We start from the raw sequence: 70,162 nt of genomic DNA, 5'->3' as shown, positions 1-70,162 counted from the left end.
ATTCCGGAACAGGATGCAGGGCTGCGTCAGAGGTCTGCCCCACTTTCTGATAAAGTGCTGAGTGTTGACTAACCTCTCAGTATAAAAATAAGGACCCGTGATGCAAAACAAGATAGTAGAAAAGCTTTCATCTCTCTAGAGATCCTTGTAGGTTTGTTTGCAACTCCTTTGCTGCCATTTCAGGTGTATGAGAATGTTGCAAGTCTAATCTGAGAACTCGCATAGACGCTTCCGCCAACTTTATCAATGTCTTTATATTTTGCCTCATTGTGACCCCTATCTGCTTAATCCACGTCTCTGTATTTGACTCATATGCCTATTAGCTTGCTTATCAATTACATGAAAACAATTCAGAGACTATGCTTTCTAGTCCTAGATTCCTGGATGTAAACTTCCTAAGGTCAAAGGCATTTTCTTTCATAACCACAGCAAGATATTTATTGTTTGTTTGTTTTTGAAAGGCAGAGTTACAGAAAAAACGTGTGAAAGAGAGATCATCAACCCATTGGTTCACTCCTTAAATGGTTGCAGTGGCTGAAGTTGAGCTGATCCGAAGTCGGGGGCTTCTTCTGGGTCTTCCACTTGAGCACAGGTTCTCGAGACCTTGGGTCAACCTCCCCTGCTTTTCAAGTCCATAAGCAGGGAGCTGGATTGGAAGTAGAGCAGCCGGACGGGACCAGCATCTATATGGGATAGTGCCACTGCAGTCAGAGGATTAGCCTGTTGAGCGGCCATGCCAGATCCTTATTTATTTGAAAGGTAGACAGAGATTTTGCATTCTCTCATTCACTCCCCAACTGCCCACAATAAGTAGGCTGGGCTAACTCAATGCCAGGACCCCAGAACTCAGTCAAATGCCCACAATAACCAGGCTGGGCCAGCTCAATGCCAGAACCCCAGAACTCAGTCTGGGTTTACAACATGGGTAGCAGGGGCCCAAGAACTGGAGCCACTGCCTGCTGCCTCCCAGCATGTATCTTAGCAGGACGTTAGCTTTAGAAGTAGAACTGGGGCTTGGAACCCAGGCATTCCAATATGGGATGCAGGTCCCAAGCAGTAGCTTAGCCTGCTGCACTAAATGCCCATCTATTCCAGAGTCAGTGAATATAACCTTAAAATTGTACCATGAGCCCGATGCCATAGCCTTAGAGGCTAAATTCCTTGCCTTACATGAGCCAGGAACCCATACGGCTGCCGGTTCTAATCCCGGCGGCCCCACTTCCCATCCAGCTCCCTGCTTGTGGCCTGGGAAAGCAGTCGAGGACGGCCCAAGACCTTGGGACCTGCACCTGCTTGGGAGACCCAAATCGGCTCAGCTCTGCTCATTGCAGGCACTTGGGGAGTGAACCTGTGGATGGATGATCTTTCTGTCTCTCCTCTGTGTAAATCTGACTTCTCAATAAAAATAAATATTAAAAATAATAATAGTACTATAGCTGAGTCCAAGTTCATAGCTACATCCTGACACTCGCCCAGCAATGTCCTCTGATGTCTCAGAATCTCCTCTAGGCTCACAGTGCAGTTGGCTGTTATGTATCCGGAAGAGGACAGCCCGCTCCTTTAATCCATGTCTTTTCTGAGCTTAATGCATTTTGAAGGTCACGGGCAAATTACTTTGTAGCCTGCCCTTCCACAGGGATTTGCCCTGGGTTCCACAGAAGTGCAGGAGGCACGGGATGCCAGCGTCCAGGGCAGGCAGGGGCTAACCTGGGTCCCTCAGTTATGGCATTTGAATTCACAGTACTCCAGCATGGCTCACCCCAGTGTTGCCCAGCTTTGCCTTGGTGGTCTAAAGGAAAACAGGAAAAGACAGGGTTTCCCACACACCCTGGGACTAAAAGGATCCCCACCCCACCCCCAACTCCTAGAAAGTGTTTTATCATAAGATTTGGGAGGGATGAGGGTGTGGGTGTTTTTGCAACAGGGAGAAGGGTTATTGCGAAGGGCAAGTCTCCTCCCAGCAGTTTGAGAAGAAAGCTTAGAAATGCAGAGGATTTAAAGAAGTGGCTCCCTCGAAGCCATGCTCACTGGAAGCTGTGTGCAACTTCCCCGCTGGCCTGCATCTCCTCCAGGCGGCACTAGGACTCTGCCTCACTGCAGCGGTTACAAACAGGTGTGTCCCTGGCTCTGGTGTCGCGCCACCCTCCTTCGTGAGCCCCCAAAACACGGGGCTCAGCATGGTGGCAGAGTTAGTGAGTGCACCAGCCTCTGGCGCCGCTCCATCAGCATTCATGGGAAGAACACTGTGGCTTTCCCGGCTCTGCCAGGAGGCCCTGCCCTTAGAGGAACCCCAGTGCATGCTGAGCTCCGGAGACTGAGTCAACAGCATGTAACAGGCAGCTAGCATGCCTGGGCAGAGGCAGAACAAAGAGAGGTTGGCTGGGTTTCTGGAGCTGCTGGAGGAGTAGACCTCTGAGCCCCTCCTAGCACCTGTACACAGGCCACTGGCTGATACAGCTCTGCCTGGACCTGCAGTCCCGCTCGGATGGCACCAGCCACGGGTGGGGTGGCAGGTCTGGCACTCTCAGTCTCACAGCCTTTGTGGAGGCGCTGTGCTAGTACTTCCAGCGTCTCTACAACAGCATACCCAAGTTGGAGTGATGCATCAGGAGGTTCTGCTGGCTGGGCAGTCCAAGGCAGAGGGAGGCATCTGGTGACAGGTGCTTGTCGTGTGAAGGACAGAGGGCAAACCTCTACAGGAGCTATGGTTGGTGTTGTGGGTCTGCATCCTTGCAAGCTTCTCTGACACTAAATACTCACCCAAGATCCCATCACCAAATACCATCAACATGGGAGTCTGGGGAGTAAGTTACCCATGTGGGAACTTGTTGGATACACAAGGTGGGCCTCACTCCCTTTCTCCAACACAAAGCTTTTTCTTTTTTTTTTCTTTCACTATCCTGTCTCCCCTTCTCCCATCCTTGCTTCCATTCCTAATGCCTTAAAAAAAAAAAAAAAAAAAAAAAGATAACTTATTTCCCTAGTTATTTGGAAGGGAGAGAGAGTTCTTCCATCAGTTGGTTCACTTCCAGGATGTCCACAACAATTGGGGCTGAATCTCCCACGAGGGCAGGGGCCTCAACACTTGAAATCAACTCTGCTGATTTCCCTGGCAAACATTAGCATGGAGCTGGGTCCGAGGCAGGGCAGTCAAGACTCAAACCGGCACCCCAATATTGGATGCCAGCATCACAAGTGGTACCCCAACTGCCTGTGCAGCAATACTGGCCCCCTTTCTCTCCGGATAAATAAGAAATTTGCATATTCATTTGGTACTGTGTGGTAGCTACTTGGTATATTATAAATGAGTATGCATTTATACTCAGCATATTTAACGTTCACTTTTCTGCAGGGATGAGAACATTCAAAATCCTCTCCCTTGACCATTTCTGAATTATTTGATAGAGTGTGGCTTGTGTGAATCACCTCTCTGTGTAACAGGATACCCAGAACTTACTCCTCCTACCTGCCTGGGGCTTTGCACCTGTGAAGGATTCTCTCCCATCCCTGGGCTCTTCTCCTCCCTGTCCCCAGGAACCGTTATTCTGCCTGTAGCAGGTATTGATAAGGGAGCAGAGGGACCAGTTTTTCAGCCGGCGTTGTGGCACTGCGAGTTAAGCCGCGGCTTGCAACGTTAGCATCTTATGTAAGAGCTCTTGTCGCAGGGCCAATGCGTTCTGCTTCTGATGCAGCTCCCTGCTGATACACCTGGAAAAGCAGCGCAGGATGGCACTGGGACCCCTGCCATTCATGTGGGAAACCGGGGGAAAGGGGGAGGCAGGCTTCTGGCTTCAGCCTGGTCCAGCTCTGGCTATTGGGGCCATTTGGGGAGTGTGATGATACACCCCCTTTCTCTTCTACTCTGTTTTTCAAAATAAATAGTTTTTCAATCATTATTTTTAAGGAAAAAGCATGTACTAGCTTCAGGGCTACTGGCAGGCAGGAAAACAAAAAACGCCAAGTAGGAATTCCACTGGACACACTTGACCTTGTCCACACTCGCATTGGGTCAGCAGGACCTTGCATGACTTTGCTGGGTTTGGCTCGGTGGTCACCTCTGGTTGGCCTCTGTGTGACGGTGCGACAGGTGAAGAACTGCTGGACCTCCATTCAACTGGGTCCTGGGTGGCTAAGGGGGGGTCTTGTCCTGAGACAGGGGTCAGGTGCAGCTCCGGGGTTCTCACTCCTTTGCTCAATGTGTCAGCTTCCCAGGAAGCCACCAGCCCTGGGTGGCCCTGGACTGTGCTCTCGGTCACTGTAGGAAAGCTTGGGCCCCTCTGGCCCTGTGTACAGGGCAGATGCCACTCACTCCAGGCGAACCAAAGGGTGCCAACCTCCTTTCCTAAGCCCCAGATGTGACAGGGACTCCACAAAAACAACTCCCTCACACCACAGCCATTTTTTTTCTGCAACAGTAGGTTGCTTATTTTTCTAGGATCCTTCCAGAACCCAGCCCACAGATGCAATGGGCTGAACTCTCTCGCCAGCTTGAATTCAAGGTCTCTGGGACACAGATCATTTTCATGCATTGGGAGCAAAGTCTGGTTGCTTGTTTTTAGATAAATGTGTGTGACTGCACAGGCCTTGGAAAGAGGCAACACCCACAAGGGTTGGGAGAGCCCTGGCTGTGAAGGCTGTGCCCTGAGTGTGGAAAACAGCACCCGTGGGTGCCTGGCACTCCCAGTCGGTGTGGGAAGCTGCAGGAAGCAGAGGCCCACTGCCTTCTGGAGGGGAGCTGACCCTGGCCTTGTTCACACTCGGTCCCCAGGTGTCCTGGCCAACATCACATGGGAGGCGACCCCATGTGCTCAAGGCTGCACCCTCACCCCTCCTTCCATCAATTGCTGCCCACGCTCAGGGTGATCTCAGCTAACCACAGCCGCCACCGGCCTCGTGCTCCCCGACCCAGGAGTCCCTCGGCAGGAAGAGCCCAGCCCCGCTCCTTCCCATGGGAGCAATCAAAGCAGAATATTCTGCATCTTCTTGCTGTTTAGGAATGTTTTTGGTTGAGGTCCCAGGTCTGCCTCAACCACAGCCCAGGAATCAAAATTCAAATATCAGATTTTGTCAGCATCTGCCAAGAGGAGAGCTTGGCCGTAAGAGGAAAACAGGAAAAAGGCGTAAACATGCCGAAGGCTGGAAGAAGCCAGCCGGCAGCCCCAAGATGGGAGGTGTTGGAGGCCACAGGCCGCTTTCATTAGCAGGGCAGGGGCGCCGGACCAGGCTTGTTCCTGGTGTTCCTGGTGGAGAGTAAACGCACAGAGTGGTGACAGTTTCTTTCACTCAGTGACTGTCTGAGGACGAGACAGAGGAGAAATGCAGGAATGAAAAAGGTTAGATGTGCAGGGGGCTCCGGCAAAGCCATAAGGAAGCAGTGGGTGAGCGCACAGCGCCCGCTCTGCTGGGAAGGTCCTCGGGCGCACACAGAGGCAGGGCGCTCAGAGGGAATCCCTAGAAGATGCTCAGCAAACACGCCTATGGATTCACCCCTTCCGGCTTGTCTTTGTCCTGGCTGCAGAGAGCAAACCCCTCAGCCATCCGCAGCTTAGGATGAGACATTGTGTGTGTGTGTTAGGGAGGCCGGAAAGGAGGGCACATAGTGCATGCGTGGCCTCCCTTCACTAGGCACCACGGGCGGTGGGCGGGCTTCTGGTCTCTCCCTGAAAGAGGGGACAGCTGTGCAATCTGCCTGCAGACTTGGGGCATGTGGACCCAGAGGATGAGTCCTCATTCCAACAGCAAGAGAGAGAGAGAGAGCAATTTTGATTTTCTTACTTGGCCTCTTCTACAGCTTGATGTCTTTTCTACAAAATTTTTACTTCTTTCTTTTCTTTTCTTTTCTTTTTTTTTTTTTTAATTTAAAAGGAGGAGAGAGAGAGATGGGGATGAGCCAAGAACTTCCCATTCACTGGCTTACTCACTTGCAACTGCTCAGCCTGGGCCAGGCCAAAGCTAGCAGCTTGGAACTCAGCCCAGATCTTCACGTGGGGAGTTCCCAGGCTGCACACTAGCGAGACGCTAGGGACCAAGGCAGAGCCAGAGCTCACACCCAGGCACCGTGATGTGGTTACAGGCATCCCAAGTTGTTTGTTTATTTTGTTGTTTTAAGGCAGATTTACAGAGAGACAAAGATCTTCCATCTGCTGGTTCACTCTCTAAAGGATTATAATAGCCAGAGCTGAGTTGATCCGAGACTAAGATCCAGAAGTTTTTTCTGGATCCCAAGGACCTGAGCCATCCTTCATGACTTTCTCAGGCCATAAACAGGGAGCTGGATGGGAAGTGGAACATCGGGACATGAACTGGCACCTGTGTGGGATGCCGGCACTTGTCACTCAAAGAAGATGCCAGAGCATTGCAGGTGGAGGATTAGACAAGCAAGCCATTGCTCTGCCCACCAAGTGAGGTTTTAGTTACTGCATCAAATGGTCTTCCCCAGCTCTTGACTCTGATGTGTTGCTTCGGAAGGGGAATCTGCGGAGATCCAAGTGAGGAAAAGTCTTTCTACTTATTTCAACCAGGAGACAAACCACAGGCCTCAGGGCCCGGCCTGATCCATCCCTCAGTGATAGCATTCTTAAGCTGTGTCACAGCATGTTATTTTGAATTGGACATAAAGTTGGACTCTTAGCAGAAAGAAAGTTTCATCCGGTTGATTTGATAAAGAAGACTGGTTTGGAAAATTAGGCATCAGGGGAGAGATTTCCCATTAATTTAATGAGCTGGATTTGCAGCTCTGAATTTTTGTGAAAATAAATACAAAGCAGGTGATGAAAGAAAATCAATTTATTCAAATGCATCAGCAAAAGACTCTTAAAATGAGGAGTGTGTGTATTTGTCTAATCACTTATTTTTTGAGAATATGTAATTAGACAAAGTCCTTTAAGTGAAAAAAATAAAAAGCACATTAACAGTCATTTAATCATCTTTCTTAATCCCTTTTGGTGTGCTTTCCTGAAACTGAAAATGGCTCCCATGACACAGGGATCTATCTTTTGCAAGCCAGAGAGTCTCATTTCGTTTCACTTCGCTTTTTTTTCTTCCTTTCTTTTCTCCCCACTTTCTTTCAAAACCTTTTCATTTGAAAAGTAGATCAGCAGAAAGAGGGAAATATTCCATCTGCTGTTTTACTCTTTAAGTGGCAGCAACAACTTGATCTGGACCAGGCTGAAGCCAGGATCCAGGAGCTAGCACCCAGCAACCAGCAGCCAGGCTGGAACCAGGAGCCAGGAGCAAACAGCCAGGCTGAAGCCAGGAGCCGGGGGCCAGGAGCCGGGAGCCAGGAGCCAGCAGCCAGGAGCCAGCAGCCGGGAACCAGGAGCCAGGAACCAGGAGCCAGGAAACCAGTCTTGATCCCCTGTATGAATGGAAGGGACCCAAATGCTTGCGATTTCTTCTGCTGCTTACCCAGGCATGTTAGCAGTCAACTGGAGCATCCAACAGCAGGATCTGGGACCAAGCTGAAGCTAGGAAAGCAGGAACTCAATTTCAGTCTTGTGCATGAGTGGCGGACACCTGAGCCATCACTTCTGCTTCCCAAGGAGGCACCTGAAGAAAGCTGGACTTGGAAGCAATGCAGGGACTCCAACCCAGTGCTCTGATTGGGGTTGTGGGCATCCACATGGGATTTTACTCACAGTTCCAAACACTTGTCCTGGATAGTTTCTTATCTGCTTCTTGACCTCTTGCTTCTTTGTCTTAATGTCTCAAGGAGCATCTCCCAGGCAATGTTAAAGAAGAAACAGCTACCTGGCTTCTGGTTCCAGAGGAAATGCTTCTACCATTTCTTCACTGACGCTTGCTACAGGTCATCCCCCGCCATTTCAAGTCAGCTCACAGTTTTTCAAAATGAGTAGCTAGTAGCTTTTCAAACAATGTTTGCCTCTCTTAGGATGAGCAGGGGATTCATCAAGATAGAGCTAGGAGTCAGGCTGCAGCCAGGAGCCAAGAGCCAGCAACCAGGACCTGGGAGCCAGGAGCCAGTAGGCAGGAACCAGGAGCCAAGTTGGAGCCAGGAACAAAGAGCCAGCAGCCAGCAGCCAGGAGTCAGGAGCCAGGCTGGAGCCAGGAGTCAGGAGCCAGGCTGGAGCCAGGAGTCAGGAGCCAGGCTGGAGCCAGGAGCCAGGAGCTCCACCCATGTCTCCCAAGTTGGAGGCAGAGATTGAAACCCTGAGGCCATCACCTGCTTGCCGCCAGGGTGCACACGAGCAGGAAGCAGAGCTGGAACAGGCAGTGCCTCAACTTCTGTTCCAAACGCTCCCTCCAGTGTGTGGCTTTCTCTGTGCTAGTTGCCACGTAGCACTCTCAGTTCTTCAATCATGTTAACTGATTTAGTTTGGTGAATACTTTCTCATTGAAAAAGTATCACACGCTTTCTAACTCATCTCTGCTTTATGTCCTACAAACTTGAGTTTTCTCAGTTCACCCATTCTCTCTCCAATCTGCTATTTAACATAACGATACTTCAAATTTCCTGTGGAAAAACAGGACTCAAAGACATATTTATTCTGGTGGAAAACACTTTGTAACCCATGCATGGTTTTCTCATAACATTTTTTAAGCGCTTTGGGTGGACTTCCTGTGTACATGGATTTCTAACCTATTTTAAACCAAAATAAGCCTATCCTTTAATTCCATTTCCAGTGTTGTTTTTCAAGTATGCTTGTATATATATATATTTTAATCTCTGGAAGTGCACTGACTTTTTTTCCAGTCTAGCTGGTTCATTTTCATTGCTTCATTGTTCAATTTTGTTAGCTACATAGTTTGTTTTTTTCTGTAGACATTTCATGCTTCATATTTTACGGTTCACAGCTCTGACACCAGAAACAGATGGTTCTGAATCTGTACTTTGCTACCGTGTCGATTTCACTGGGCAAAGCTGCCCCTATCCAGGATTTGGTTGCTTTGTGTTGTGAGCTCATCCACCTTAATCCACCAGGATCCTGGGAGCCCACGCAGGGGTGCTGTCTTCCGGGCAGGCTTTGCGTGTGCTTTCCTTGAGCCCCCGGGGCTGTCGGCATTGCGGGCACACTAGAGCTCCCGTGCTGAGACAGAGCTGCAGGGGTAACTCTGAGGCTTACGGAGAGCGCCCAGCTTCGGCTCCCAGCCAGGGCTGCTGCCCGGGGCCCACTGTCGTCCATTCAATGTCCTCCCTCACCCCCCAGCAGCCTCGGAGAAGGCTCTTGTTTTCCTGCAAGCCTAGCCGTGCAAAGGAATGTTTTTATTGCATTTTTTTTTTGAAGCTCTAGCTCTGTTAGAGTACTTGTGTGGGGTGTGTGTGGCAGGGGTGGGGAGAGGGAGAGGGGGGAGTTAAGACAAATTGATTTTGCTACAATTCTAGAAGGAGATTTGAGTCTGCTTTTTCATCTTTAGATTATATGCTGAAGTGAGCATTCTCGTGTCTTTGATATCTGTGATATCAAAGTCAGAGTGTTCACCAGCAATAGTGGCTAGATAGAGTTCAATGCCATTGTCTGCTGTTCATTATGCTTTAAGACATATTTATCTGAAACATAGAGCAACAGACAAGAAAGAGGGAGGGAAGGAGGAAGGGAAGAAGAGAGAGTCTTTCACAAATACTTACAGCCATTAGGGCTAGCCCAGCAGCCAGCCTGTTACCTGGGCAGGTCAGCAGCCAGCTCGTCACCTGGCTCGGCCAGCAGCCAGCCCGTCACCTGGCTAGGCCAGCAGCCAGTTCGTCACCTGTGCAGGTCAGCAGCCAGTCTGTCACCTGGCTAGCCCAGCAGCCAGCCTGTCACCTGGGTGGCCCCCACCACCTGCTGCCTCCCTGGGTGCATTTTAGCTGGAAGCTGGGTGGGAAGTGGAGCCAGGATTAGATCCCAGGTTCTGGTAGTCCATTCAGTGTCCAGGACCCACACTGCAGCACCTTTACTGCAACTAACGCAGTATGCATGGTCACATCCTTTTTTTTCTTTTCTTTGTTTTAAGGACTTATTTTGTTCATCTGAAAGGCAGAGTCAGAGAGAAAAAAAGATTGTCCACACGGCTCACCCCCCAGATGGCCACAACAGTAGTGGCTGTCCTGGCTGAAGCCAGTGTCTGGGCCTCCATCCAGGTCTCCCACGTGGGCGCCAGGGGCTCAAGCACTTGGGCCATCCTCCGCTACTTTCCCAAGTACGTCAGCACCAGCCCAGATGGTCACATTCTTTTTTTTTTTTTTTTTAAGATTTATTTATTTTTACTAGAAATTCAGAGAAGAGATACAGAGACAAAGATCTTCCAGCCATTGGTTCATTGCCAAATGGCCGCAACAGCCAAAGCTGAGCCTATCCAAAGCCAGGAGCCTAGAACTTCCTCTGGGTCTCTCTCGTGGGTGCAGGATCCCAGGACTTTGGAACATCCTCTGCTCTCTTCCCAGATCATAAGAAGAGATCTGAGTGGGAAGTGGGGCAGCTGGGACATGAACCAGTACCCATATGGGATCCTGGCGCATACAAGGTGAAGATTTAGCCACTGAGCCATCGTGCCGGGCCCAGTCACATTCTTACACAGCTTATGATATGATTTTCCATTTACCAACATCATGTGATGTTTCCTTGAAAGAGGACTCAATTCCTAAGTGGAAAAAATGACTCTGTGTAAGGAAATTGCTAAATGGACCAAAGCACGGGTTGCAAAAGCTGTCCCTAAGGCCAAGCCGTGTGCCCTCTCCTCTGAGCGACTCCAGAAGCTTGTGGCTGGGGCCCCTCCCCTTCGCTCTGCTAACTGTCTCCAAGGTGTGCCCTGCACCCCAACTCACCCAGACACCAAAGGCGTCCCCTGCAGACAAACGAGCACCCCTCAGGAGGTGTGCCTCTCTGTCTCCCTGTGTCACCCGCATCTCCCCAGGGCCTCCATGACGCCTTGTCTTCCCGAAGAATCTTGGTGGTGAGCCTGCCACATTCCTGGGCCCCCAGGTGGTTGGCGGTTGCCTCAGGTTAGGTTTGGATGTGCAAAGGGGTTGACGAGAGCAGACGCACGCAGCTGGCATGACACATGGGAAGGCACCACGGCAGACGCCAGGCCAGGCTGGTGTGAGAGCGAATGGCAACAATGAGAAAGCATGAGCCGAAAAGGAAGTGTCTTCCTGTCCCTTGCTTCTTCTGCCTTGGGAAGCTGTTTATTTGCAAGATGTTGTTTCCTTTGTCAACTTCCAGTTTATTCCTGAGCTGGAAAAGCACAGCGAGGGTTAGCATTTCTCCAGGACTCGCCACGGTCCAGCAGTTTTACTTATTTAGTCTTCCTCCCTCTTTCAAAAGTCAACAGTTCCTGCTGGATGTATCTGTTTCAACAAATATTTACCAAGCAGCCTCACCAGCACGGGGTTGTGAGCAAGGCTGTGAGTCACCCCAGCTGTCTCCAGATCCCCCTGCTGCCACCTGCTGGCTGTGAGGTCACGATGCGACAGCTACAGCCCTGACCTGGGGGTGGACGTCCCACCAGCCACTGAGGGCTAGGGCCACCGAGCAAGACCTCGCCTGGAAGGCCAGGCTGGGCACCCAGGCATGCAGGAGGAAGAGGGAGGTGATGTTGAGGGCAATGACACGTCACCCACTATGACAGGTTCTATCAGCTTCAGTGTGCGGCAGCTCTTGCCCACAGATGTCCACCAGTGGACTGTCTGACGTGGCAGACTGGTAGAACAGAGTTGACGGGGCTGGGACTGGGGTCGTGAGAAGTTCTGGCCAGAAGTTCAGAGACCACAAGAGGCACATCCCGGGCCTCAGCCGAAGGGACCGGTTGCGGCTGGACCATTGGGGCTCATTGCTCGGAGCATCCAGCTTGCCTGGGCTCTTTGCAGAATGCCTTGTCCACATTAGCATACGGCAAAGGATAGGATGTCACCTCTCTCTGTCTCTATTTCTCTCTCTCTCACTTGCCCTCTCACTCTCTCCTCTGCTGTGGGGAAGCCAGCACCCAAACCCTGGGCAGCGCCAGGCAGAAGCTGGACAGAGGCCTTCTGCCAGCTGCCAAGCAGGTGCACTTTGAAGTGAGCCCCACAACCTCCCTCATCCTTGAGCCCACCCGGCTCCCGCTGGCATCTGGTCTGTCCTCTGAGAAGGCATCCTGCCTCAGTCACCCCCTTCCCCTGCCCAGCCCCAGCCCTGTGATAGGCTTCTGTGCCCCACGGGGGAGTCCAGGCTGTTATCGCTCAGCTCCCTACAACCCCAGCAGCTGGCAGGGTCAGATGCCACTGTGTTCAGGAAGAAAACAGCACTTAGTACTTGAGACCTGGTTGGCACACCTGAGCTCAGTGCTGGCCCTGCCAACCCTTTCCCTGCACGGACACAGCAGCCCTGCCTCTGCCTCCAGCAGGTGCACATGGTAGCTTCCACCTTGGAATGTCACCCTGGAGGAGTCAGGTCTGAGCAGTGGTCAAAGGATGCCTTGGGTGCTGGCTGCTGACATGCTGTGTCCTCCAGGGCTCCTGAAGACCCCCCACCCCACCAACCACCCACCCTACCAAGGGCTGGGGAGTGCGGCTTTGAAAGCTCAACAAACTTGGTTTTGTAGGAGCAAATGCACATTTGATTTCCACAGTCACCTCTGCTCTCACTCTTTTGTGCAAGCCAAAACATAACCCCAAGTGTACAAGAACCCTCTGACTTGATTAGGACGCTGGAGATGACTGGTCCCCCTTGGGAGCGGGTTCTCTTTTTCATTCCTGCGAAAGAATAGAGTCTGATGACTTCCTCAAACAGCGTAGACATTCAGGCGCTGCAAAGCAAGGCTTAATGCCGGCCTTGGCGTTTCCATGGCTAATTTTAAGTCTCAGGGTAGGCAGCATGTACTTAGCTCCAAATGACATGTTGGCGCTGCACTTTCTTCCACCGGGTCTGCGCAGCAGGCAAATCAAACAGCGCACTGAGGCATCATCAGAAGTTCACTGTTTTGTCTGGGGCAGCTGCAGGGCCGGCCACTGAGCATTATGCCAATCCTGGATTTATAAATAACTGCCCAGAGGAACGGAGGCCACCAGCCCAAGAGTCCCTCAGCTCTCCCAAGTCACACGGGGCTAGATCACCTGCAGGGTTCTTTCTTCCTTCCATCTTAGGCTTTAATCAAGGCTTATGCAATGCCCATATTGACCACAAGGAGGCAGCCGGGGACCGCTCGGTCAGGGGCATTTTCCCCTGTTGTCCCAGGGCAGCCATTGCCTGGAGATAGTGGTCGCAGGGACGGTTGGGGTACGGTGACCTTGGACGCCAGCTTCTGATTTTTCTGGCTTTTTTTAGTCTGGTCTCCCACGTGGGTGGCAGGGAACCGAGAACTTGGGTCATCTGTTGTTACCTTCCCAGGTGCATTAGCAGGGAGCTGGATTGGAAGCAGAGCAGCCGGGACAGGAACTGGCACACCTATGGGATGCTGGCATCAGGCAGCACCTATAGCCCAATGACGGTCCCAAGGAGACCTGTCTTTGAATGACATTTGCTCTGAGCTTCCCACCATACCTGCTCCATGCCTCCTGCACACTCAGCTTTCTTAAAGCCTCTAATGCCCTCAGCCTTCCAGGCACCCTGAATTTCTGATTCCAGAATGTTCCAAGCCCCTCTGAGTTTCAGGGCTCTTGAACTCTCTGCCCCCCCCCCCCCCCACACACACACACAGCTGATGTCCTTAGTATACAGCTCCAGAGCTCTCCCATGCTGGCCTTCACACTCAGGGCTCAAGTCTTGGCACCCGTGGCATCTCTGAGCTAGGCCCTGCATTTGAATTGTGTGCTGTGTCTCCCCCTCCCCCCGCCCCCCACATACAGTGGGAAATCATGAGGCCAGACCGGCCTCCTTTTGGAACACTGCCCTTTGCAAGTCTGCCTCCCTCTCTCCTTCAGTCATTCAAAAGCCACCTCCTCCGATAGGACTCCCCTGATGCCCACCAACCAGTTCCCCTCAGCTGTGCTGACCTGCGCCCCCACATACAGCCCAGCGCAGGTCACGCTGCACGGACCAGGTCCTCAAGGCCCACGTGGGCTTTTAGTGCCTCCCCTCTAAGCTCAATGGGCAGCAGCTTCATTGGCCCATAGTACAGCCCTGTCCCCAGGCAGCCACAGCCTGCACCCATTGCATGCCCACCTGGAAGCCAGAGGCAGCACTGTTCCAGGCAGTTGGTGAAGCCGTGCTGGCTGCTCCACCTCGGGTCACGGGGAAGTGGTGCTGCCTGCTGCCATTGCCATCACGTGCCTTTGCAAACAGAGCTGGGTGTTTCCTTCTTCGTTTTTAACATTCTGTTTATTTGAGGTAAAGAGAGACCACTGCCATCTGCTGGCTCACTCCACGAACACCTGAAATGTCTGGGGCTGTTCCAGAGGCAAGCCGGGAGCCAGGATCTCCACCCAGACCTCCCTGTGGGTGCCATCAAGTCGAGCACTGAGCTAGCACCTGCTGCTTCCCAGGGTGTGCGTGAGCAGGAAGCTGGAATTGGGAGCAGAGCCAGGATCCCTCCGCTGCGGGATCCCTCCAGCCTGACATTTTTTTCATTTTAGTTGCTTGCCCAGGCAGGACAGTCCCCATCCCCTCTTCCCAGCATCATTCTGCTTACACCTGTCCCGTGGCACAGATGGAGCTGAGAAATGCTGGATCAGAACCAGAGGGAGTCAGAGCCTCTCCGGCATTGGCAGAGGATTGACTGGAGTCCTGGGCTGCAGGGGCTGGAGAGGATAGGTGGGTGGGAATGGTGCGTTCTCGCCCTCTGAGCTTCTGAGCCTCAGAGCGGAGCAGAGGGAGGCTGAGCCAGGAGGGCAGGGCTGTAGCTCGAGGCACACAGCAGGGTTACCCACACCCAGCGCAGTTAGGACCACTCAGGTGAGAACTGCACCCAGCAGAACCCCAAAGGGCGCTGGGACCTTAGGTTGTGCTTTGCTAGTGGCTGGGGGTTCCTCTGAACCTTCTCTAGTGTGGGGAAACAAAACAGACAAAAAGGCATGGCTGTGAGATAGTGTGCAAATTGCATTGCTTTGCTCTGTTTAGACTGTGTCGTTGTCGTCTGCCTGCGGTGGAGGCTGCTGGCTCGCCTGGAACCACAGGGCAGGCCTCTCTGTTGGGGAGGTGAAGCTGTTCTCGAGATGTTCAAAAACCCCTTCTCCATCAGCCTGTCATAACAGCAGCAGCCTCACTCGGGGCGGAAACCTAAAGAGGATGCTGGAAGTTTGTGGGTAAATGGACCAAAGAGTTCAGTTGACCTTGGCACACAAGCTTGCTGAAATTTGTGCACAGATACTTGTTTCATGCCTTTCATAGGAGCCTGTGGCTCAAGCCACTGCCAGTCCAGTGAAAACTTGCCCTCACCCTGGCCTCCCTGTCTGTCATCACAGGAGGAGCTGCGCCTGGCATTCTGACCTGGGGCACCTTTCCCGGTGTGCGACTGGGTAGGCAGCTCCACAGGGCAGTGCGGGATGAACACTTGCAGTTTTCCATTTTGGGCCATTTTTTTGTTGCTGGAACAACAGAAACCCTTGAGACTGGGTAACTTCTTAAAAAAAAGAAGAAAAGAAGAAGAAGAATTTGGCTCATTGTGCGGGGGGTTGGGAGCCGGCACCTGTGAGGAAGGACCCCTCCTGACCCATAGATCTCCTGTTTTAGGCCCCACCTCCCAGCTCTGTCCTGGTGGGAGCTAAGGTTCCCACATGGGGATGTTTAGGAACCCAAACTCTCCATGATGTAGGGACCCCACAGCCGAGATCCACCATCTTAACAAAATTCTTCAGAGTAAAGCAAGCGAGAAGGTAAATGGAGCAGGAGCAAGGAGGAGACAGATGATGGCTTGGTGCAGGATCTCCAGAAACGATTCAAAGCCAACAATTCAGAAGCAAGCTCTTTGGATTTGTTGGCTAAAGCTGCATAACAAACAAGCCCAACATTAGCAGCTCAGGCACACAAACCTGCATCAGGCCCTGTGGATCGGAATCCTGGGGCAGACCACTGTTTGAGGCTCCAGAGCTCCCTGGAGGCTGTAGCTAAGGCATGGAGTTCAAGGGCCGACAGTGGGATAAGCTGCTCCCTGTTGCGTCTCATCAGCATGCTGATTCTAGTCCTGGCTGCTCCGCACCTAATCGAGCTTCCTGCTAAGGCACCTAGGAAAGGCAGCAGAAGCTGGCCCAAATACTGCACCCATGTGAGAGACCCGGCTGCAGCTGCAGGCTCCTGGCTTCAGTATGGCCCGGATCTGGCATTATACCCATTTGGAGAGTGAAGTGGCAAACTGCATTGCATGTGGGTTTCTCTGCCAACTGTGTATCTTCACCATAAGGCACTTGGCATCTCCCAGGGAGTCATGGTGTTGCAGGGTGCAAGCAAGATCATGCCAGACACGTCTAGGGTTTATTAAGGAATCTTCATTAACCAAGCTTGGTGATAACAGGGCCCACTAGAAACAGCAAATCACAAGTCCATATGGCAAGCCAAACAATCGTAACCCCAAGAGGAACAAATGGTCATTACCCTGAAGTCCAGCCAATAAGCTGAAGACCTGTGTCCCAGCTTCCCCAACAATATAACTTATCCTAAGAGACATTCAACGAATAACCTGGACACACTTACAAAGCTGCAGACATTCACCTTTCCCTGGCTTCTCTGCCCACATTGCATCACTGCTAGGCCTTACCCCTCCTGGAACTCCTGACAGTACACACATTAGAAATACAAAGCATCTTAGCATTACTATCTCCAATGTCCCACCCAAGCAGTAAACAGAGGATGAGGAATACAGACACACAGGTGCCATGCTCAGGGGACACCTGTCCTCAGAGGTACTGGCGGGGGGGGGGGGCGCCAAGAGTTGGAGTGCCAGAGCAACGGAAGCACACGACCAAGAGAGCGAGCCCCTCCTTATCATGAGACTTTATAGGGACATGTGAGGGGAGTGTTACACAATGATGCAGTACCACTCGTTCTCAGATGATGGGTGAGAGTCCCAGGTGGGCAGGAGGTGGTAGGAGGGGAGTGGCTTCCAAGTGACCCTGAACTAGCTGCCTAACTCACCACAGTGGGAAGGAGGGCATGGGGAGGGAGAGACAGCCCCTGACAGAGTCTGTGTTGCCTGATGTCAGCACGAACACACCACACACTCCGGGTCCCTGAGACCACCCCGACACAGTGAGGGAGGGTACCACACAAGGATGTGAACCCCAGGATCAGGGACTCTGGGGCCTGGCTAGAAGTCTGACTGGCACCCAGCTTCCCAGCAAGAATGTATGTGTAGAAATGATATACTGAAGCCAGTGGGACACCCACCCTAGGGGGGCTTCACGGGCCGTTCTGGACTTCAGCGGAGCCAGCATTTGAGAGGTCTTCCCCACCTGAGGGGATGTGTGCCTTTCCTCGGTCTTTCTAGGTGGGTGTCAGGGATTGGGTCTTTGTTCATCCAATCAGCCTCACCCAAATTCAGGGAAAGCAGTGGGTCTCATAGAGGGACGGCCCTCGGTGGTCTCAACACCAGCAAGTGGGAATGGCCTCCCACCTGGGGGAAGGAACCTGCTGAAAGCTGGGGCGATGAGGTGGTCGTTGTTTGTTAAGTTCTAATTTTAGACACTTGGGTTCGAAAGCTATAGTTGGACAGGCAAGGGACCAAGCCCAACTAGATCTGGATTTGAGTACTAGCTTGGCAACTTGTAAGGGTTTGCATAGCTGTCCCCAGAAAGCTCATGTGTTTGGTCCCCACGGTCTTCTGCTGATGGCTTTTGGGTTCATGTCAGCAGCTAACAGATTAGGACAGAAGTGTCCAGGAGGTGGGTCTCGTGGCAGGTCCTTAGATCTTTGGGGAGGTAGCCTCAGGAGGTAGTGTGAAGAGAAGGCCAGTTCCAGACGCCTTCATGGAGCATGGTTGGTTGATGTCGTCCCTGCTCCACTCCCCATCATGACCACCCACGTCAAACGCTGAGCCAACAAGCCACCCTGCCTCGCCCTGTGAGGCTCAGGCCTTCGGTCCCACGCAGCTGTTAGACTCACCAAAACTGGCACCTGTGCTACCCCAGGTCATGAACACGGGAAAATGTCTTGGTCACCCTAAACTTGAGTATTGCAGTGCTAAACATGGAGTCAGACCCAGACTCCGGACTCAGAAGCCACCAGGACATGGTTGTTAACAGCGAAACAGGTGCACCCTATGGGAAAATAACATGTCTATTTGCTTTTTCATGGTTTTCAGCTTCATTTTTTTTTTCAGGATTTGGTTTTTTAATATAGGAAAATGGTCCATTCCAGTTATAAAAATGGTAATGTCTATAGGTTGGCTCCCGACCCTCTGGAGATTTTATAACATGCTAGAGCCCGAGAATACTCAGAGTACCCATTTTTGCGAGGTAAGTACTGGAGAAGATAATTTGGCTGTAAAAATTCCAACTTGCCATAAACTACTCCTCTGTAAGGGGCAGGCCCGTGTGCTCCCGTCTCTCCACCTCTGTCCATCCATTCCTTTGTAATTGGGCTGTGATGTCCATTGGCAAAATAGCTGCCTGTCTCCAGGTCTGATTTCTCGAGCACCTCCAAGCACCTTTCCGGCAAGTCCCAAAGGCACAACGCTCTGTTGTGACAGATTTCTGTTTCCAAGGCAGTGATTTTGCTTCTTCCCCGCCCCCAGCATGCTTTGTCAATCTGTGCGGAGGATTCCTCGCTGTGTTCTGTTCTTGAGGATACTGAAAGTCACAACTCCGAGACAAGTGTCACCTCTCTAGGGCTTCCGGATAGCTCATCAGCGGTGGGAAATGGAGCATTGCAAGGCAGAACTGATTTTCTGCTCTAACAGGGCTTGGGATTCAGCTAAGAGAAAAGCCCTGTTTCTCAGCCTGTGTGTGGACTTCTTGTGCTTGGGAGTGGAGGGTAGACCAGATGCTTAGAGGAATTCTGCCTGAGAGACCTTGCAAGCAGGATGGGAAACTGGTTAAGTGGGGATCACACCCAATGAGGCATCCCTACACTCCTTTCTCTTTCTTCAGGTGATGAATTCACCCTCTGCTGGGGTAATTTGTTGGCTGAAGAACTGCGTAGCTGGTGACCTGTCCAAGTTCAGATCCCAGGTGGGTGGGAGTGGCACTGTGTGAATGTTTCCCCGGGTGTTTTGTGATGAGCTGGCCCTGCTGAGAAGGGCATCTAAGGTTCAGGAGGACCGAGGACACAGCAATGGCTCAGAATCCGACCGCCCGCTGCCTTCCTCTCCTCCCAGACATCTCAAGCCCAGTGTGCTTCCTGACCAACGGGATTCTCTACATAGCTACAACCAGCTCCTTTGGATGAATGTGTTTCTGTCCTTGGTCTATTCCTTGGTCTATTCTGGAAGCTTCTAGAGCTGCCATGCAAGGGAGCTTCAGAAAGTTTGTGGAGTAGGGAATGAAAAGAGGTGTCCTTGAGACAAACAACTTTGGAGATCCCAGTGGAGTTATGACACCACACACCTCTCTATGAAGCTCTTGAAGGCCCCCTTCCCTCTGCATCGGGAGCCCATATGTGCCTCCCTGGTAACCTGCGAGGGTGACAACCCATCTGATGACCACAGAAGCAGCCAAAAGCGCCTGTCACCTTCCTTCCAACATTGAGTCGAGTTTTCCTCTCTGCATGGACTAGTTCAAACGATGGGAGCCTGGGGAGTGCACACAGTGTCATTGACACACAAGCTTGGCTTGGCTGCGCTAAGTCCTACTACAGTTTGGAAACCGTTTGTCCTGAAGAGGCTCACTACTTCATGAGGGAGGCTGAAGGTGGAAGCTTTAAGAGATGGGGCCCCATAGGAGGCCATTAGGTCATGCCCAGCTATGGGGGTGGGCTGGGACTCTCATGTGCCTGTTGTGTGCAGGTGGTTGCTGTTCCACATCTCTGCGATGCTGTGTCAAAGCTGGGACCTTCTCCAAGGTGCTGGACTCTGCAGGTGCCAGAATCATGAGCCAAAGGGACTCCTTCACTTCCTGAGTTACCCAGCCTTGAGTGTCACCTGCTATAGCAACACCAATACAGCACTCCACAGCTATCTTGGAGGACTGCCTTGCACCCTTTGTGTGAGGTCAGACTGTATGATTCCCCATGCCACACAATCAACACAAGACAGAGGCAGGAAGGAGAACCAGATCCACCTGACTCTCCCTGATCTGAGAGCTCAGCTACATCAGAGGTCCTGGATTTGGTTGCTTTGGAGGCCCCTGGAGAAGAGAAGCCAGAGGTGGGTGTGCCTCCTGGGATGACCTTGAATTAACTTGCTGACATTATGAGCAGATTGTAAATTCTTAGCTATTAATTCCAGGTCTTCATGTAATTCACTTCAATGTGAATTACAACTCAGTATAACGACTCCTCTTTGGTGTCTACGTGTTTTTTCTGATATACCTTGGTCTCCAGCAATCCAGCAGCTTCAGGTCCCTGGTTTAGACACCAGTCAAAAATTGCAGACTGTTTGGATGCAAGCAGAGGTTTCTCCCCCCCATTCATCAAGATGGGCAGTTGCTAGAATGAACTCAGAAAGGCTCTGAACTTTTGTTTGCCAATTTAGTATGGACGACATAACTCGGGTACAGCCAAATGCAGCAATGCCTGGGCAAGGTGTGCATGGGGAGGGGTAGGCAGAGCACTGTGACCTGTCCTGGCACTTCATTCACCTGCCTGCTAGTCCATGTCATCACTTTTCCATTGTCCAACCAACCAGTGAAGTTTTGACGCCGTCAAAGTGAAAGATCGTTATTTAGGGTCTTGGGGACACAGATTCAGACAGCACCAGATAAGTGCTCTGCAGAAGTAGGGACAGGAAGAGTTTAAACAGGCAAGTGGCACTGATTTATTGCAAAGCAGTGCAGGCTCCTTGGCAGAAGACTTCCATTGAATGGGGAGGGAGGACATAAAACGTGATTAAAGGCGGGAAGAGATTGTATTAATGTAGTAAAAACTGTCCCAAGAGTCAGATAACTTTGGGCACACAGCCGGGGCCTCTGGACTCTTCCAGATGCCCACAGTTCGAGGCTGTTGGTGACCAGAAATTCATGATCGAGGCAGTACCACCAGACATTTTCTGAAGGACCACCTGACTCCATCTGAAAAACTTTCCATGTCACTTTCATCCCAATTTTCCTTTCATGTTCACACATCAACCTGGCAGCTCTCTGAATCTCGTTATTCAAGAGTTTTCTTTTGTAGAGATCAACCTGTGGTTCTCCCTAAAGCTGTCAGAATCTCTTGATTGAAGTTGATGTCAAGATCAGCCTCCCTCCTGCCTTCCCTCTCTTCCCCATGGATAGATCAGCTGATAAGGCTGAGAGTCCTCCCTTACTGGGGCCACCCCCAACTGCAAGGCTGCCCAGGGACCCCTCTCTTTGTCACCTTGTTGGTATATCCTCAGGAGTAACCTAACAGGGCTTGTAGTGAGCAACAAGAGACACTCCTATTCCTCAGCCAGCTCTGAGTTTCAAGAGCTCTGAGCCGGGGACCAGGGACAGAGACCAGCCCAGCATCCCCCTTCAGTCTCTACCAGAGCACCTGAACTAACGGGCTTTCCAAATTTCCTGTTGTTCCCCTATTTCCAGGACCTCTGCTCCCCAAAACCCCTCAGCTGTGGGAGGGAGCCCTGGGCACAGGGGATTGAATTATGACATTAACAACAGCTGCTGCTCGGCTGCTAGGCTGCTGGCTGCCTTGCTGCTGCAAGTGACAGAAAATCACAAGGCCCTGCTGACAAAGAGCTCAGATTTGACCAAGGAAAGAGCCCTTCTCGTGCCAGCACCCAGACAACAGGGCTGAGAATGGGGAAGGGATGAATCTATCAACACGAAAACTGTTGGGTCTGCCTTTGCAGGAACCCAGGGTCATGAGCCAAACGTGACACGATGGGACACAGGTGTCTTTGTAAAAATCATCTGTTTGTTTATTTGAAAGTTAGAGTTACAGAGATTGAGGGACAGAGATTTTTCATCTGCTGGTTCACTCTCAAGGTGGCTTCAATGGCAGAAGTGAGAACAAAGCCAGGAGTTAGAAACTTCTTCCAGGTCTCCCCGCTGCGTGCAGTGTCCCAAACGCTGGGACCATTCTCTGCTGCCTTTCCCAGGCACATTAACTGGATCAGAAGTGAAACAGCCAGACACAAACTGGTGCCCATTTGGGATGCTGGGGTCGTAAGCGGTGGTTTTTCTCACTACATCACGATGCTGGCACGTACAGGTATCTTGATTAGCATCTTATCTGCTAGGCTAACCCCCCACCTTTCCCCCATGGGTGTGCCACCTCCCACCCCCCGCCCCGTAAATGGATTAAAGCTCATATTAGTCAGCTCTTGTTACTAGAACAACATGTGCAAGTCAGGTTAACTTCATGAAGAAAGGTTGATTTTGGTTCATGGTTCTGGAGGTGTAGAGATAATGTCATCGGATCCCACTGTTCTGACCTCAACAGCATCCTGGCTGGCAGAGTCCTGAAGTGCCACAGGGTGTCACACAGCAGGAGACACACAGCACACATGCTGGTCTTGGTGTGTATGAATCTACGCCACCACCAGGATCCAGCCTGATGCCTCAGGCCCATCTAATCAGTTTGTTACAGGCCCTGCCCCTAAACACTGCAGCTGATTCACCCATCCTCTTAGCTCTTTAATCTAAGTGTCTGGGGACCAACCTCCCGACAAATATTGGAACCACAGCAACTCGAATAGCCTGGGCCATTGTCCTGCAATGAGTTCCCGATAAAACAATGACAGTGACCCCTTGCCCCATCCTTCTCTCTGTCCACTGCTACTCCCCTGTCCCTGTGCCCCACACACCCCCTGCAGTGTTCGCTCCCTCTCCCACCTCCTAGCCTGGCTTGCATAAGAAGACCCTCACCAGAAATGAACCCCTCAAGCTTGGATTTGCAGCCCCCAAACCTGTAAGAAATAAATCTCTTACCCAGGCTAAGTCATTCTGGGAAAGCAACATAAAACTAGCCGGGACAGTGAGCTCAGCCCTCCAGGTGCTGGGTTAGGGTCCCTGTGGACTCGTCCCACCCACAGACCCCGCATGGCCTCTTACAAGGAGATTGCCCCGGAAGGGACCTTAGGTATCATTTAACCCAAGAGCCTGACTGTTTCGAGATGGAATCAAAGACAAGTGAGGCCAGTGATCTGCTCCGAATGACGAAGCACCTTCGAGGTCACACTGGCCCTAGAAACGCACATTTGCTGAATCAACAGTTCTGGGCTCCCTTCCGCTTCGCACGGTAGGAGCAGTGACACCCAGGGACACTCGGGGGCCCACACCAGCCTGCTCCTGAGAGCCAGTCACTGGACATTCAGGAATTTTGCACGCTGATTGGTAAATACAGCCATTTTAAAAAATCAGAGTACAGAAGCTCACGATTAAACGGATGATATTAAACATGAGGGCAATCTTGAACATTCAGGGCTGTCCTGTTATTTACCAGAACTTAGAAAGTAGAAGCAACTCAGATATTCACGAATCAAGAGGGACAAAATGTGGCCTGTCCAGCCAACGGAACGGTCTTCAGCTCTAGAAAGGAATGGGATTCTTACAGACACTGTAGAATACATGCACGTGGAGGCCAGCGTGCTCGGGGAAGGATCCCACACAGGGGCCAGCGACTGAATGATCCTGTGTGACATATCTCCAGCAAGCCAATCCCGACGGACAGAAATAGATTGGCACCTGCTGAAGGGAAAGAGAACAGGTGTTTCTGCTTAACAAGTAGGGGATTTCTATTTGGGGTTACAAAGAAGTTTTGGAAACAGATCACGGTATCAATGATACTGAATTGTGCACTTTAAAATGGTAAAAACGGGAAAAAAAAAAAGGAAATATGGTAGATATTTGGAGTTCCTCAGTGCCTCATTGTTCTACTTTCATCCTTGTCTACGCATTTGAGGCTGTGTCTGTTACATCTGCACGGTTAGACATTCTACCAAAGGGGGCCCTGCTGCAGGTCTTCCCAACTCCGCACCCAGTGGTGTCATGTTGGAAACTTGGCATCTACCATGGTGGGAGGGCTTAGATCATGGCAGTTGGAAAACACTAGAAACCAGGGAGACCCACATCCATGTGAACTTTCCCTCCTATTTTATAGAAGAAAGTGATGGGGAAGTAACACAAGTTGAAACATGCGTTACGTCTGAAAATGAAGGGATCATTGCTCGGGTTCAGCCAAGACGCCCCTTACTCATGAAGTTCCGGCGTGCCTCCTCGTGGTGTTCCTTGACTCAACACTCATGCTGGCACGCGGTTCGATGGTCAGTGACCTAGGCAACGCCGTCCCTGAATTGGCTATGATCATGCAGGCGTCAGTGGTCCATTTTCTCTAAAATGTGATTTTTTAAAAAGATTATTTCAAAGGCAGAGTGACTGTGAAGAGAGAAAGAAGGAGAGACTGAGGGAGATGGATGTTTCAGCTACTGCTTCATAGCTGGGGTCGTGGCAGCTGAAGCCAGGAGCCCAGACATTCCTCTGGGTCTCCCACGTGGTTACAGGGGCCCAAGCACTTGGACCATCTCCATTGTTTTCCCAGGCACTTTAGCAGAGAACTGGATTGGAAGTGGAACAGCTGGGACATGAACTGGTACCTTTACGGGATGCTGGCCCTACAGACAGTGGCTTAACTAACTGTTCCACAGAGCCTGACTCTCCAAAGGTGATTTGAGGGTATGGCGTGGTAGCCTAGTGGCTTAAGTCCTTGCCTTGCACATGCTGAGATCCCATATGTGTGCCAGTTCTAATCCCTGCTTCCCATCCAACTCTCTGATTGCGGCCTGAGAAAGCAGTCGAGGATGGCCCAAAGCCTGGGACCTTGCACTCACGTGGGAGACCCAAAAGGTGCTCCAGGCTCCAGGCTCCTGGCTTCAGATTGGCTCAGCTCCAGTCATTGTGGCCACTTGTGGGCAGCCTTGCGAGGAAGGGGCATTGGGACTTTAGGAAAAAGTAGATCCAATTTCTTTTTTTTTTTTTTAAGATTTATTTATTTTTATTACAAAGTTAGATATACAGAGAGGAATATCTTCCATACGAGCACAACGGCCAGTACTGCGCCGATCTGAAGCTGGGAACCAGGAATCTCTTCCGGGTCTCCCACATGGGTGCAGGGTCCCAAAGCATTGGGCCATCCTCGACTGCTTTCGCAGGCTACAAGCAGGGAGCTGGATGGGAAGTGGAGCTGCCGGGATCAGAACCGGTGCCCATATGGGATCCTGGGCGCGCTCAAGGTGAGGACCTTAGCCACTAGACCACGCCACCAAGCCCGATTCAATTTCTTTTTCTCTCCCAGTGGAAATGAATTTATTTTTTCACGCTGAGGGTCAGTCCGCTGTAGATGCTTCTTGTCTCCTCACTTCCTGGAGATCAAGCAAGAATCCATGTTGTTTGATATTTAAATGACTGAGCCTAAGAACTTGCTTGCGTATTGGTTGGCTTACATTGCACATCCCAGCTGTGACCATTTTGGGAGTGAACCAGTGGTTGGAAGATGGTTCTCGTTTTGTCTCTTGCTCCCTCTTACTGTCATTCTGCCATTAAAAGAAAGAAATGGATTTTCTGGTGATTACGATGCCCAGGGATTTTATTAAAAACATCGATGTTTCAACAGAGGATGGCTACAAGGAACGCCTGTATCAGTGCTGTCCCCTCTTACACAGGGAGAGCCCCCCAGGCTCCTGGCACACAGATGACGCTGGGGTACGAGACCCTATCTATGTTATGCCTTCTACTACACACAGGCACCTAGCAAAAAGGTTTTACTGTGCAAATTAGGCACTAGTAATAATGAATAATAAAGTACAGTCCTCATAACCACTCTTGTTGCTTCCTGCACCAAACACTCCCCCTGGATTCTGCTCAGCCTTCTTGCACTGGTGCCAGGTGGCCAGTGCCCTCTGCTCAGCCTTCTTGTACTGGTGCCAGCTGGTCAGTGCCCACATGATGAGGACAGAGCAGGCACAGTGAGGTAGAATGAGGCTGCCCCGATGCCCTGTAAGAATCAGTCGAACACAAGCACCAGGACACCCTGCCAGGTCATCTGATGGCAGAGACCAATGAACGACTCATGAGTGGGTAGTGACAGAGGGATGCCTCCCAGCCCCCTTGCGTGGACCAGAGGATGACGGCCGTTGGTCCTGCTCACAGGAAAGGGGAGACTCGGGGAGAGGCAAGTGTGTGCTGACTTATCTCCCCGACGAGCACAAACCCTTGGTGATCACAGGACACCTGCTTGGCCTTCCTGTGCTTAGCTGGGCATGACTGTGTGGAGCAGGTGTTGGGGAGGCTCTTGTCCAGCAGGCGGGTGGTGGGCGCTCCTTCGTACCGCCGTGTTTTGCACACCTTTGCCTCACTGTGCACCACAGAGCCTAAGTGCTTCTGTGGCTACATACCACACCATGCTGCTTGCTGGGGTCTCGTGGTGGAACCACAGCCAAGTGCCTTTGTAACCCAGTTGTCCTGAGCACCCAGGAGCTCACCACAGGTTTTAACTGAGCACTCCCAAGCCTCAAGTCGCCCAGCCATCAAAGCCAGGCAACAATACCTGCCCCCTAGTACTCTGAACAAGTCTTGTGATAATAAAATGATTAATAGATAAAAGTTCCTTGACAAAATGCATTGGAGACTCCACAAAGCTCAAAGCCAGCAGACTCTGGCTCAGCCAAGGTACCTAGCTACTCCGCTGAACCTCGGCTGGACCCGAGCTGGACCTGAGCTGGACCTGAGCTGGACCTGAGCTGGAACTGGGCTGGACTTCAGCTGGACCTGGGCTGGACCTGGGCTGGACCTGAGCTGGACCTGAGCTGGACCCGAGCTGGACCTGAGCTGGACCTGGGCTGAACTTTAGCTGGACCTGGGCTGGACCTGGGCTGGACCTGAGCTGAACTTTAGCTGGACCTGAGCTGGACCCGAGCTGGACCCGAGCTGGACCTGGGCTGGACCTGGGCTGGACCTGAGCTGGACCCGAGCTGGATCTGGGCTGGACATGGGCTGGACCTGGGCTGGACCTGAGCTGGACCTGGGCTGGACCTGAGCTGGACCTGAGCTGGACCTGAGCTGGACCTGGGCTGCCTCTCACATGTACAGCTCCCAGGACCACGGCAGTGCATGTGGGAGTGATGGGGTCAGTCAAGGACAGTGACCGGGAACTGATGGCTCAGAATCCCCGCATTTCTACAGACCTTCCCACTCTGCTCTTCGTTTCTACCCTCCCCTCCTCTCTGGGCTTTGGCCAGACCCAAGACCCTACCTCCGCTTGAAGCATGGCCAAGAGCAGGGTTTACACTCATGGGAAGGAATGAGACATGGCAGCTGACCTGGGCATCAGTCCCCTGGGTGTGGCCCCCTATCCTCCCGTTCTGCGACCTGCTTCCAAGTGAGGATATGACAGCTGCCAGGCAGGTGCAGGACCCCAGTGATGGGGCAGTACTGCCCCAGCTAGGACACACTGCTCCAATGACTCCATTCCACTCCTGTAGTTCTTCAGCCTAGAAAGTTCCAGGTTCCATTATTCTGGCAACTCAAGCCTACCCCAGCCAGTGCCCCTGACTAATGCTTTGCAATAACAAACATTGTCCTTTTCTCTTTCACTGCTGGGTTCCTGATGCTTAAAATCCCATCAGGCTCTTAGGAGGTGCTCAGACGAACACTTAGGTGGAAACAAATGGAGCCAGAATGCTGTGTTTGAATCTCTGCGGAGACATGTTGGCTTAAACCCTGTGGGCCTCACTTTATCACCTGTAAAATGGACGTGGTGATGGAACCTGTCTTGTGGATGATACAGAAGGTTAAGGTCATAGATGGAGGCTAGCAGAACAGTTCCTGGCATCACTATATGAGTTCATTATTCCTACGATTCCAACTGCAGCAACACCACAACTCCTGAACCTGTGAGGGCTTCAGGGATTCTGCGGGGATCCCATGTTCCACTGCAACCTACAGGGAAGAGGTCATGGCTGCCAGAGTCATCCCTGAGCGTGCTGCTGCCTTTGGCTGGTACAGACCAAGTGGCAACACCAAGGAATTATTTGTTCAAGAACTCAGGGTGACGGTTTACGGAAAGTCATGCAAATTTATGCAAATCACACATGAATTCGTATAAAAATAGCCTCTTGTGTACCTCCACATTTACTAGAAAGAATTCTGGTGGCTTTATACTGTTCTGCCTTCAGTATTGTCGGGTTTCCAACCTGCGCTCTGAGAGACTTGCACCTGCAGGCACAGAGGTGTGTGCATCCTCAGGGGGAGGGGCAGAGGTGGCTGGGTGACGGCCTCAGTATAACTCAGTGATGACAGTGGTGTCTGATATAAAAGGAGCATTACAGAGGCCACCACAGGGGTACAGTTGCTTAAGTCACAGCTTGCTATGCCAGCATCCCACATGGGTACTAGTTCAAGCCCTGGCTGTTCCACTTCTTGTTTTTATTTTTTTTTTAAGATTTATTTTTATGGCAAAGTCAGATATACAGAGAGGAGGAGGAAAGACAGAGAGGAAGATATTCCGTCCAATGATTCACTCCCCAAGTGACTGCAACAGCCAGAGTTATGCCACATCACAGGAGCCAGGAACTTCCTCCAGGTCTCCCACATGAGTGCAGGGTCCCAAGGCTTTGGGCCATCCTTGACTGCTTTCCCAGGCCACAAGCAGGGAGCTGGATGGGAAGTGGGGTGGCTGGGATTAGAACTGGCACCCCATGGGATCCCAGCATGTCTAAGGTGAGGACTTTAGCCACTAGGCCACTGCGCTGGGCCCTGGCTGTTCCACTTCTGATCCAGTTTCCCCAATAATATACCTGGGAAAGCAGTGGAAGATGGTTTAAGCGCTCTGCTTCTCTGTAGCTCTGCTTTTTGAGTAAATAAATCTTAAAACAAAAAACAAAACAAAACAAAACAAAAAAACAAAACAAAACCCCAGGCTTGGGTCCAGTGCCTAAATCCTAGCCTTGCCTGTTACAGGTGCCAGTTCATGTCCTGGCAGTCCCATTTCCCATCCAGCTCCTTGCCTGTTGCCTGGAAAAGCAGTCGAGAACAACCCAAAGCCTTAAAACCCTGCACCCGCCTGAGTAGGTGGAAGACCTTTCTCTTTACATATCTGCCTTTTCAATAAAAATAAATAAATCTGAAACAAACAAACAGAAAGCTCAGGCTCTGAGACCCTTCCTCAAGCATTCTAATCAATGGCGACTCAAGGCCCTCCCCAGGCCACACGAGCAGTAAACGAAGGGTGAACTTTCAAGTGTTTGGGACGAGGTGACCCAGAGCACCAAGGCTGGGCTTGGTGACAGCGATGGCACAGGGAGTCTTGTAAGGGGTCAGCGAGTGTGGCCGGGCTCACCACTCTCAGGACCATGAGTGACCAGGGGAAGCCACGAGGCTCCTGATCCATGGTCCTTGCGCGGCTGCCCACAGAGGCCAGCAGCAGCAGCACCAGTGGCCTTTCCCAAACAACTCGGCCCTCAGCATCACTTGTTCGTACATGCACACACTGTCAAGGTTACAGGAAGCACCTGCTCCAGGCTGGGCTCCACTTCAAGGACCCTTTCTCATCTGCCCGGAGAACACGGTCATGTAAGCCATTAGCACCATGCCAGCCAGGAGGAGCAGGCACCAAAGCCTGGACAGCAAGAAATGCAGAGGAGACAGGCAGAGGCTGTGCGGATGACACAGGGTGAGCAGTGCCTGGCAGGAGTCCCCAGCCGCAACGCTGTGTGTTCCCCCACAAGTGTGGCATTGTCTGGCCTCCTTCTCCAAGTCCCACTCAGGAAAGAGTTGATGGGGTCGACACGTCCCCTTCCCCAGACCCTCCAGCTTAGGTGGCCCTCCTGCCTCCACTTACCTTTGACACGAAGCAGGTGTGTATGTGGTGGCTACTGTCCACGCCCAGTCCTCGAGCTGCCAGCTGCCAGCCACCGGAACCCTGTCACCCGAGGAGGCTGTGAGGCACCCGAGGAACCCAGACTGTCAGCTCTGTCCTAGGTACCCAGAGATCGAGTCCAGTGCCTGCCTTAGGAATAGTTTTAAAATTTGAGGGGGTGGTTCTGGGAGGGTGCAGGGGAATCGAACTGTGAGGGCAAGAGTGGGCACACATGCTCTCACCCACTAACTCACTCCCAGATGTCCAAAAGAGCTGCAGCTGAGCCAGGACCGAAGCTGAGTCTGGGGCTCACCGCAGGTCTCCCATGAGGGTGACAGGAACCCAGTGACTTGAGCCACACCCTGGGGGTGCGTTAGCATGAAGCTGGAGCAGGAATGAACTCCAGGCACCAGGGTGGGATACACTGCCAGTCCCACGCCCACTCCCTTCTGGGCAGAGGACGTCCACATGACAAAAACATCCCCACCCTCGATATGGCGCCTCTCCAATGTCATACCCCATTTGAGACGATCTCCTTCTACCCTCCCAGTAGACCCCGAGTGGGTGTGTTCCCTGCCTGACAGGCGAGGCAACTGGGATACAGGGAGAGTGTTCAACACACAGAAGAGAAACAACCAGGAGGTGGCAGGACCAGGGCTTGGGCGCAGGCTGGCTGGCGCCAAGGCCAAGGCTGTTAGCTCTCAGTCTTGCTTTTCCCAGACCTACTGCTTGTGTTTTGGGACACTTCAGAATATGAGGCTGCGGCCGGTGCGATGGCTCAGTGACTAAATCCTCACCTTGCATGCGTCAGGATCCCATACAGGCACCTGTTTGTGTCCTGGCCTGGGAAAGCAGTGGAGGACAGCCCAAAGCCTTGGGACTCTGGCCCATGTGAGAGACCCAGAAGATGCTCCTGGCTCCTGGCTTTGGATCGGCACAGCACCAGCCACTGTGGTCATTTGGAGAGTGAACTAGTGGACAGAAGATCTTTCTTCCTGTCTCTCCTTCTTTCTTTAAATCCTTCTTTCCAATAAAACGAATTCTTTTTAAAAATGTGTAAGTTTAGGGCTGGCGTTGTGGTGTGCCATGTTAAAGCAATGCCTGCAGTTCTGTCATCCTCTATTGCTGGTTCAAATCCTGGCTGCTCCACTTCCAATCCAGCTCCCTGCTAAGGAGCCTGAGAAAGCAGCAGATGCAAGTGCTTGGGCCCCTGCACTCATTTGGGAGAGCTGAATGAGGCTCCTGGCTCCTGGCTGGCTAGCCTCGATCCTGCAGCTGGCATTTGGGAAGTGAAGCAGCAGGTGGAAAATTGTGCATGCGTGTTGTCCCTCTGTGCAAATCTTTCAAATAATAATTTTTCAAAAAGAGAATTTTTGAGTTTTCTCCCAGCCTAGCTGTCCTGAGCACTAAACACCCTAACCTAGCAGTGATGATCCTTTGCCCAAGAAGGAGAATAAATGGGATTGGGACTCGTCCAGGCTAATCCTGGAGGGCCCCCGGAGGAGGCCAAACTTACTGAAACAAACTTGGCAAGCCGGGGGGAGGGCTGGAGGGAGTGTGAAGGTCCTTGTTTATAGGGTTCTGCATGGCGTTGATGGAGCGGACGCAGTATGTCTGAGCAATCTCGGGCCAGAGCCATAATGCTCCGTTTGGGCTGGTGGAAGTTTCACTTTCCAGGGAGGAAGTGAGAGGATCAATTGTTTCGTTTTCATCTGTTTCTGAGTGAAGTGGGCCAAGGCGGGCCAGAAGAGTTAAAACAGAGTTAAAACAATGTGTGAGCCGAACAGGTGGCACCCCCGGTCGTGTTCCACCTGCTGATAGTGGGGGACAGAGACCCAGCAGCATGCAGCATAGTTCCATAGAGTTAAGCTGTTCCGGACACAGGGCTAGAGTGTGCTTCCTGTCTTGAGCTGCAGAGACGGCCTCCTGCCTGCTGCCCAGGCGGTGAGGAACTGACCGAGTGAGACACCTGGTAACTCAATGTCACTGCCATATAGCCAAAGCTGCGTGGAGATTCCCACTCCGGCACACAACATTGTGGCATCCCTCGGGGCCTAGGAGTCTGTGGTTTCTTTTATTAAAGATAATACTCATGTACTTGTTTGAAAGGCAGAGGGAGAGCTAGAGACAACGGGAGAGACAGAGACCTTCTGTCTGCTGATTCACTCCCCAAGTGGCCACAACACCCACGGGCTGGGCCAGGCCAACGGCAGGAACCCTGCCCAGGTCCCCCGTGTGGGTAACATGGGCCATCTTCCACTGCCTTTCTAGGTGCATCAGCAGGAAGCTAGACTGGAAGCGGAGTAACCAGGACTTGAACGGTGATAAAGGATGCTTGCGTCAGAAGCTGCAGCTCCACAGCACTGGCCCGCTTGGTTCATTTCACTGTCTAGTCTGGTAACCCAGCAGGAAGAGCTCTGTCCAGCACTGCTCTTACAGGGATCGGGCTCCACAAGGGGGACTTCTAGGGGTTCCTCAAGGTCGCAGCATGGGCAACCAAGCCAGGAAGTACTCTACAGACTGAGGAGTATTGAAGATGGGGGAACTGGGACAACCTCAACCCCCAGGTTTGTCAAATCCCACCATCCAGCAGGCCTCACAGGACAGGTGGCCTCTGAAGCTGGCCATCTGGGGTTCTTGCCCTCAGGTTTCCCCTGCAGTATGGCTCCTCCAGTCTGGAAGGGATCCCTCCCCGGGGAGGGCGCAGGTGCAGGTGGGAGCTCCAAACCCTGCGTTCTATTTCCGGTGCCTGCCACTGACTCATAGCATGCCCTTGCCACTCTTCCGAGGTCACCGCTGGTGGCAAAGCTTGCATTTTCCCAAGTGACTGGGATACAGGCTCCCCAGGCACTCCCACCACGGCTAAGGCCACAGGGACGAATCTGGCTTAGGTGAAGCTTCATCAGGGCTCGGGGGACACCGGGATCAAGACCCACACAGGTGATGCCTGAGAGAGCTGAGCTCACAGCCACTTCCCCAAGAGGTCTTTCTCCAAGCATCTGTCCAATCACATTCTCCCACAGGTCACTTCTCCTGTGGCCCCCACACTGTCTGTGGGAGGGGACAGAGAGGGTGTTGGGGGTGAGGTCTCTACCAATTTCAGGATGAAAACATCAAGGCCAGGGACAGCATTTCTCTACCCCTGCCGTGCCAGGAGTGTCCTCTTCTGGTTTTCCTGCCACGTGTCTCCATTTTAAGTTCTCTGCTTTGACCAAGGAGAAATTCACCTCTCCCATCACCCAAGCACAGACTCATGCTCACCAGAAAAACACTGGTGCCAACGCCGGGTTCACAGCCGACACCTGTGGCATCCGCTGCAGGATCCTGCCTCTATGCCTTCACCAGGCTCTGAGAACAGCTCATCCTCCAGGGACCCAGGCTGGGAAGTCCCCGGAGAGCCTAAGCAGCAGCCCTGGGCAGGGGGGTGGGGGATCCTGTGGCCAGGGGTGAGGTTAGGCCTCCATGGGTGCAGTGCACCTGCCTGCTCAGCTGTAGGGAGGGCCATGTGCACACACACACACACACACACACACACACACACACACACACACACACAACTCCTGAGTGAGGGCTAAAGCCAGGCTGGAGGGAGCAGCCAGAACCAAGCCAAAGGCTGGAACACAGGAGAAGTCATTTCACACAAAGGGAGGTGGCGGGGTCCGGGGGGGTGCTGGGGGGTGGCTCGCCTGCTGCCACTTGCCTGTGCTCTGTGAGGCTCTAAAGGAGGCGTCACATTTGTAGGGGGAGGCAAGACCCTCACTTCTGGACCATCATTCAGCCCAGCCCCAGCACCTGCCCCTGGCAAAGCAGGCAGTGGCTGGGGGGTTGGGAGGGAGGCAGAGCTCCCAGGGACTCTGGGAGAGTGCCAGGGGTCAGCTTTCCCTGGTCCCCATCCCAAAGCCTTGCCTGGTGGCCTCCTCTCTGCAGGCCTTGGCTCTACTTGGGGATCTCAGCTGTTGGAGTCCTGGGCTCTGCAGGTGTCTTTGGAAACAGCCCCCACCCCCAGAGGGGCTCTTAGCTGGTGGCTTCCGAATCCAGGCTGCACCATCCCCCACCTGCAGGGCTGGGGCCCCAGGCAGGGTCTTCATGGCCCCTCCCCCCAGCTGTTCCCAGGGTTATTTTGGTCCAAGGGAAACTTTGTCCATTCCAAGATATTGGACCAAAATAGCCAACAGCAAGACCATCTGCTGGTGGCTCCGGGACGACCTCTCCATAAAGAAGCTTCTAGAACAGGGCTGGGGCAGAGGGAAAGGAGGCTGGCTTCACTTGCCAGGATGCTCCCTGCCCACACCTTCCAAGCCCCACAGCGGCTGATGGGCCAGAAAGGGACACCACGCTCCCAGATGGCTTCTGCCTTCCCCGACCTCCAGACGCAATCGTAACCTTTTCCCTTTTCACACTCGGGTCTTTCCTGGTGCAAGAGAGACGGAGGCGCAGGTCCCTGGCCACAGGGCTTGGAACCGCGGCCACCCGTGGTGACCTCTCCATTGGCGTGCTAGGGTAAACGGCAGGTCCACCCGGGAGCTCCCGATAGCATGGAAAGTGCTGACTGGCTCTGGCCCTGGCTGTCCTTCCGCTGCTGGAGGCGGGAGGGGGGTGGTTAGCCCCTGCCTGCCTCGCTCACTGATTTGGCCCAATCCATGGCAGGAGCGGGAGAAGAAAGACTGGCCACAGTCCCCTCCCCCAAGCCCGGTAACAACCCCTAGGAAGACGGAGGGTTTCATCCAGGGCAGAGCCAAAGAGGCTAGCTCCTTTGGCGACGCGGGGAGTCGGCTCCGCACCTTAGGGGGAGCGCAGCAGGGGTGCGGGGTGTGAGCCAGGACAAGATCACAGCAAACCGCTCCGGGGCTCCAGAACTGAACTTAGTCGTCCGGTGCGGCCGTGCCAAGTCCGCGCCGCCTCGGAAACAAGCGGCGCGGGTGGGGTCGCCAGGACGTCCGCCCCGCGGTCATTGCCACCCATTCCAGTGTCTCCGCCGGGATTTGGCAGCGAGTTCATTTTAAGTGCCGGACAAATCCTCTCTCCAGGCCCCCGTCCCTCCCTCCCTGCTTCTTCGCCGCTCCATCCCCGCGGCTCGCCGCCCCGCCCCAGTCCGGCCGAGCCGCGAGCTCGGTCGCCCCCGCGCGCCCGGGCGCAAGCTCTCTCCGCCCCGGCCGCCCTCCGGCTGGCTCCCTGCGCGCCCGGCAGCCGGAGCCCCGCCGAGCTGCCTGCCGGGCGCCGGGGCTCGCGCCCCTCGGCCATGGGCTCCCGCGCCGCCCCCTGCACCCCCGTCGCCGGCGCGGCGCCCGGCCGCTTCAGCCTCCTCCTCCTGCTACCGCTGCTGCTGTTGCTGCTGCTCCGACCCGGGCACGCGTGCCCCGCGGGCTGCGCCTGCACCGACCCGCACACGGTGGACTGCCGCGACCGCGGGCTGCCCAGCGTACCCGATCCCTTCCCGCTGGACGTACGCAAGCTGCTGGTGGCCGGCAACCGCATCCAGCGGATTCCCGAGGACTTCTTTATCTTCTACGGAGACCTGGTCTACCTAGACTTCAGAAACAACTCGCTGCGCTCGCTGGAGGAGGGCACGTTCAGCGGCTCGGCCAAGCTCGCCTTCCTGGACCTCAGCTACAACAACCTGACCCAGCTGGACGCGGGGACCTTCCGCTCGGCTGGGCGACTCGTTAAGCTGAGCCTGGGCAACAATCACCTGGTAGGCGTGCACGAGGCCGCCTTCGACACCCTGGAGTCGCTGCAGGTGCTCGAGCTTAACGATAACCACCTGCGCAGCCTTAGCGTGGCCGCCCTGGACGCGCTGCCCGCGCTGCGCTCCCTGCGCCTGGACGGGAACCCCTGGCTGTGCGACTGCGACTTCGCCCACCTCTTTACCTGGATCCAGGAGAACGCTTCCAAACTGCCCAAAGGTGACCGAGAGGTGGCGGCTGCTCCGGGGCGGGGACGGGGGGGCAGGTCCTTGTCCCCTGGGAGGCCGGGGACCCGCCTGCTGGCTGCTCCGAATAAGAGCGGCTCCAGCTGCCGCCCTGTCAGGTTCCTAGTGCTGCCAGTACTCTGGGTGAGCGCCGCTCCAGGACTTGATGGGCAGGGACTCTTCCAGAGTTCCCTGGAATTGCTGGTCCCTGAGGCCTGCTACTTCCCCATGTCCTCATCATCCCCTTTGCCGAGTTGGAGACCCGTCGATGCTGTCTTTCTGCCTTCCTGGTGTACAGGACGCCTCGGACTCTGGTGCTGGTGGGTGCAGGCCCCTTCTAAGTGAAAGCAGCAGGCACTGCCCCCAGCGCCCAGGTCAAGGCAAGCGAGGGCTGGGGTTCTGAACTGACCATGGCCTTGCAGCCCCAGTCTGCTCCCGGGACAGCTGCAGGGGAGACAGAGTTCTTGGGCTCTTCCACCCAGTTGTGCAGAAGCAGAGTTGGACTGCTGTGAGCTGGTACACCCTTCCTGCCATGGCTTCGGTGGGCACCCCTGCTGGCAGGGGCCCAGGGAGAGCTGAGCAGGAAGGAAGTCGAGGCCCCAGTGGAGACTGGTGGGGGCCCTGGGAGGACTCCAAGCCCCAATTCCTGAGCCTGTGGATGCCAGCACCAGCAGAAACTCGCCAGCCAGCCCCTGCCCTGCCCTGCCCCCAGGGCTCTGGCAGAATGGAAAGCAGAGCTGTGAAGCAGGCATTCCCATTACTAATGCTGACTGCTGGCCGAAATGCAGGCGACACCCCCTTTTTTCTTGGCTGAGAATTCAAGGCAACCGCTTGCCTGTGTGCTGACACCCCAGGCTCCTGAATCCCCTGCCCGCGGTCACAGGTGCACATCCAGGCATCTGGATGGGATGGCCACTCCTCAGCCCAGGTAGCCCAGGCCAGCCGTATCCTGTGAGCAGTCCCCAACGCGACCCCGCCTGGCAGGAGCAGAGTGCCCTAGCTTCAAACTTTATCTTCATCTGCCTGCCCACACTCCAGGCCTCTCTCCATCCGAACGCACTGTCCCAGAGAGAGGAACAGAATAAGGCATTTCCGTAGTGGGGGAGCGCCCCGCTTCTGCTTGCTCCTGCCCTTGCTTTTTGATGGGGTTGGCATCGTTCATGGTTGGTTGGGTTGGTGCAATTGGCTCCCTTTGTCTTCCAGACGAGGACGAAGTGTGACAGAGTCAGCAGTGGTGGGTGTTAGTCTCAGCTCTGCCGGGGGTGGCTGTGACCTTGGACAGGACGCTTGGTCTGTCTGGGTCTCAGTTTCTTCGTTTGCAGAGCTGACCTCTGCTGTGTGACAGCTCGAGCGTGAGGTCGGGCTGAAGAACTGGTGACTCCACACATGTCGCCGAGGTCCTTGGTGGTTGTGTGTGACATCGGGAGGTGGGGGGTGCTGCAGAGACCATGCACAGCTGGCTGTTGGGTTGGAAGCAGGGTCCCTCGTCCCCATCTGAGGTGCAGGGTGGACAAGAGGCACCAGGTGGGGGAATGTGAGGCTGGGAGTGTGAGCACAAGCAGGTGCACACCCAGGAAGGGTCCTGAGGGGTGGAAGGCACCCCCGCGGGGGGGGGGGGCACAGCCGCCAGCAGCTGTGGTCTCACTGTGTGGCCAGAGCAGTGCCCTCCCTGAAGTCCCACCAGTGACCCAGCGGCCAGGGTGACTGCTGCAGGCCAGCACAGGCCTCGCACTGAGGCCCGGCTTCAGAGTTGCCCTCAGATGGCTGCTCCTGGGGGAGGCTCCACCCTCTCTGCGCCTTGATTTCCTTGCCTGTCCATTCAGAAGGTGCCAGGTGTGTCCCCCCACTGTGTGTATGGTGAGGGATGTGGCCATGCTCCACCCTCCTGCTACTTGTCTTCTCAGAGGCTGTGGGGGACTGGAGGCCTGGGGGCTGGTACCCCTGTGCCGTGTGCCTTCAGATGCTGCCTCTGTTTTTCTTGGGTTGGGTGCCCTGACTTCCTCATCTGGGCAATGGGATGATGGTGCTGCCCGCTAGGGATGTGGGGAGGGCTTGCAGGAGAGCCCACCCCATCTCCTAGGAACCCCTTCCTCAGGGCTCGCTGGGGAGTCCACCCCATGTCCTAGGAACACCCTTCCTCAGGGCTCGCTGGGTTGCCCACCCCATCTCCTAGGAACCCCCTTCCTTTCTTTGCTCTCACACCTGAGGAGGGGTCTGGGCTGGTGCAGATGTTTGGAGACCTCCTGTCACACTAAGAAAATCGATGGTTTTCCAGCCAAGGGGACAAACGCGGACGCTTACCTGAGGGTGACATTGGTGCTTTGTCCCAGGTGACCCTGTTGCTTTTTCTTTCCTTTAGAAAATAAAAGCAGCTTGGTTCTCCCGGTGACAAGAATAACAGGCTCCTGTTATGGGAGAAATGGAAAGGTGTCTCAGGGAGAAACTGAGAGGCCAGCCAGCCTCTGTCGCTGCCAGCTCTGCCGTCACGTGCCTGTTCTCTGTGCGCACAGATGTTTAACGACACGGGTAGGGTATAGTGCATCTTTTACGTGATTTTTGTGTTTTAATGAATAAGTGCATTTTTTAAAGGTTGGTTTATTTGAAAGGCAGAATTCTATAGAGAGAAGGAGAGACAGAGAGAGCATCTTCCATCTGTTGACTCACTCTCCAAATTGCTGCAACTGAAAGGGCTGATCAAGGCCAAAGTTAGGAGTCAGGAGCTACCTCCGGGGTGCCCACTTGGGTGGCAGAGGCCTAAGCTCTCTGGCCATCTTCTGCTGGTTTCCCGGGCACATTACCTGAAGCTGAGCTGGAAGTGGAGCAGCTGGGACTTGAAGTGGCATCTCTATGGGATGCCAGCATTGCAGGAGATGGCTTGACCCTTTGCACCAGCAGAGTGCGGCTCCTGGTTTATCTTTCTTGCGTGTCACTGTGACAGTCTTGTCGTTGCACTTCTCTGGAGCTTCTCCTGGCCTTGGGAGGAGTCAGCTTGCAGGTGTACCGCCAGCCTGTCTCATGTTATTGTTATATGTGACTCTGTCCTTTAGTTCCCTGCTGTGAACACTGCTGAGCTCAACGCTGCCCTACCAGGAGCTTTAGGGAGGGATGAACATTTGGCTTAGGGGTTGAGTTCTTGCAGGTTTTACGGAGAGAGAAGGAGACAGAGGTAATCTCCCATCCACCGGTTTACTCCCCACCGGTGGCTGCAAGAGCCAGAGCCAAACCAATCCAAAGCTGGAGTCTGGAACTTCTTCTGGGTCTCTGTCAAGAGTTCAGGGGCCTGGGCCCAGTGCAGTAGCTCAGCAGCAAAAGTCCTTGCCTTGCATGCACTGGGATCCCATAGAGGCGCCGGTTCTAATCCTGGCGGCCCTGTTTCCCATCCAGCTCCCTGCCATTTAGGGAGTGAATCACTGGATGGAAGATCTTCCTCTCTGTCACTCCTCCTCTCTGTATATCTGACTTCACAATAAAAATAAATAATTCTTTAAAAATAAAAAAGAGAGTTCAGGGGCCCAAGGACTGGAGTCATCTTCCACTGCTCTCCCAGGTCATAAGCAGGGAACTGGAGCGGAAGTGAGGCAGCCAGGACTTGAACTTATGTCCGTGTGGATGGCTGTGCTGCAGGCAGGCAGTGTGCTTTGTTGCTGCACCAATGTTGCCCTCCACCTGCTCCCCACCACGCACACATTTTAACTGGAAAGCTGGTTCTGTTAGCCGAGTCTGGGTCTTGCTCTGTGTGTTAAGATTTTAAACAAAGAAAGAAAAGGAGATTTCCTGTGTGGTGGGCCAAACGATGCTGCTGGCTCCTGGCTCCTGGCTCCGGGGCGGTGCGCGTTCTGTGTGTATTTCAATTCCTAAGCTGGGGGTTGACTAAGGTCTTACCTGCTCTCACACATGGTTCTTTCTCCTGTCTCCAGCATTGTCTCTTAGTATCAAGTTTCACTTTTCACTCCATGACCTGTCCCAGAGTTTGGGGGCTGAGGGAGCAGGCAGGCAAAGCCGGCAGCTGACATGGCTTCAGGGGGCCTCCTTGATCCTTTGAGCGCCCCCATGAGGAGTTCCATAAGCTCCACCCCGTCTCCTTACCCCAGCAGCCATGTGGCTCTGTCGGTTAGCTCTGGGCAGGAAATCACTGCCAGACGAGGGACAGGGGACGCACAGCCCCGGGGGACCAGAGCCGGAGTTGATTTAGAGGCCACAGGAGCACCATTAGCTGTCCCTGTCCGGTCTCTTCCTCATTCTTGTTTCCTGCCTGACCTCTTTGCATTCTGGTTCCTCCTCTGTGCTCCTGGTTCCCGTGGGACCTCTGTGGCTTGTCCTCCAGGCACCCGGCTGGACCTTGCCAGTCACACCGATGCCCCCTTGCATAGGATGCACATTGCGCCCTGTTCCTCCTGGACCCCCCAGGAGCCGACACTACACATGGTATACTTGGTATATTTGGAAACCTTCCATTATACTTCAGGATGAGTTCAGCTCCCCTTCCCTGTATCCATTTCTCTTTTCTTGTCCTTCACTCTGGCCACACCAAGCCCTGGCCTGGTCAAGCACTTGCAAGTGCCAGGGTCCAACCAGGGCCTCTGCCTGGCAAAATGCTGTTCCCAGTGGCTGTGGCTCCCTCATCAGCAGGTGTTACCTCCTCCAGCAGGCCTTCCTTTATCATCCCACCCCATCACTCTTCATCCGTGTTGTGGTCACAGTGTTAACACTCCTGTGCTGCTGGGGTTAAAGCTCCAGGAGGGCTCCAGGGGCAGGAACCGTGAGAATGAGTGAGCCTGAGAATGTATATACTCAGGAGGCCACCGGCCTTCGCGCCTGTGCTCACCCAGCCTCCCCTCCCTGGTCCCGGTCTGCGGAGTGGATGATGATGGGCCGAGCATCAGCCAGGCTGGGAGCAGGCTCAGCCAAGAGCCTCACCGCTGTGTGTGTGACATCCCTGGGGGAGACAGCAGCACTCCTATCCTGCGGAACCTCAGCTCCCAGTGGTGAAGATGTGAGGGCCCAGCGTGACCATGACCATAGCTGTTTGGGGTGGATACATTCCCCATTGTTCCAGGGCCCCAGGGTGCTGGGGCAGGTGCAGGTGATGGGAGCTGTACTCTGATGTGTAGTGACAGTCCTTGGAGCAGCTCAAAGTGCAGCTTCCCCACCTCGGCCCCAGGGAGCTGCTCCTGTCTGTCCCCTGTCTAGAAGATAGAACGTGGCTGGATGCTGGACATCCCTGTCCCACTGAGTGAGAGGGGACAGGGACGGCAGGCCCAGTGTTCCAGAGAGTCCCATGGGTGAGGGGTGAAGCTGCATCGATGGCCCCGCTGTGCAGCTTGCTAGTCACAGAGTCCCCCAAATCCCATCTGGCTTGTCTTCCTCACTGGCCATGTGCCAACGACCAGGATCAGGGAGTTGGAACCCGAAGGGAGCCACGAGCTGTTCAGGTGAAGGGACCACTTCTCAGAGCCCCCAGACCCGAGAGGTGGGAGTTAAGAGTCAACTCTGACTCCTGGTGAAACCTCGGAGTCTTTTCCGTCTCCTGGCCTCAGCCTTCACGGCCCCTAGAGGGTGGATTTGCCTCAGACCAGGAGCTGTGACCCCAGATGACCCCAGGACCAACTGGGTAAGGCTAATGAGAAACAGCCGACAGAGAGAGAATGTGGCACACACGCTTGATGGCAGTGGGCTGGCTGAAGTCCCCCAAATCTGTCCCTGCTACTTATCACAGCATTAGAGCCGCAGACCAGGGGACCACAGAGGCCCCTTTCAGCTCTGACTTCAAGCTTGGGCCATGATGCCGGCTCCAGCTCCCTCCAGGACATAGCCTGAGTGGCTCAGGGAGCCCCTCGCCTCGGCTGCCCCCAAAGGTCTGCCTGGTGGGGCTCTGCACTCAAGGTGCAATAGTGTCGGGCCAGCTTTGCCCCTCCCCCAGTTAGTGGGGGCCCAGCACTGCTTCTTCTGAGACATCCAGGAGAGGCCATGACACTGCACGCAGAAGCATCACGCATGGCTCTGTGTGTCAGATGTGAAAATGCGGGCTGCACGGAGGGGCAAAACCCTTGGGGTTGAAGGTCAGGACCCCCTACTGCTCTCTGCAGCTACCTGCTGGACCCAGGCAGGTTGCCAGTTTCTCTGGGGTTTAGCCAGCCTATCCCTGCACCTCCTACCTCCCCTCCATGCCTTTGAACTCTGAAACCTACTCCCCCAGCTTTCCCTCCTGTCCCTGTGGTTTCTCGCGGGCCTGAGGCACCTGCTACCGATGACACTTTCCTGGTATCCTCTTAGTCTGTCTTGTGGCTGAGAGTGGTCTGATGTTTCTCCAGTGTTGAAACTGGAACCAGGTTTGTTGAGTGATTCAATGGCTCAATACACAGTAGATGCTAAGGCAGAGCCAAAGGAGGAGACCTGCTGAACACACCCTTGGCTTAGAGAAACAGATATGGCCGAGTAGCTCTCATCCAAGCACTGGTGACTGGAAGGTTAGCCAGGAATGGAAGCGACAATGGCAGAAGGAAGGCAGAGCTGTGGCCTCAGGAGCATGAGCCTGCGTGGACTCTCTGGCTTGGTGTTGCTCAGATGGGGCCTGGGGGTCTGGGAGTGAGGTTGTGTCTCCTGGGCTCCGTGTTAGATCCCTGGGCTCACTATTGGGACATGCCAGATAGTCTCATTATTTGCTGAATGAGAGTGTTGAGGCTGGCGTTTCTGAGGCCTGACATTGGAGTGGTGATGTCACAGGAGCTATCACTGAACCCCAGAGGCTCATTCTGACCTCAGAAGGTGGACCCGCGGTTGGGGACCAACGGGAATCTGATTTGGGCGTACCAGGAGGAAGAACATTTTGCAGCAGGCAGGAGGAAGTGAGGCTCCCATCATGAGTGGTGTTCAAGGATTGGTGATCACTTTTCAGTGATGCTGGCTAGAGCATTGGGTACTGGATGGGATTTCTGCCCCAGGGAGCTTGGGTCCTGTCCTCTGGCTGCCTAGGGCTCCTTCAGCCCATCCTGGTTGTGATTCCAGCGTGATCCTAACCCAGGGCCTGAGCCTGCCAGCCTGGAGGCCACAGCCGCCGCCTTCCGGCCCTCCTTCCCAGCCCCTCCCTCGGCCAGGCTTCTCTCTGATGTCTACATGCACAAAGCTCTTAAGCCACACAGCTGAGACAGAAACGTGAACCCCGGGGGCCTCCTGCACATCTCGGCTCTCGCTTGGCTCACACCCAGTCGTCGCTGGAAACCAGATCACCTGCCAGCAACCAGAATCGGTTTCTAAATACGGAGCATGCTCGTCTAGCGTGTGTCCAGCTGTCCTTGCGCCAGGACAGTGACCTTCTGTGACTCCGTTCCCCCTGCCCCCACAGCGAGCCCGTGTCATCCACACTTCTAGATGCAGAGGGCCGTCCCACCAGGCGTGACACCAGCCCCGGTCACTCACGCATGCGTACCTGTCGTGCTTCTGCCCCACTGCCCTGGGAGAATTCTCGTGTCTGCCATGGACGGTGCCGCAGAAAGGAGGGCATCTTAGCCACAAGTCTGCCCTCTAGTGTCTGCTGCCCCCGTGCCAGGCCCAGAAACCTAACGCGGTTCAGCTTAGTGGTGGAAGGGTTAAGCTGAGGGAACTTGAACAGTCTGGAGCACACTAACCATCTACCCAAATTCCTTCCTCAGAGCACAGTGGGGACTCACGCTGGACAGGGCATCCCAGAGGCCTCAGGAACGCATAGCCTCTGTGCTTCCAAAAAAACAGCTGTGGCTCAGAGAGACTGACTGATTTGCCCAAAGCCATGCAGCAAACGGAGGGAAGAGGCCGGCCGCCCCAGCCCTTCTGGGCACTGTGTCCTTGTGTGGAACAGCAGGCAGTATGGGGCTGCATCCGAGGGAGGAGGCAGCGCTGAGTAGAGACCAAAAAGGACCAACAAAGTTGGGCTCGTCCGAGATGCCCAACCTCACAGCACCAGGGCATCACGCATCCAGACTCTCACTGCTGACTCCTTTGTGGGATTAATGACCCCACAGATCCCACACCTGCACCCTGGCAGCGATACACAGCCGTGTGCCCACAGTAGCCAGGTGGTGAAGCCCCCAGGTGCTGTGCTCGTGTCTGCGTTAGGGGTCATCAGCTGTGGTCAGCCATGCAAGGCAGGCAGGGTAGGAGTGGCCCTGCAGGGTCATCAGTGCCTGGAACGCCTGCGTCCCATGTCATAGTGCTGGTTCCAGCTCCCTGCTTATGCATCTGGGAGACAGCCAGTAATGGACCAAGTACTTCAGCCCATGTGGGAGACCTACATGGAGTTCCTGGCTTGTAGCTTCAGCCTAGGCCAGCCTTGGATACTGCAGGTGCTTGGGAGTAAACCAACAGATGGAGGATCTCTCTCTCTCTCTCATTCATTCATTCATTCATTCATTCTTGCTTTTTTTTCCCAAGTAGATGAAAATGAATACTTAAAAAAATAAATGACATGGGCCCAGAGCGATAGCCTAGCAGCTAAATCCTCACCATGCCAGGATTCCATATGGGCACCAGTTCATGTCCCGGCTACTCCACTTTCCATCCAACTCCCTGCTTGTGGCCTGGGAAAGCAGTCCAGGACGGCCCAAAGCCTTAGGACCCTGCACCCATGTGGGAGACCTGGAAGAAGCTCCTGGCTTCAGATCAGCTCAGTTCTGACCTTTGTGCCACTTGGGGAATGAATCAGTGGATGGAAGATCTTCCTCTCTGTCTCTACTCCTCTCTGTATATCTAACTTTAAAAAAAAAATAAAATCTTAAAAAAAAAAGACAATTCTGCGTCTGACACAATGACTCAATTGGCTAATCTTCCCCTTTCAAGTGCTGGCATCCCATATGGGCATCAGTTTATGTCCTGGCTACTCCACTTCCCATCCAGCTCCCTGCTTGTGGCCTGGACAAGCAGCAGATGATGGTCCAAAGCCTTGGAACCCTGAAGCTGCATGAGAGACCTGGAAGAAACTCCTGGCTTCAGATTGGCTCAGCTCCAGCTGTTGCAGCCATTTGGAGAAGGAACCAACAGCTGGAAGATCCTTCTCTCTGTTTCTCCTTATCTCTCTAAATCTGCCTTTCCAGTAAAGAGAAAAACTAAATCTTTTCAAACAATACAATTCTGACACATGAATGAACCATGAAAATATTGTGCTAGTTGAAAGAATCCGATGCAAGAGGTGCGTGCTGCGTCATCCCGCTTACAGGGGGTGTCCAGCATTGTCCGAATCACAGGACACGGGCTGGTGGCATCCATGCGAGCAGGGCTGGACAGAGGCTCCCTTTGTGATGAGCAGAGTCCTGGGGCCTGGGGGTGTGATAGACTCTGATGGATGTTCTTAGTGTCCCTGAACTGTCCCCTGAACAGTGGCGATGATGACAGATTGTGTGTGCATCAAAATGGTTAAGGTGGTAAATTATGTTTATGCGTATTTTACCTGAATTTACTTCTTTAAAAAGCATCAGACTAAGAGTGAAATGTGATAACACAGGGTGCCCCTCCCTTGGCCCTGCTGGTCCATGCGGGGCCCTTGGCAGCCCCCTTCTCTTCCTCACAGTTACCAGTCGCAGGCCGCCCTCTGGTGTGAGAGCTCTATTTGCAGACATGGACCAAGGCCCAGAGGGGCGAAGGTCGCCCCTGGATGAGAACCCTTGTGCTGAGGGTTGTTGATGAAATGGACTGAGTGACATGGTGATCGGGCATCCTGGTGGGTGTGGGGAGTCTCAGGAATTATCACTGCCCACTGGAATGTCACCTTGACAGTGTCCTGGGTGAGATCTCGGTAACACACAAGCCCCACCTCCTCCTGGCACACACAGCCTAGCCAGTGACCTACCCTTAGAGTAACAGGGGACGCTGGGTGCTAAGGAGAGTGGAGAGTGGAGACCACAGAATGGGGTCAGAGCGCCTGCTCCCATCATGAGCTGTTGTGAGGTCTCAGGGCTGCCTTCGCCACCTTCTGCTGGTCATTCTAGAAGGTTCTCTCAAAGCAGGTCACTGACAGTCTGTCACATACTGGAATCCCTGTCGCTCAGTATGCAACAGGTTCCTGTTACTGAGGATGGAGGAGGGCATGGAGATGGAGCTGGGGGTGAGGGGTCTGAATCGTAGAGGTGAGCATGGTGCAGGTGCACGGCCTGGGCCTGGTGGATGTGGTGGGGGTGGTAGGAGAAGCGATGGCAGTGATGGCTGGGGTGGAGGCCGTGACGGTGACAGCCAAAACTCCTGCCTGCCATTGCTGGCATTCCAGCTGTCCTCACTCAGCCTCCACTCATCTCTTCCAGGAGGAAGGCAGGATGGAGAATCGACACCGAGGCCAGGTGCATCACCATGGCCGTGTCCTGTGGTTGGAGCTGGGAGGCAGGCTGGAAAGATGGGACCCTCGCTCTCATGCCGCCCCTCCTGCAGGACACACCGGGTGGGGCCGGGACATGCAGGAGCAATTGCTCTCCTTGCTGTCTGCAGAAATCAGCTTTTCGCTTCATCAGCTGAGTGTCTGTGAGACAGGGGGGGAAGCGGGCCTTCTCCCCTGCACGGCCAAGGGCTTTTAAGGAAAGTGCTGGTGGAGAACAAAGGTCAACAGTATTAAGAGATTAGAACCAGCTGGCCCGCATGCCTGGCTGCTGCAAGGATAGGGGCATGCACCTCCTGGCGCTGCACCCCTCCTGCGCCACCGCAGGCTTGTGACAGTGGCCGCAGCTCACGCAGCCTCTCTGCCTGCTGCCTGGGAAGAACACCCAGCTGGGCGTCGGGAGACCTGAGTTCTAAGCCCCACTCCAGCTGACCTCAACTGTCCGACTCTGGGATGCTGAAGAAAGCCTGGTGGTGTCACAGACACCCTCCTGCTGTCCTGTGGGACTATGAGGTCAGGATACTGGGGTGGCAAGCTCGGCCAAGCGGATGCAAAGCCAAAGGCGGCTGCTTCTTCCTAGCCCTTTGGGCTTGGGGTCGGAAGAGGCCACTTGAAGGGCAGAGAAGGATGCTTCACGGGCCCAGGGCAGGCCCCCTTTGCTTAGTAACAAGGTGGGCAAGGACGGTGACTGGGAGGAGGAAGTGCTGGGCACAGGCACTATGCCAGCTCCCAGGGTCCCTCCAGCACCTTCCACTGTGGGTCTGTCCCCCGGGATGTGGGAGGGAGAGTGTGCCTTCCACGAGTGTGCTGCGTGCTGCAAGGAGCTAGGCTGGGGCCTGGCTGGATCAGCCGCTCGCCTTCTGTCCCCCAAGGCCTTCTAGCAGTAGAGTAGACTTGCAAAGCGCATGTCCCAGGCCTTGGACAGCCCGCTGCAGAAGCACAGTCCAGGGGCCAGGGAGCGTACGTGGCAGGGCTGGGCTCTGGGGTGTAATGGAGTCGGAGAGTAAAGGAAGTCAGCAGCACTCCCTGTTGTGACCGGTCAGATCAACAGAGAAAGAGCATGATGGGAGTCAGTGCCGGAGACCAGCTCCAGCCGAGCTCGGCGCTCGGGAAGGGTGCGTGGAGTCGGCGATAAAGACACGGACACTGTCACTTGGTGCCCTCTTGCTACAGCTCAAGAAGGAGCTGCCCTTTTTATTTACTGACACATCACAAGCCTCTGCACAGTCTTTGATTGTTCTATTTTTACTTCATGACTAAGTGGGTGTGCACAGATGTTTGATTATTTTTTATTTCGTGGTCAACCAGGTGCTCTTCAAGATAATTCTGTAAGTTACCACAATCAGTTTCTTTAAAGCAAGCCGTTATTCATTCTTCAGAAGTAGCTATTAGGTGACAGCCGGAGCTCCAAGGCCAAAGCACAGATGGTTACCTACTAACCAGTAAAACATTCCTACTACATTTTATTTTCACAGCTTATTTATCACTTAGTAGAAGGAATACAACAAAAGAGAAAAAAACATAAAGATCCAAGACAAAAAGTTTCAAACCTTAAATCCCCCTGTACCTGCAGGCTCTACAACCTCACAATCAAACAATAATCCAAAGCATATCTCTATGATGTTAATAAAATCGCCTTTTATTTCCTCTAGTTAAAGAATTATGAAAGCAGCTAAAACAGCTACATTTGCTATGCTCTAAAGAGTTGCAAGGACGGGCTAACCTTTAAGATCGCTGTAACTATATTTTTTGCCATAGCAGTTTCCGTTCATACTCCTATCACTTCCATTAGTTTGTAAATTCCTTATCAAGCCATTTCCCAGAAGCATTGCTATGTGTCTCGGCCAGATTTCAGAGCAATGGGTACGCACACAATAAGATATCCAGAAATGGCATAGGCTTAATTGTATACCTGTGCGCTGTTAAAGGCCCATTCACCAAGACATTATCAATAACATTAACTCTCAAGCTCATGTTGGTTGTAAAAGCCATCTCACAGGGGCAAACAATGCCTCAATAGGTTACAGAATTCTTAGTGGGGTGCTTGAGTGTCCATGCAGACGGGGTGAGACTGCATCAAGGTGGTCAGAGAGAAATCCGCCGGGCCCTGCCAAGCAGCTGGAAGCTCCCCTGGGCCCTGCCAAGCAGCTGGAACCTCGCCAGGCCCTGCCAAGCAGGGGAGCTGTTCTCTTCACACCTTCCTGTCATCCACACCTACTGCACGGACCCCAGCAAGTCACAATTGACCCCAGTTCAAGGTCTCGGGGTACATCTTAGGGAGCCAGATGAGGCATTGCCAGTGACTTTGCTTCGGAAACAGCCTGGGCCTAGGGTGAGAACCTGCAGCCCCCCAGCATGGAACACCCCATAGCTGTTCAGAATAGGGGGTGTGAGTATCCTGATTGGACATGAAGATGCTTCCGCTGTGGTCATGTGGAGAGCACGGGTCCATGTGCACAGAAAAACACACCCAGGCCAGCACCAGCCCACATGTTGGTAACTTCACAGCTAAGAGCCTTCTAGCACCTTCAGTTTGTTTCATCCACACGTGTATGCAGGCTTTGCCCAGCTGGCACAATTAGAGTAACAAACTTGGCACAAAGCGCTTTGCAGACCCTGCCCCTGGCCCGAGTTGGATCTATCCCTGCAGGGCCCAGTGTAGAGGAAAGCCCCCCGCACAGGGAGGCTACGGGCTTGGCTGGTTTGTTGCAGGGGGGCTCAGCACAGCAGGAGAGATGAGTCTCTCTCCATCATATGCTGTGTCACCGTCTATTTCCAAAGAGTGGCAGCTCCGTTCCCTGGCAGGCTCAGGTGTCAGCTTCTGGGGAGAGAAGCCAGCAGGCTGGGGCGGGGTGGGACTCCGGAACAGGCGCCCTACCGGAGAAGCAAAAGTGGCGGTGAACATAGGAGGAGCTTCGGCCCTGTGTGGCCTGGGCCTCTTTGGTTTGGGGTGGGGGGTAGAGGGAAGAACAGGTGCACAATGATCTTTCAGCAGAAGCAATGTTGGAAGTGAACTCCCTGTGCCTGAAGCCTGCCTGTGAGCCTAAGAAGGGAGAGGAACTGGGGTGCACCCCCACTGCCTCTGTAGGGTCCCTGGTGGAGTTAGCTGACCTGGAGCAGTGGGGCAGGTCAGCCTTATCCTCGGACTCCATATTCCATCTTTTGGGGTGTAAACAGCAGGAGCCAACTTGTGTCCAGGCTTACCACACAGGGTTGTCAGGCAGTGCATGGAGCTGCAGCTGGAGAGTGGACTCCAGCCATCTGTGTGCTTGCTGCACCAAGACTTGAGTTTTGGGGCACAGGGAGACGTGGGCCCGGGGTGGGTCCTATACAGCCCCTTTGGCTAGGACAGGTTCATGCGTCTTAGAAGAGCCGCACCTAGGCGTGCTCAGGGGGTGAGAAGCGATAGTCCTCGCCCATGGAGGACAGGACTGGCAGCCGACGGGCAAAGATGACACCTGTAGTGGTGGAAGTGCATCTGCCCCCACCCATCCCCACATCTGTCCAGGTCCTAAGCCCTGGGCCCTGGGAACGTGGCCTTGTTTTGGAGAGCCTGTGTAGATGGAATGAAAAAGAAGGGTCTGAAAATGAGCTCACTGTGCATGGAGGGTTGACTGGCCCTAGTGACAATGTCAGGTGTCGTTGTAAGAGAGAGGCTGAGGGAGACTGGGGAGGGCAGTGCACGGGGCTGGCACTGCCATCAGGTCAAGCCACCACTTCTGTTGCCAGCATTCCATATCAAAGTGCTGGCTTCAGTTCTGGCTGTGCCGCTTGGGATGCAGCCTCCTGCTAGCGTGCCTGGGAGGACACGGAAGATGGCCCAAATGCTTGGGACCCTTGCCACCCATGCAGGAGATCCAGATGGCGTTCCTGGTCCCTGGTTTCATTCCGATTACCATCTGGGGAGTGAACCAGTTGAAAAGGTGCCAGGTGGTGACAGGGGTGGAGATCACAGTGAGACCACAGGCAAGGAAAAATTGGAGCCTCGAGGGCTAGAAGAGGCTTGGAAAGTTTCTGGGAGTTACAGGGGGCAGCCAGCCTGGTTGCTACCTACATGTCAGAATTCCTGCAGGGGAATGGTGAGGCAGCAGGCTTACGTGCAGCCACACGGCTTGCATAGAAATGTGTTCAAGCAGCTCAAAGAAACGAATTAAGCACCTGGACCCTTTGAAATGACCCTTTCATCTTCTCGCCAGAGCTTTCTGTTGCTCAGCCCGGTGCAGGAGGAAGATGGTATGAATTCCTAATCAAGTCTGCCAATTAGCTGTACAGCTTTGGTGTGGTTATGTGGTTCTCTTGGTCTTAGTGTCACAGCAGTAACTTGTGGCGGCTTTGGTAAGGCCCTGGGGACTCTGAGGCTAACGGTGTGTGCTCCAAGGTCAGACTGCCTACTTCCTCCTGATCCCGGTGCCACCATTCTGAGCTGATTCTATATGTAACACACCTGCTAGTTTCCACGAGGGCCAGAGTGTGTCTGGGGGTTGATGGGACATGGGCTATACAGACTGCTCAGAATATCTGGCACATGGGAAGGCTGAGGAGGCGGTGTTAGCTGGTGATTAACTCCTCTCTGCCTGTTAGCTGAGAGCAATGAGAGGGGCTGGGCTCGTGGCACAGTGAGTTAATCCACTGTCTGTAACACTGGCATCCCATGTCAGAGTGGAGGTTCAAGTCCTGGCTGTTCTGTTTCTGGTCTAGCTCCTTGTTAATGCCCATGGGAAAACTGTAGGTGTTGGTTCAAGTCCCCGGATACCTGCCCACACGGGAGACCCGGATGGAGTTCCAGGTTCTTGGTCTTAGCCTGGACCAGCCTTAGCCATTTAGAGTGAACCAATGAATGGAAGGCATCTGTCTCTAGCCCCAGTCCTCTCTCTCTCTCTCTTTTTTTCTCTGTTACTCTGGCTTCCAAATAAATAAGATAAGTGGGTTTTGGGTTTTGTTTTGTTTTCTGAAAGCAGTGAGAATTTCCCCTTGCATGAGAGAAAAGCGCAGGGCAAACCTTCTAAGCTCCCTTCTCATCCCCAAGACTCGGGAACTGCCCACTGGTAAGTTGGGTTGTGGGGGAGCGGGAGCCTGGAGGAGTCTGTCCCGCAGGGCAGGGGCCTGTGTCCACCCAGCACCATCAACCAGCTATAATGGTTGGTCTGTTTCTTAGGGGAGACAATTTCAGAAGCCCCGCGTGGCCTACATCTAAGCCGTGTTCCCAATTGTGTCTTTATTCATGTATTCATCCATATATGCTGTTTGCAGTTCTCCGCACAACAAGGAAGACTTGGGCGGGGACAGGAAGTATGTGTGTCACCTGTCGGGTGGGGGCTATAGATGCAGGGGGGGAAGGTGGACAGTGGCTGCCTCTGGTCAGGAGTCAGAGAGGCTTCTCTGATTGGGGGACGTCTGAGCAGAGACCTGGAGAAGGTGAGGAATGGGCCAGGCCGGGGCACGGGCACTGAGGCCCTGAGGCAGGCTCCACTGGGGTGCTTGAGGGGCGGCCAGCGAGGTACGCATGAAGGTGGAGTAGGGACGGGGTGTCATTTGAGGGAAGTGGGAGCTCTGGGGATTGTGGGGTGAGCAGAGGACGGGTGGGGTATAAAATCAATATGTGATTTCAGTCTGTGAAAGACACAGGTGGGCAGGAGGACGGGCAGGAGGACGGGCAGGAGGCTCCTGGGTAAGGAAGCTGGCAGGTTCCTCAAATCCTCTTCAGACCTCTGCCTCATGCACTCGTCCCGAAGCCCAGGGAGGGAACTGTGCTGTCTGTTCGCCCCTCCAGCTGCTCCCGTTGGCACTTGCCCCATTGTCTGTCATCAACAAGCAGGCCTTCTCAGGCTGGGATGAGCCTCCAGGAAGAAGGGGTGTAGATCCTTGGCTTGTTGGTTGCAAAGAACAGCCACGGGTCAAGGTCAGCAGACCGCAGCTTTGATGTTGGTAAAGATCAGTGCATTTATTTGGAAGCATTACAGGGAGAAAAAGAGAAATTTAAGATTTATTTATTCTTAGTGGAAGGGCAGAGAGAAGGAGAGACAGAAGGGTCTTTGATCTGCTGGTTCACTCCCCAGATGGCTGCAATGGCTGGAGCTGAGCTGGTCTGAAGCTTGGAGCCAGGAGCTTCATCCGGGTCTCCCACATGGGCACAGGGTTCCCAAGGCTTTGGGCCATCCTCCACTGCTTTCCCCGACACATTATCAGGGAGCTGGATGGGAAGTGGAGCAGCTGGGATTTGACAAACTGGAGCCTGTATGGGATGTCAGCACCACAGGTGGCAGTCCTACCGGTGCATCACAGCGCCGGCCTCCTGATTGGCTTTAGACGTCACTTACAGTCTCTTGACCCCCTCCCCCACAACGGGAAGAGTCGCCAGGGTTCTCATTTGGACAGTTCTAACTTGTTCCCACCCACTTTTCCCAGTGTGTATGGCTCACACTTGCTGTGCACAGCCCTGAGCAGGGAGACACAGGGAAAGAAGCACTGGGGGCCAGGAAGCGTTCTGGGTGGGCTTTCAAGAGGAGGTGTTCCCTGGGTAGTGTGTTGAATAGGAGGAGCTGGCAAACTTGACTCGTAGGTTGCATGGTGTCCGTAGCAGTTATTCAGCTCTGGTGCTGTGGCTGCAGACAAGCCGCAGGTGGTGTGGAAGCCAGTGGACAAGTAAGATTTCATTCACAAAAATATCCTGGGGAACTAACTGTTGTGTCAGAGTAGCTCAAACCACCATCTGCAAGCCCTGCCTCCATATCAGAGTGCCAGTTCAAAGCTTGGCTGCTCCACTTCCCAACCAGCTCCCTCCTTATAGCCTGGGAAGGCAGTGGAGAATGGCCCAAGTCCTTGGAACCCTGCATCTGCGTGGGAAACATAGGAAGGGGCTCCTGGCTCTTGGCTTCAGATCAGCTCGGCTCGACCATTGTGGCCATCTGGGGAGTGACCCAGAAGATGGAAGATCTCTCTCTCCCTCTCTTTTGGTGAATCTACCTTTCTGATAAAAATAAGTAAATGAAAAATCTCTTTTAAAAAAATGTGTCTATTTGAAAGGCAGTATAACAGAGAGACAGAAGCAAGGAAGAGAGATCTTCCATCCTGGGTTTATTCCCAAATGGCTGCAGTAGCCAGGGCTAAGTCAGGCGGAAGGGAGAAGCTGGGAACTCTGTCCTGGGTCCAAGAACTTGGGCCTTCCTCCCAGGTGCATTAGCAGGAAGCTGGATGGTAAGTGGAGCAGCCAGGACTCGAACCAGTGCTCTGCTGTGGATGCTGGCATCTCAAGCAGTTGACCTGCTATGCCACGGCACCAGGCCCAGAAGATGGTTTGGTGCAATATTTCAACGGCCCCTGCATTTGACCGTGACCTGTCATGCGAGGTCAGGTGTGGCGTTTTCCAGGCTTGATGTCTCTGGCCTTGGATTTGGGGCTTAGGAATGTTTAGCCCATAAGAAGTTCATGCTTGCATGAACACATTTTTCTGGTTCTGTCACCCTCAGAAGCCTCACTGAGACAGGTTCCTGCCTCGGGGGCAGGCACCAGTCAAAACCTGGAGCCATTCAAGGGCAGGTTGTAGAGCAGGGTACTGGCCAGGCAGCAAGCTTTTAGACCAACCCTCACCCGTGCACATGGCATCATCTCTCAGGGGGCTGGGCATGGACTCAGCACAGGCACCAGTGGGGAGGAGCAGTCCCACCCACGGGTCTGTCTGACACTTGCAGCCAGAGTCTCTCTGCCAAAGGTGTCCAGGCACTCTACGAGTGGCTCAGTGGGTGCTGCACCCGGCCTAGGGACCAGCAACATTGCTGCACAGTTCCACAGGAGCCTGTTCTTGGGGTCCAGCTGAGCTGAGGCCACCCTAGGTGTCATCACCTGGGCAGGGGTGATTCCCAGGCAGCAGTGTCACTTGAGCCAGACAGGTGGGATGAAGCCTTGTGTGGCCATCTTTTTCCTGTGTCGCTTTGGACACACTGCTCACTCTGGGTCTCAGTGTGTACATCTGTAAAGTGGAGAGATGATGGTGATCATGTGATGGCCAGGCATGCTAGCCACTCAGGCGGCCCACTCTGGCTTGAGTGTGATGCTGTAGCGAGCACCGGCCATCAGGGGGCGCTATCCTTTGGGTTTTTCATTAAAAACAATTGAGATGCACTTAGCTCGTTATTCAAATGCAGCAGGGGAGTACCCCCCCCAGGACTCCCCTCTGCCTCCACTGCCCTGCTCTCACAGCCACCCTCCCCCTGAGCCTTGTTGCAGCTTCTCACTTTCTGCCCCCACCTTTCACCAGGTTCTCCCCAGGCCCTGCTGCCTCTGGTGTCAAAGCTCAGCTCTTTCAAGAGCACCTCCCTCCCCCCTCCTCTCCCCCTTCCTCCTCCTCTTCCTCCCTCTGTCCCCTCTCTTGTTCCATCTGTATTGACTAAGTACCTGGATAAAGCAAGGAGATTTAACAGCTCTGCTTGGCAACTAAAAGTAGGCTTTGCTTTAAAAAAAACACAAAAGCTGTCTTTTAAAAAGGGTTTTGTTTGCTGTGTTTTGTGTTTGCTTGAAAGATGAGGAGACAGAGACAAACCAAGAGAAAGCTCTCACCCACTGGTCCGTACCCAAGATGCCTGCAGCAGCCAGGACTGGACCAGGGTGAAAGCAGAAGGCCGCAGCTCCATGGAGGCCTCTCCGGTGGGTGACAGGGACCCAAGGACTTGGGCAGCTGCCAGAAGCGGACACTGGGGATACAGCCAGGACCCAAACCCAGACACATGAAAGCGGGATGCCCTGGATTAGTCACTGTCAGTCACCCCAGGCCACCATCAAAAAACACCTTTGGCCAGGCGGCTCACATTTGTCTCTGCACTGTCGAGGAGCTCAAGTCTGACTGTGGCCAGGGCACCAGCACTGGGGGCTCTGGAGAGCGCTGTCCTCCTGGCTGGCCCACCACTGCCGGCCTGCCTGCCCGCCTGCCTGCCCGCAGTGTCTCCACGGCAGGCAGACATGGGACGGATCTCCATGGCCACTTCCCAGGGGGCCCCGCCCTTATAACTTCCTATATCACAAAGTTCTTCCTATGGGGAGTTAGGGCTGCAATATTGGGATTAAGGAGATATGAGGAATCAGCCTGTAGCAGCCATCTGCTTAGCAGGCATGGCTGTTGAAAACAGGGGCTCCCATGCAGGGGACATGAGGCCTGGGTATATGGTTGATTGTTGGGGGTCATGGTGCTGCTGGCCTCATGGGGGAGGCTGATAAACATTGTAGGGTACCCAGGATAGCCCCTTGCTCACAGAAAGTTACCAGCTCCAAGTATCAATTGTGGCAAAGTTGAGGAAACCCCGAGTGAGGTCCCACAGGAGAGACGAAGGGACCCCAAAGTCAGAAACCCCAAATTCAGGGTCCTCCAGGTAGCCTCTGGTTTCTCTGCAGGTCCCTGCTGTAGCAACATGCACTTTGTCCGGTTCATTTCTCTGCCTTTGTGAGCTACAAACACCGTTCAATCCCTGTGGCTTATCAGGATATCCCCACCAGGCACCCACCCCCTCATGGGTTTTGTTTTCAAACAAGTCCCCGTTCCTTGCAGCCCCAGAGAAAGCCGAGTTGACATTCCCTGAACTCGCTTTGTAAAAGTGCCAAGTCTAATCTCCAGGCGTGGGCGCCCTGGTGGAAGTCAGGATGGACGAGAACCGTTGCAGCCGGTGGGGGTGGCTGTGAGCCGCACGGGCTGCGCGGCTCAAGGCAAGCTAGTTCTTGCTAATGCCACTCACAGCAGACAAATTTCCAGAATTCTTCATCTGGAGAGGGATGCGGTGGGAGCTTGACCTCCGCCCCGGCTTTGACGCTGCCTTCTTTCGCGTCGCCCCACGTCTTCTGTTTCTCGCGACGTCTCTGGCTGGCGTAGGATGGGATGGGAGGTGGCTGGACTGACTTCACCCCACTTCACTGAAGAAACTGGAGTCTACCAGGGTACCCCATCATTGTGTCTCAAAGCATTCCAGCTTTAGTCACATGCACGTAGCAGGCTGTGAAACAGCTGCAGGTATGGCTTCTTAAGAGACGGGGGTGTTGTGGCACGGCACGTCAAGCTGCTGGTTGCAACCTCAGAATCCCGTGTGAGCACTAGTAGGAGTCCAGCTGCTCCTCTTCTCATCCAGCAATCTTCACCTGGGAGGGCAGCTGCTGGGGACCCAAGGAGCCCCTGCCACCATGTGGGAGACCAGGATGGAGTTCCTGGACCCTGCCTCTGGTCTGGCTGTGATTTAAAGAGTGAACCACTAGATGCAAAATCCTTCTCCCTTCTCTTCCTCTCCCTCCCCCTGCCTCTCACATTGATCAGACAGCTGATCATTTAAAACAAGAGAAGCCGTCTCCAGCTTGGACATGGCTCGGGCATGGCTACCGAAGCCTGGTCCAACTTACCTCCGGCGTCTTTAAAGCAAATGCTGATTCAAGGAGAGCAAGGAGCCAGGAGTCTGGTTGCTAGGCAACAGTTCCCATGGGGCAGACAGCTTGGTAATTGGGATGTGGATTAGCTGAGTGGGGCCAGGACAGAAGGCAGGGGGAAGCCTATAGGCTTGTCCCCCATCTTCTGTTGGGGAGCTGGGGAAGGAAAGGCCCGACGGGGTCCAGGGCTGCTTTGGCAGCATGAAATGCAGCTCACCAACAAGTGTGAAGAAGGCAACTTGACTTTGAGAGACACCGGAAGAGGATGGAGTCGGCTCTCTGATAAAGCAGGTAGCACTGGTGGAGAGAGCCAGGGTGAGTTATGCTGAGAGCCACAGAGGAAGCCAAAATGAGCCAAGATGGTAGTGGCTGAGCTCAGGGTGCCTCACAACCGAAGGACCAGTGCCAGACTCCAGAGCCGGATGCCCGGGCTGCACTCCTAACCTGGCCACTATAGGCTGTGTCATCAAAGGACACTATAGCAGTTGCTGGGCCCCAGTCTTCCCATCTGTAAAATGGGCCTCCTAATCATACCTGCCTCAACAGGGTGCTGTGAGAAGTAAGGGTCAGCATGCATGTGTGCCCAGGACAGGGTCTGCCTGACATGAGGGGTGTATGGCAGATGCCAGTGGCGCTGGGAGCATGCGTGGACGGGTTCACCGTGTCGGAGTGTAGTTCAGGAGGGATAGGTTGTACTCAGTAACGAACAGTCCAGTGGCTTGACAAAACACCTGTTTATTTTTTATTTAGAATTTTGTCAAAAATTACTTATTGCAGAGATGGAGAGAAATAAATGCATTCCCATTCACCTGTTCATTTCTCAGATATCCACAGGGACTGGGAGCTGGCAATTCCATCCAGGTTTCCCACGTGGGTTGCAGGTGACCAGTCATAGTCACCTCCCCAGGTCCACTCTGGTGGGACATGGGTGTCGGGGCCTCCCCAGGTCCGTACTGGTGGGACATGGGTGTCGGGGCCTCCCCAGGTCCGTACTGGTGGGACATGGGTGTCGGGGCCTCCCCAGGTCCGTACTGGTGGGACATGGGTGTCGGGGCCTCCCCAGGTCCGTACTGGTGGGACATGGGTGTCGGGGCCTCCCCAGGTCCGTACTGGTGGGACATGGGTGTCGGGGCCTCCCCAGGTCCACTCTGGTGGGACATGGGCGTCGGGGCCTCCCCAGGTCCGTACTGGTGGGACATGGGTGTCGGGGCCTCCCCAGGTCCACTCTGGTGGGACACGGGCGTCGGGGCCTCCCCAGGTCCGCATTGGTGGGGCACGGGCGTCGGGGCCTCCCCTGGTCCACACTGGTGGGGCACAGGTTTTGGGGTGGGAGCTGAGAAGTGAACCCAGACAACTACCCCTGCTGGGTGGGCCGGGCGCTCGCCTCTTCTACACACGTCTGTGGGGTCGCTCTGTGTCCAGCAAGGGCCGGTGAGGGGTCAGGGACTGCCTGGCTGCCATGTGCTTGGAGGCCTTGGCTATTGGGGGCTTCCTCGCAGCCCAGGCCCGTGTCTGCTCACACTATCTTCAGTTGTTTACGCCTCTGTTCCTGGCCATGCTGTCTCCCAGATGTCTACCTTCTTGTCTGCCTGGGACGTTCTCGTGGGCATTTAGAGCTCCGTGAGATGGTCACCCCCACTCCCACCTCCCCAGAGACTGGTCATCCTTCCTCCCCAAAGTTTCATGGCAGGCTTTGTCTATAGATACCTTAGCAGGTATCTAAAAGCACTGGCTGCTGAAGAATGTTAGTGGCCTTCTATGCCCTGTTGATTGCCAACCCCTTGGCACAGGTGAAGTGCTCAGTGGATGTTTGTTGAGTGAATGTGCAAGCATACATGCTGCTGTTTCTCTCTCATCAGGCAACCCTCCCTTGGGACTTCTGGGAGTAGATGGAGGACAGAGCAATTCTCAGAGCTCCCCACTTCCCTGGGCACCCCCAAAATAGAGCAGCTCACGGATTGGGGAACAGCCATTAGGAGGTGTCTCCAAGTTGCTCTAACCATTGCACTAGTAGCTCCGTCCTCACCCTCAGGGGACTGTCAGCATCCGTCCCTCTCCCGTGAAGGCACCCAGAGGAAGAAGGCATCATCTTTCTGCATCACCATCCCCTGCACGCCAGCAGCCTCCCCCTACTCTCCATTATTCAGGCATGGGGCAGCCATGGGGCAGGTCCCTGGAGTCACACTGCTGGTGTTGGAGTCCAGGGTTGGCCAGGTCCTCACTGTGCAGTTCTAGGCCAGTTATGTGACATCTCTGGTCCCCCATCTGTGAAGTCGGGAGGCTCTGAGGCTGCATCCCAGCAAGCTGTTGGAAGGCGTCTGTAAGTTGAGCCACACTGGGGACTGAGAGCACTCCTGGCCTGCTAGGTATTCTGGGCCATGTCACCTGCCATTGCTCTTGTCAAGTTCTGACCCTGTACCCTTGGCTATGGTCTCTGTCTAGCCGGGAGGGTGTGGTGCTGCCTCTTCTGTCACTCTCCGGTGAATTCGTACTGGCAGCAGCAGTCATGGGAGGGGAAAAGTCCCAGAGCTTTCGGCCGATGACGACTTGTGTGGCATTGAGTCACCTAGTGAAAATGGGAGGTGGGTGTTGGACCCAGCCACTGAAGTTGCCACCTGGGGCGTGTATGTGCCAGCCATATCACAGTGTCTGGTTGGAATCCTGGCTTCCCAGTTTCCAACCCAGCTTCCTGCTCATGCACACCCTGGGAGACTTGTGTCTCTGCCACCCAAGCCACCAGTATGGGGGTCCCAGATGGAGTTCTGGCCTCCTGGCTTCGGCCTAACCCAGCCCTGGCTGTTGTGGGTACTGGAGGGGAACAAGCCAACAGATGGAAGACATCCGTCTTTCTCTTTCTGCTTTTCAAATAAAGTAAATAATGAAACAAACTTCAGAGTTGGGGTCCCTGCTCTGTACCTGCCCAAGCTGACCCTCCAGGTGAGTGCCTGGCCAGCTGCACTGGACAGAGCCCACAGCTGGTCCTCACACTCAGGGAGCTTCCCCAGTCCCCAGCCAAGTTGCGAAGCAGCAGGTGCTCCTTGGAGGCCACGTGCAGCTTTGTCCTCACTGGCTGCAGGCCTCCAGGGAAAACCTCTAGAGGGCAGCTGGTTTCCTGTAGTGTCCCGCAGACCCTGTGCTTGTTTCTGCCCCAGGGTAGGGCAGGGCAGAGAGAAGGATGGTGTGTGGCTAGAGATGGCAGCCTCTGGGTGGCACCATCCCTGCTCGCTCACTGTGTGTCCCCATAAGCCCCTCCCATGGTGCCTTGTAACCCAGCTTTGCATCCTGAGCCTTAAACCTGTGTGTTGCTCCTCCATCTGTACCACCCCTCTCCCCCATGTCATTCATGGTCACAAATGGCAGGCTCTAACAGTGAGATTATACATCAACTTTTCCCTGCAGCTACTGAAACAAGCAGGGGAGGGGAGGTGGCTGCTGCTGTTCTGGCTATGCCAGGCCATCCCTAAACTTCTCTGTCGTTCCACCTGCCTCTCCACAGGTTTGGATGCCATCCAGTGCTCCCTGCCCATGGAGAATCGGAGGGTGTCACTGCGCGAGCTGTCGGAAGCCAGCTTCAGCGAGTGCAAGTTCAGCCTGTCGCTCACCGACCTGTTCATCATCATCTTCTCGGGCGTGGCCGTCTCCGTTGCCGCCATCATCTCCAGCTTCTTCCTGGCCACGGTGGTGCAGTGTTTCCAGAGGTGTGCCCCCAACAAAGATGCGGAGGACGACGAGGAGGACGAAGACGACTGAGCCGCCTCCCCCGCTGGCCTCGCAGGCCAGCGCCAAACCAGTTGCTCCTCTCCAAGAAGAGAGGCGTCTGCTACAAACATGAAAGCCTCCACCGCTGTGCACTGGGTGGGGGACCAGAACACAGCGTCTGCATGGTGGGCACACTGGATGCCCCCTGGCGGAAGTGGGGATCGCCTATGACAGAGATCCAAAGCAGCAGCTCAGAGGAGCCAGGGGAAGTGTCCAGGGGGATGGCATGTGTAGCAGAGCCTGGTGAGGTGTGTGTATGAGTCAGGCTTCCCAGAGGACAGCCAGGAGCCTCTCATGGAAATGTGTGAGCTCACAGAGACCCTGGACCACACAAGTGACTTCGTGCTGACTTAAGATGCCCGGTGCAGGAGGAGGAGTGGGCAGGGGGCGCAGTGACCGGAAACATCCTCCCTCCACTTCCTTCAGGAAGCAGCAGCACTGGTGGCGGAGACAGCTCGGTCACTGTCAGTGAGGGCAAGAGCTCTTCTGGGGGTGTCTCGGGGTCGCCCTCACTGCCCCAGTTCAGGCCGTCCCCGGGGATGCGTGAACTTGAGTGCGGGGGCGGCATTGTGCCCTGCCCCTACTGGAACTCTGTCCTGGGTGTGAGTGGGTCTTGAGAGTGGAGTGCGAGAAGAGTCCTGGATTGCTCTGTGGCCCCTCCTGCTGCGGAGGGTGTGGTGAGAAACCGGTCATCTGTGAAGCAGACACAGACCCTGACCAGAGCCCAGCTATGCTGGCCCCTGGTGTCCATCTGTCAGCCTGCAGAAGTGGGGAGAATAAATGTCGACTGTGGAGAAGTCATCCAGTGTCTGGTGCAGTCTGTGGCAGCCAAGCAGACCAAGAACCTTGTTTAGCTAAAATGGTGACGAATGGCCGGAGGGTGTGTGCTGTTGTGTGATGGTGAAGGGGTGGATGTTGTTACACTTATTCCTCATCTTAAGGATTGGCTGCTGTAGAGGAGGGGCGGTGGTGTGGTCCAAGTGTGGGGTCATGTCACTCAGACCCGCTTTTCCCTGTGAAGCAACATTGGGGGTATCCATCGCACCCACCCCTTCCTGAGTCCCTCGTCACCCATACGACGCTCTAAGCTGGCAACAGTTTCAGATGCAGCGTCTCCAGGACTTGAGGTCAGCTTTCCTGGTGGCCAGAATTCCAACAATCAGGTTGCTCCAGAACAGCCAAATCATCCCCAACCCCCAAAACAGCCACAAACAACTGGGCCGTGGCCGGAGGGTGTGCGTGACCTGCCTTTGTAGCCAACACTGTGAGCTGCAGTGGTTCCTGGGGTGTGGAGCACAGCATCCTGGCTCAGGACAATGTGAAACATGCAAGTCACGCTCCAGCCAGTTAATGCAAGGTGACTTGTGTTGGCAGCGTTGGCCCAGGCTGGGGCTGAGATGGGGACAAAAGGGGATCCTAGGAAGCTTCTGAGATCCTGGGAGGGGGATAGCCATTATTTCTTGTAAGAATATTCTTTCGGTTTCCTTCTCCCATTGAGCACATACTCCCTTGATCATTCCCAAGTGCTTACTCAGGACCCAGGTCCTGATCCAGGCACCCTGCACTGGAGTTCAGAGATAGGGCTCGTGTATCCCCAGAACATTCCTTCCTAATGGATAAAAGCCATTGCTTGCAGCTGGTGGCCAGCTCTATAAGGGAGTGAAAGAGGACCCACGACGGGCAGTAACCCTGGGAGCTGCTCCAGTGGGGTCAAGGCGGGGGGTGTCCAGGCTGTGCTGCAAAACAGAACCAAAGGAAGGAGGTAAGGAGATGGACTGTGAGGAGTTGACGCATGCAATTGTGGAGGCTGAGAAGTCCCAGGATCTGTTGTGGGCATGCTAGAGCAGGAGACCCCGCTCCCAAGGGTGCAGTCCGAGGCCACAGAGATCCCACTCCACGCTTTTGTCGCATTCGGGTTCCCCTGCATTGGATGACGCCCAAGGCATGGGAGAAGGCCATCTGCTTTACTCAGTTTACCCATGCTAACGCCATCCCCAAACCACCAGCAGACACACCCAGAAATCACACTGGTCAAATGACGGGGCAGCTCGGCTATTTGACATGTGCAATCACCAAGATCTCCCCTAACAACCTTGGACTGGGAGCTGTCCACGCTGGGTCCTGCCTCCCCCTTTTCTCACTTCCTGTTCCCTTCCTCCCACTCTCTTTCTCTGCTCTTTTTGCTCTCTCAACTTTGAAGAGGCTCTAGTTCACTCCTTCTGTTCCTGGAAGAATGAACTCCAGTGAAGGAGACCTCTGGCTCCCAGGGGGCTGTCTTTTCACAGAGTCCTAAGCAAGTAGAGCCTGGGCAGGTGGAGGCCTGGGCAGGTAGAAGGCCAGGCAGGTAAAGGCCTGGGCAGGTGGAGGCCTGGGCAGGTAGAGGGCCAGGCAGGTGGAGGCCTGGGCAGGTAGAAGGCCAGGCAGGTAAAGGCCTGGGCAGGTAGAGGCCTGGGCAGGTAGAGGGCCAGGCAGGTGGAGGCCTGGGCAGGTGGAGGCCTGGGCATGTGGAGGCCTGGGCATGTGGAGGCCTGGGCAGTTAGAGGGCCAGGCAGGTGGAGGCCTGGGCATGTGGAGGCCTGGGCAGGTAGAGGGCCAGGCAGGTGGAGGCCTGGGCATGTGGAGGCCTGGGCAGGTGGAGGCCTGGGCAGGTGGAGGCCTGGGCAGGTAAAGGCCTGGGCATGTGGAGGCCTGGGCAGGTGGAGGTCTGGGCATGTGGAGGCCTGGGCATGTGGAGGCCTGGGCATGTGGAGGCCTGGGCAGGTGGAGGCCTGGGCATGTGGAGGCCTGGGCAGGTGGAGGCCTGGGCAGGTAGAGGGCCAGGCAGGTGGAGGCCTGGGCAGGTGGAGGCCTGGGCAGGTGGAGGGCCAGGCAGGTGGAGGCCTGGGCAGGTGGAGGCCTGGGCAGGTGGAGGCCTGGGCAGGTGGAGGTCTGGAGAAGAGAAGGCATGAGCAGCATCTTCTCAGGTTTCATGGCAGCTTCAGCACCTGAGGAAGTCGTCTGTGGGGGCCTTGAGCCCTGTCCTGGCCCTCTGGGCAGGTATAACTTGGCTTCTTTGGAGAAACAATCCAGATGGCGGGACTAGTCCTGCACCAGTCACTTGAGTCCCTGTTTAAAGGCCCTAGCCATCACTGGTACCTGAATATGAATGGAGCTTCCTGGGGAACACAGGGCCATAGGAGAGAAGATTCCAGAAGAGATCCCCGAAGGCTACCCAAAGGGGTCAGGAGCTGGGAGTTAGGGACACAAACTCTCATCTCAACACCTCCCCAGCCACCTGCTAGTCCCACCTGTGCATTCAGCCAGGACCTGTGTGGGGTCATCTACTCCCCAACCCCAGCGGTAGCACCCCATCAGGACCCAAAAGCCTGCTGGGTCCTGCCAGAACTAAGGTGTTTCTCCCAGAATCCGCAGGAGATGGCACCCAGCTGTGGAATTAGCACTAGCCCTTTGTTCTAGGGGATTCTGGTCAACCGGTTCTCTGCATGAAGCTGTCAGGCTACAGCAAGTGAGCGAGACTGTTTCCCCAGAAGCCACCAGCCCCGCGCAGTGCAGGGGCCGGCTGTCACTCAGAACGGATTTGTGGGCTGGAGAAAGGCAATCATTTCTGCCCACTGCACTCGAGTTCTGGAAGGAACGTGATTCTGGGGAAGCAGATCTTTGAAATATTGCTGTTTGAAGCAGCCGTTTCCTGCCTGCATATAAAATTTCCTTGAAATACTGGAGTTGTGGGGCATACAGGGGGGCATCTGCACTCAGACTCAAGAAAATATATGGGCCAGGAGCCACAGCTCAGCTGGGGAAGTGCCTGCCGTGCGTGACATTGCATACATGATGGACAAAGATGACTTGCCCCAGGGCTCCGGTGGTCAACCATGGTGACAATGCAACCTGTAGGTTGTCATGATAAACCGTGGTGACAGAGGGCCTCTTCTGTACCAGGGATGCTCCCCGCGCTTCTGCATCTTCATGGGGTTGCTTGGCTACCAGGTCAGATGTCCCCTCCCAGAATCCATCTCATAGCACTCTCTCCTGTGATTTTTGGCATAGCATGGCCATGATCTGACATGTCTTGTGTGGACTGGATTTGGACGCCCCAAGGTCGGGAACTTGGGCTGCGATGTCCCCAGCATGGCACAGCCAGTGTAACACGTTGGCTAAATGAGCCAACCAATGAATTCCAGGCCCTAGTTCAGCTTCGCCACAACCAAGACTCAGAGAGGGTAAGTGGGGTGCCAAAGGGGCAGCACCAGACAGCCTTGCCACGTCAGGCTCTAAGTTGTGGTGCTCTTGGTCCACAACTTCAATGCCTTCCCCTAAGCCACTTGCACACCTGCAAGGCAGGTGCTGTTGATACCGCCTGTCTGTAGTTCTGTCACCTCCACTTGGTGACAGCGGGCCTGGAAGTTAGCTGCCTGCTGGGACCCAGCTAGACAGTGACAGGACAGAGTTGGGCCACAGGTGCTCTAACCACTGCCCTGCACCACCTCTCTAGACTCCCAGCAGGAGCAGGCCCGGCAGGGAAAGCATGGAGTGACCCATCTATGGGGGCTGTGAGCTGTGCACCTGGAGAATTAGCCTGGGGATGTCAGGTGCATATTCAGAACTCCCTACGCCAATAGTCCTGAGCTAGGCTGAGGCCTTTTTCTCAGCAGCCGCCCTCCCAGGACAGCCTCGGAGTGGCCAGATGGGAAGTGTTGCCTGGGAGTGCAGCACAGCATGGGATCCCACAGCGTGGGATGGCCACATAGAGGTGCCCCAAGCCCTGGAGTTGCAGCAAGCAGCTGCAAGCAGAAACAGCAGGGCAGCAAGCTAATTTGCAGGACTCCAAGGACTTGTCACTGACCCATGTGGCTAGGAAGGCAATCGTGCCGCGGTAGCCGGATGCAACCTTGCCTTAGTAGTTGATCTTTTGTGTTCTAATGCAGGTGCACACAGGTAGTGCACCTGGCTTCACAGGTGAGCCTGGGTGCACAGCAGGGCTCAAAGGGCAGCCATGTGCCTGGGGATCTGTCCTGCCTCTGCCCTCAAGGCCAGCCCTGTGGGCCTCCATACTGAAAGATAGACAAGGTGCTCTACTTGCTTCCCCGTGACAGCAGAACTTTGCCTCCAAACTCTGAGCCCACCCCTCTGCCTCCCCCTCCTCCTCTTCCCCCAGTGTCCTTCTAGGCTCAGGTGGCCGAAGTCCCAGGCACAGATCCCATTTGCAGTCCCTGACTTGGGAGGGAGGTTTTCCCAACTCCATTGCATGTAGCTCAGTCTCACATATGTCACAGCGTCCAGCCTTGGCCGTGATCCTTTCCAGGGGCCTCTCGCAGCCTTGGGAGCTAGGGAATGCTTCATTTATACCGTGTCTTACGGATATTTACTGATATTCCTCACACTGTACAGCAAAACCTCCCTGAGCAAAGCCCTCTCCCTGGTTTTCCTTTGCTCCCGCCCCCCACTCCCAGCCAGCAAGGTAAGCTCTCCTGTGTTCTCAAGCCCCAAGGCTGACAACCACCAACCACATCTCCTCCAAACTTTGTTTTCGCGTGGAAAACAGCTTTTTCTGCATGAAAAAGAGAGCTGTTCTTGCTGGTTGCAAATGTACCTCCATAGGATGTGAGTGAGCGGTGCCAATGTAGCCCAGGAAAACACACAGCACATTCTGTTCTGCCCAGCGCCAGCCCAGGTTCAGCTGAAAGCTCCTTCACTCTCTGGAGGCCGGCTGCAGCCAGAGCTGGAGGCTGGTGTGGCAAGCAATGGCCAGAGTGTGACCCCAACATAAACCATCCCCTGCCCCCAGAGTCTGCTCTGCACAAGACCCCAGAGTGAAGTAACCACAGACTCATGGGAGCCTGCCCACACAGAAGGGCCAGCCCTCCTATAGACATGCCACTCTCCTCGCTGCTGAGCGGCCTTGGCCACACCATGGACCTTGCATCTCTTGTGGGAAATGTTGTCTCCAGTGTAAGACACTACAGTGTGGAACTGTGGGGCCAGGGTGGTAAGTTAAGTCACTGTTTGCAACACTAGCTCCCATATCTAAGAACTGCTTCAAGTTCTGGCTGTTCTACTTCCAGTCCAGCTCCCCACTAAAGCACCTGGGAAAGCAGTGGACGATGGCCCAAGAGACTTGGATTCCTGCCACCCATGTGGGAAACCCAGATAGCGTTCCTGGCTTTGGACTGAATTATTTTAGGTTGTTGGAATCACTTGGAGAGTGAACCAATGAGGGAAGCTCATGTCTCTGTAATTCTGCTTGTTGCATAAATAAATCAATCTCCGAAAAAACAGAAACATGGCACCTTTCAGAGGCTCTTGAGGCTCTGTCCTCATTGGCAACTTCACGATATCCATTTGCATGATACATGGGTTGGGGAATTCTCCTGAAAGTGGACACACCATCAAAGCCTGCCCTGTGATATTGTGTTGTCAGCAACAGAAAATGGGCAAACACAGCACTGCCACATACCAGGTGACACAGGTGGGGCAGAGAACTACGTGACACTAACTTTGTGGTTGTGTCTGTAGTTCAGGGATCTCCCTGAAGACACAGCTGACTTCCTCACACCTCAAAATCCCAGTGATGTCCCCGGGGAGTGCTCACAGGTGCAACAGAAGAGGGGTGGTCCCAAGGAAGCCTGGAATTAGGGCCAGTCCCAACATCAGACCCCCACCGAGTGCTGGCAGACCCCAGTTCTCATGCTCACCTCTGAGTGGTCAGCCCAGCCCTGGGCTGTTAGTGAATGGTCCAACAGCCCTGCATGTTTAAAAACTTCCTTGAGCTCAGAGGCTGCCTTCTGGCCTGCGACCCTCCTATTCACACAGCCCACCCACCTAGGAATGCAAATGGCATCCCGTGAACATCCAGACCCCACTGCCAACTCATCCACTTGCCTGGCAAGTGAGATCTCACCCCTCAGTGAACATGTCTTCCACCCCGTCCCGTGTTCCAGACACCTACACCCAGGGAGCCAGAGGTGTGTTCCAGGGCCCTTCACGCAGCATCCTGGGAAAGCAAAAAAAATGCAGAGGGGGCTGGCATGGTGGTGTAGCAGATTAAGCCAGCAACTACAATGTTGACATACCATACGGGCATCAATTTAAGTGCCAGATGCTCTGCTTTTGGTCCAGCTCCCTGTTAATGCACCTGGGAAAGCAGGAAAGGATGGCTCCAGCGTTTGGGTCCCTGCCACTCATGTGGGAGACCCAATGGAGTTCCAGGGGCCTGGTTTCAGTCTGGCCCAGGCCTGGCCATGCAGCTATTTGGAGAGCAAACCAGCAAATGGAAAGCTCTCCTTCTCTCTGTGTAACTCTACCTTTCAAATAAATAAATCTTTTTTTATTTTTATTTTTTTTATGTAGGGTCTCCTCCTCTGGAGACATGTGTCTCTTCCTAGTGGCCCCAGAGGAGCTCACCCCAAGTCAGGCTGGTGGGTGTCACCCAATAGCCAACTGTGGGGTTTCTCGGTTTCCATAGTGACATGCAGCAATTCCCTAATAATTCCCTCTGACATATCTGCGTCTGTGCCTAGGTCTTTGTGTCTATTTGTGAGTTGTCAGCTTTCTCTGGAAAACCTTAATACAGCTTCTAAATCACAGTCATGCTGCTGGATCACCCTCACGGCAGGCACTCATGGCTCTGTGGGCTGCTGGACGCTACCTTGTTTCCTCGTGTGCCATCTCCACTCATGAGATGAGAAACCCAGGAGCAAAGTCCTCGCTTGCCTTCCTTACCAAGCCTACTTTCCCCTAGCCTGGAAAAAAAGCTCAATAAATATATGTGACGTGGACAGATGGGGGAAGGGTGGATGGTGGATGTGTGATCGGGCAGGTGAACGGAACAGTGGATGAATGGATGGGTAGGTGAGTGGGTGGATGTATAGATGGTTAACTAGGTGAGTGGGTAGATAGATGCAGAAGTAGGGGGTGGGTAAGTGGGTAGATGGGTAGGTGGGTGGGAACGTGGGTAGATGGCTGGTTGGATAAGTGGATGATGGATGTGTTGGTGGGTAAGAAGATGAATAAGTTACTGGGTGGGTGATGATTAATTTCCTATCCTTTCCAAGAACTTGAAAGCCACACACATGCAGCTAAAGGAAGATTTACATAACTCACACCAAATACATCAAAGCACATAGCTCTTGGCCTCACAGCACGAAGTCCTGAGCCTACGGCTACAGCGGCCTCAGAACCTCCGTAGCATCCTTTCTTGGCAGTGTGTGGCTCAGGCTGCTGATTCTGGGTGCAGCTCCCCAGACTTCACATCTTGCCCTCCTCCTGTGAATCCGGGACCACGAGGCCTCCAGTCAGATGGCGGTGTTCCATTGGTGGCAGCAGCCATCTCCAAACTTCTCTGAGCCATCACGCTTGCTTGGCACTGCCAGTCTTGGCATCGGCGGCTGGACATTGAGTGATTTCCATTCATGACCATCTGACCCCTAATTACTTGCATTAATTACTTGGACAGGTTGGCTGTGCGAGGAAGGCTTAGCACCCAGGGGCGTTGTAAGGAGACGTCCTTCGTCTGCCCTTGTCCGCCACCTGCCTCTTGAGAGAGAACACGGTGTGTCACTCAGATTGCCCAGGTGCCCCGAGCTTCGTCCTCATGCACGTCTGGAGCCGTGCTGGAGGTCAGTCTGTCATTTTGATGGGCTGCTTCCAAGAGCCTCTTCTCAGACTAATCCTGGGTTGTCAGAGAGACTGATTGTTCGTTGGGCAAACAAATGTGACAGTTGGAGAGGGAGTGAGAAGAGAGCTTGCTGCCACCAGTGCCATGGGGAGTTAACTGCTTTGGCTGTAGGTGGTCCTGACTCCGACTCACAGGGGCAAGAAGAGCCCAGAATGGAGCAGCCCGGCCCGGGTACAGGAGTCTGAGTGGGGTCTCATTGTCACCCCATCACGTGATGCTCGTGGGTACCCATTCCCACTCTACCTGTAGTTCAAGGAAGCAGGTACGGGACACGGAGGTTTTTTAGTTTTGTATTTCTTCCACTTATCTCCCTAAATCCTCTTCATCTTCCATGCCTCTATAACTCAGAACTCATTCATTCATGCCTTCAGCATCTGCCCTGTGCTGGGAGAGGTATCCAATCAGAGAAGACAAATACAGGAGGGCAGCAGACGCAATGAGGGATGGCCGGAAGTCCTCGGGGCTTGGCATTAGGCTAAGCCAGGCAGGAGTCAGGCAACAGGATCTCCCAACAACAATGGCTTGGGTTTGTTTCTTACTCAAAGCATTGCCAGGGCCAGAGCCAAGCACAGGTGTGGGAATACATGGGTGATACATGGATGAACCCCAGGTATGTTAACCAAGCTTGGGGCTGGGGACAATTTTGAAAGGCCAAAGTGGCGGGATGACATGAACTGTTCTCAAAGCAGTCATCTCTAACAGAGTGACACGGGTCTGAGTGTAAACAGACAAATACCGGGCAGACATCCTTGTAGCGGCACTTTTTTCTGGGACTGGCTTTGTGGTTCAGCGAGTTAAGCTACCACTTGGAGACACTGGCATCCCATACTTGAGAACTGGTTTGAGTCCCAGCTGCTCGACTTCAGCATCCTGCTAAAGTGTCTTGGAAAGCAGGAGGGGCTGGTTCAAGTGCCTAGGCTCCGATTCCTGTGTGGGAGACCCAGGAGGAGTTCCTGACTGCTGATTTCAGCTTGGTCCCAGTCCTAGCCATTTGTGGCCATTTGGGAAGTGATCCAGAAGACAGAAAATATTCTCTCTTTCTCTCTTTCTCTGTGTGTATGTGTATCACTCTGCCATTTAAACAATTAAAAGGAAAGAGAGAGAGAAAGAGAGAGAGAATAGAGTTCAGTTCTATTACATTTTCAAGCATCCATGGGAGTCTTGGGATGTCACTTCAAGAATGAGGGACACCGGGGCCCGGCGCGGTGGCGCAAGTGGTTAAAGGTCCTCGCCTCGCACGCCCGAGATCCCATATGGGCGCCGGTTCTAATCCCGGCAGCCCCGCTTCCCTTCCAGCTCCCTGCCTGTGGCCTGGGAAAGCAGTC

The 70,162-nt window shown here is 54.2% G+C and overlaps 1 protein-coding gene across 1 annotated transcript; it reads left to right on the top strand.

Annotated features, from left to right (window-relative positions):
- Nucleotides 1-34,042: 34,042 nt before the first annotated feature.
- On the top strand, nt 34,043-60,169 carry LRRC38 (leucine rich repeat containing 38). Its single transcript, XM_040987611.1, has 3 exons — nt 34,043-34,146; nt 34,860-35,671; nt 59,901-60,169. The coding sequence occupies exons 1-3, from the start codon at nt 34,043-34,045 to the stop codon at nt 60,152-60,154; spliced, it is 1,170 nt and encodes a 389-aa protein (XP_040843545.1). The 3' UTR covers nt 60,155-60,169.
- Nucleotides 60,170-70,162: the final 9,993 nt, after the last annotated feature.

This window comes from Ochotona curzoniae, unplaced genomic scaffold (assembly GCF_017591425.1).
Source record: "Ochotona curzoniae isolate NIBS_2020 unplaced genomic scaffold, NIBS_Ocur_1.0 contig_4792, whole genome shotgun sequence".
Taxonomy (NCBI): domain Eukaryota; kingdom Metazoa; phylum Chordata; class Mammalia; order Lagomorpha; family Ochotonidae; genus Ochotona; species Ochotona curzoniae.
Note: the sequence above shows the minus strand (reverse complement) of the source record. Positions and strands in the feature narration are given on the sequence as shown.

Excerpts from the sequence above, each read along its gene's own strand:
- LRRC38 (XM_040987611.1), top strand. The coding sequence starts at position 34,043 with ATGCTCCCTGCCCACACCTTCCAAGCCCCACAGCGGCTGATGGGCCAG. Across the intron at positions 34,147-34,859 it reads CCCGACCTCCAGACGCAATC|TCCGGCCGAGCCGCGAGCTC; the intron begins GTAACCTTTTCC and ends GCCCCGCCCCAG. Across the intron at positions 35,672-59,900 it reads CGCTTCCAAACTGCCCAAAG|GTTTGGATGCCATCCAGTGC; the intron begins GTGACCGAGAGG and ends GCCTCTCCACAG.